General features: G+C 50.2%; 5 protein-coding genes across 9 annotated transcripts in view; 2 read left to right on the top strand and 3 right to left on the bottom strand.

Moving 5' to 3' along the window:
* Positions 1–2,288: 2,288 nt before the first annotated feature.
* On the bottom strand, positions 2,289–27,916 carry Atpsyno (ATP synthase subunit O, mitochondrial). The gene is made up of 8 exons (XM_077683575.1): positions 27,779–27,916; positions 27,426–27,476; positions 26,243–26,353; positions 21,382–21,454; positions 20,604–20,663; positions 10,029–10,141; positions 4,064–4,150; positions 2,289–2,518 (listed from the first exon to the last, which is right to left on the bottom strand). The coding sequence occupies exons 1-8, from the start codon at positions 27,824–27,826 to the stop codon at positions 2,405–2,407; spliced, it is 657 nt and encodes a 218-aa protein (XP_077539701.1). The 5' UTR covers positions 27,827–27,916; the 3' UTR covers positions 2,289–2,404.
* Positions 27,917–34,881: 6,965 nt separating this feature from the next.
* On the top strand, positions 34,882–38,186 carry Mrps6 (mitochondrial ribosomal protein S6). Its single transcript, XM_077682621.1, has 3 exons — positions 34,882–35,080; positions 35,530–35,669; positions 37,903–38,186. The coding sequence occupies exons 1-3, from the start codon at positions 35,036–35,038 to the stop codon at positions 38,144–38,146; spliced, it is 429 nt and encodes a 142-aa protein (XP_077538747.1). The 5' UTR covers positions 34,882–35,035; the 3' UTR covers positions 38,147–38,186.
* A 1,788-nt stretch (positions 38,187–39,974) lies between these two features.
* On the bottom strand, positions 39,975–40,697 carry LOC144151530 (endothelial differentiation-related factor 1 homolog). Its single transcript, XM_077682620.1, has one exon. It carries the CDS (start codon positions 40,548–40,550, stop codon positions 40,107–40,109), a length of 444 nt encoding a protein of 147 aa, XP_077538746.1. The 5' UTR covers positions 40,551–40,697; the 3' UTR covers positions 39,975–40,106.
* A 200-nt stretch (positions 40,698–40,897) lies between these two features.
* LOC144151528 (uncharacterized) lies at positions 40,898–58,614 on the top strand. Of its 5 annotated transcripts, none has more exons than XM_077682613.1 (10): positions 40,901–41,215; positions 41,692–41,789; positions 43,595–43,661; positions 44,107–44,210; positions 44,293–44,458; positions 44,776–44,886; positions 45,041–45,147; positions 48,807–48,867; positions 55,527–55,709; positions 58,463–58,614. In XM_077682613.1, the coding sequence occupies exons 1-10, from the start codon at positions 40,936–40,938 to the stop codon at positions 58,531–58,533; spliced, it is 1,248 nt and encodes a 415-aa protein (XP_077538739.1). In that variant the 5' UTR covers positions 40,901–40,935; the 3' UTR covers positions 58,534–58,614. The 5 variants fall into 5 exon arrangements, with proteins under 5 accessions (XP_077538743.1, XP_077538742.1, XP_077538739.1 ...); XM_077682614.1 differs by having other exon boundaries at positions 40,903–41,215; positions 55,530–55,709; XM_077682615.1 differs by having other exon boundaries at positions 40,903–41,215; positions 44,392–44,458.
* Positions 58,615–64,392: 5,778 nt separating this feature from the next.
* The window catches only part of Chd64 (transgelin calponin-3), a 59,236-nt gene continuing 54,092 nt past the window's right edge, over positions 64,393–69,536 (bottom strand). Inside the window, exons 3-4 of the mRNA XM_077682618.1 lie at positions 67,565–67,775; positions 64,393–64,996 (exon numbers count right to left, since the gene is read on the bottom strand). Of these exons, the coding sequence (XP_077538744.1) occupies positions 64,826–64,996; positions 67,565–67,775 (382 nt within the window). The 3' untranslated portion in view covers positions 64,393–64,825. The remainder of the gene's footprint in view (positions 64,997–67,564; positions 67,776–69,536) is intronic.

Below are 69,536 nucleotides of genomic sequence, written 5' to 3' on the forward strand. Positions count from 1 at the left end.
AAAAAAAAAAAAAATAACACAATAAAGGCCTTTCGGGGAGGGGGGTATATAGAATGTTTAACTTGTGTTGAAAAAAAAGACGCCATGTTTTTGACATGCAGTGCCACTTATTGTAGCATTTTTTTAGAGAGGAACCAACATAACCTTTGTACTGAAAGTGATTGAGAGCTTGGTTTATGTGCTTCACTGGAAGGCATCCGCGATGGCCGACTGTGGCTGCAGCCTTTCATTCCCGTAGGTCCCCCTCCGTCTCGGGCTGCGTGCTCGCCCTCCTATTTTCTCTGCACACCTTGTAGACACATATTTATAGTCTCAGTTGTTGACGCTTATGAAACACCAAAACTGACACAATCACGGCACGAGGGCCCAAAAACCGGCCAATGGCTGCCGGGGCCGGCAACTGGCCCGCCGGTTAAAAAACCGGTCGGGCGGCTCCAAAACCGGGCGGGTGGTAACCCCAGCCACACAGCCATGTGCAGCCTGCAGCTCCAGTCAAGCAAAGTCAGTGAAGCGTTGCACGTACACTTGCGTGAAGCTACTTTGACTTCATAGGCTCCACTAAGCTTTATACAGTCCACAAACAAACTAAATCCACATTTTTCAGGCACAGCAAATGAATTGCGACGATGCGCCGGCGGCCAGCCGACTGACTGTCGGGGGGTCAGTGAGCCGTGCAGTCAAGCCACGCAAAACGCCATAGGAAATCGGCGAGGAGGATGCAGAGGAAGATAGCACTTTACTCTTTGGCCTGGACCCATCGTCCATGGACCGGTCTACCATCTATGCTCATCATACACCTTCCAACCTCACTTCAAATAGCATTAAAGTTTGGTTAGGTGCTGGGTACGCCACGTCGGACCTCCAGGATGTCCGCCGTAGCCGACACGTAGCCGGTCTCCTACGGTGCCTCAAGGTGGAAACCTCTTCAAGCCCCCTGCCTGGCTGGCCCCCCCAGCGAGAGCCCCGAACCGACGCTGGGAACGCCGGTAAAGGCGTGGCCGGCTCATCCTCAACGGGCACAACCGCTGCACAACCCTCGACCCACGCCGCGTTTTCCCCAGCTGGGACTGCCCTGACCTGGTTGGAGAACAATGAAAGCAAGCTCACAAGCTGGCACCGTTTCGCCCAAGATTTCGCCACGCTTTGGCGATTCCACCGGACAGAAGCAGCAGGCTGAACAGACACTGCTCCCTCGCACCCAAGTCTCAGGCGAGCGAGACGTGCCCCACCTACACCGAAGCAGTGTTAAAGCTCGGCAGACTCGTTGACCCGTGAATGTCCAAGGATAAGGTTGGTCACTTACGATAAATGGCAGGGCCAAACACGTCTGCAACTTTTTAACAGGATGTGAACAGTTGGAATCGGTGTCAGACATCCAGCATTGTCGCACCTTCGAGGCATTGAAGATGCAGCGTATTACACCAAGGTTTGGTCGCTTGGCTAATGTGACAATTATGGTAAACGTTGATTTGAATCCGCCGCTGGACTTCGCTGAAACTATCCGGCGCATCGTCCACATGGCATGGCTGTGACACCAAGAGCCTCGGCACTATGTTGACGCCCTTATACTGAATGGTTACTGCTGAAACTTCCTGGGGGATATCTCCATACACAAAGGAAGCTTTTCACATATTGTATTTTTGAGATTCTAAGCACCCCACTTATAAGCACCTTCTCCTACTTTTGGGAAAAAATTTTAAAAAATTTTGCTTGCCAATCTAAGCAGCCCCTTTCCTAAACAACCACCGCACGATGCATTTTGGAGACGCATGGAAGAGAGCACAAGCTGACGTTGTGGCCAAGTCATTTATGAAGTTTTCAATTACAAACCCCTTTTAATGGCACAGAAAATGACGTGCTGTGGCATACTGGCAGCGGTGGTCCAAGCCGTGCAACAGTCTCGAATGGCAGCGAAAGCATCAGCCAGTTCACTGTCTGCACCTAGTTTTCTCTAGAACGTTTGCCAAATAAAACATTGTTCCTTGCGGCAGTCTCGTCGAGATACGGCCATAAAAAAATGGCTGGGGGCCGGTAATACGAGTTTTTCATATCTAAGCACCCCCGTCACTTTGGGCATTTTGGTCGTGAAAAAAAAGGGGGATGCTTAGAATCGAGTAAATACGATAGTTATCTCACCTTTGAGATTTTGTGTCAGTATTTGCTTAAGGGCAGCAGTGATGGCAAGAAATTCTGCTGCGTGCACAGTGTGGACGGGAGAAATGGCAGCCGAAAGAGGTGACAGCGTTCTCCGCTGTAGGTAGCTCATGGATCAGCAAAGCTGCGACTAATACAGTTACCAGGCAGTTTATCTCTTCAGGCATAAACCCACAACACAAACAACCGAGGCGGGCTTGCTTCAGACAGACGTGTGCTCACTCTACCACTCGAGGCAGCCATTCTACGTTCAGACGGCCTGCCTGAGAAGGTTGGTGTAGGTCTTGACCTTGGTGGCGATAGACATGTCCACAAACTTGTCCCCTATGCTGACCAGCATGCCCCCCATGATGCTGGGGTCCACCTGCGAGGGGGGGAGCAGGAGTCACCACTGGGAAAAGCTGCACATCTGCACCTGCTGTGCTGCTGACATGCACAATCAGTGCTCCTCCAGGAACCACAAGGACACATCCCTCCCCTCATGGGCAGCACAAGATTCTGTTCTGACGAAAGCATGGGGAGCGCAGAGGCCACAGTGGTTTCCCCCAAATCATTTCGCCTCTCTACCCCACTTCGCACTCTCAAAGTTGATGGCATCACTTTGAATTAGGGTTTGAACTGCGAGTCCCCAATACTGTTTAAACTCGTGACAAATTTGCATCGGCCAATTCAATCAACAAATATTAGAACATCACGAGTGCAATCAGTACCCTTTCCCGCGTTTCCAGTGATGTATACAGCAGGCAATTGAAGTTTCCGTCAAAATGTTACCAATACAGCGACATTCTACGTGGTTTCCGAAGACCCTGCGAGGTGCAGCGCTTGGGAAAAGAGCCCTGACAGCGAGCGGCCAGGAATCATCGCACAGACGGGCGGCCTGTCTGCGGGGCGAAATGGGCACTGGCGACCCCCGAGCCAGCAGCCTTGGAAACTGCAGAGCGTTTGGCCCGAGCTGCAGGCACAACACTAGGAGCGAGTGGAGCCGCTTTTTGCCGTGTGCCTGGCAGATAACTGCCGTTTCCCTGAAAGCGCAGCCCTAGAAGCTGCTGCTGCCCCCTTAGCCTCAGCATTCATGCACCAATTCATAAGCACCAACCTCGGCCAGCCCAACCAAGTAAGCAACTAGGGTTTTCAAAACACCCCCGCCACTTGCTGCTTCTTATAGCAGGCCAAAATTAAGCTCTGTGCCCCTTAAGCAGATGCATGCAAACTTAATTGCAGGACCTCAAATAGGGGAGTCAGCCAGTGTAACCAACAGCACGCCGCTAGCTTTACACGTACCACATGTTCGCATGTATAACCTGCACCGACAATTCATAAATCTTCAGAGGGCAGTGAACGGATTTTCCACCACAGTGCACAGCTCACAGAGGATGCATGCACCACCACTTCCTCTCTGCTGCCCAATCCCGGCAGTTCCACTGCGCAGTGCCCTCTCTTCGTTTCTGGCCGTTGAGGGCCAGTGCGGAACCCAGTGCCCAACAGGGTTAGACCACCCCAAGCAGAGCCGAGAGGGAAGCTTCTTACAAGTCCACTCAGCAGATGTGCCTCTCCTCATTACGGCAGTATGGTTGCTGCAGTACCCGGCTGAAAAACAGGCTTGATGCCGTCTTCTCATGTGCGCCAAAAAACTGATGACATACACTCCTTACCCGAGTGAATGCAACACAATTCTACGCAAATCCTTTTTTTTTTTTTTTGAAGACTGAAAGGTTGCATGCATAGGGGGTCAATTGTGCAGGGCGCATCCGCAAGCACTCTTTACCTTCTCTCTGAGGGCACAACAAGCGTGATGGAGGGGCAGGTTATACGTATAAAAATGTGGTACGCTCCGTGCATTTGATTAAAAGGAAACTAAAAAAAGGGCAAAGTGTACTTGCTCCTGGGCGTCACTGCACGTGCCACTGACCTTCTTTGTGAGCACAAGCACCTCCCCCTTCTTGAGGAACGACTGCAGCGCAGACTCAAGCTCCTTCTCCATGGCCGGATCCAAGGGCTGAAAACAAGTGCGCGCCCCTTAGGCTTCGGGACCAACCAACAACCAAGAATAGGCGGCCACTAAAGGCTGAACAAGTTCTGTGTCAACCAAAAACCAGGCACGTTTTGTGGTTCCAAGGGTGGAACAGGGCACATTGGTTTGGGAGTAGTCCTGGGTGGGGGCCAAATTGCCTTTCGGAGCAGGCTTGGCACAGGCTGGTGTGCCAGCCACCTGCCAATTCTACTGTATTAGGAGGCATTCTACGGTGCACTAGAACCTACTCCAAACGAGGAACACACTTCTTGCACTACTTGTGAAAATTTACAATATGCGGAGTTTTCTACCTTCAGCGCCAGCGAGTGCGCAGCGTTATCACAATTCAAAGAGTCACGCACACAGTCGAAGGGGATCAGATAACGGGCCTTGCTTCGGGTCCGGCAGACGGCAGTGTTAGGCAAACTCACGGCGGCATCCCATAAAAGAAGGCGTTTGTTTGCATTTTTTCTATCGAACAGCGGTTTCAGTGTGTACAAAGCGGAATGTATCTGTCTTCGCCCGTTACGGGGTTGCGAGACTCAATGAACGCATGCCGTTTATTACGTAACAAGAGCTTGTTTGAATGTATTCTAATTAATGCTGGCCCATCCTCTACATAAGCAAAGCTCACAGGCTAAAATGAGCACTTATTACACAACAAAGGCAAACCGAACTAGACAGCGAGGGCAAAGCTTCCAACATCCCTTTTCTTCAATGCATGCAGCTGTGTTCATCAAAAATTTTAAGCGGAACACAAGCTCACTTACAATACACTGCAACCTTTTGCGCAAATGTCCGCGATGAGACACAAAAACATTTCACGCACTTTCGGTCATTTTCCATAGCTTGTGATGCAGCGGCCGGCACGCGCAAACGAAACCAGGAAAATGCGACAAATAAATCTATGCGGTCTTGCAGCTAAGCAAAATCCAACTTCCATGGCCACTCATTGCTCTGATGAAACCAAAACCATAACCACACTGAAACAGGAAACGCAATGTTCTAGCCAAATTTTCGGGCACAGGGCATCATGGCAGTCGTATCTCGCTGCTCAATTTGGGCTCTGCAGCGCAGGATGGCGCTGATAAACGTGTTTGGCTCAACAGGGGCGCTTCGGCGCAGGAGGGCCCCGGTAAACAAGTTTGGCGCTCAATGGCACAAATGGCGCTGCTGTTCCACCCCTGTGTTCTCTTTGGCACCCAACGACGATGATTTGTCTGGGGAAATAACTAACTGAAGCCGACATTTCTCTCTCCGGTTTGCAGAAATATAACTAAAGCCAACCATTCCTTCTCCAGCTTTGCTTGCAGAAATATAACTAAAGCTGACATTTCTCCCTCCGGCTTTGCCTTGTTTGCAGAAACATAAGCAACCAAAGCTGTCATCTTCCTCCCGTTCCCCTTCAATTGTTTTCATGGCGCTGAAGAGCAGACCACAGAGTGCCCCGGGCAAGACGGGTCTTTTTCCCGACTTTGCTTGGCGTTCCCTTTCATCACCACCAGCAATGAAAGCCAGTTGGGAAGGGTTTCTTCGCACCATACTGGTAAGGCGCAGCCAGGCAAAGTTAAGAACAGGGCCCCCCTGTGCCATCCCTGTCATCGGGTGCTGCCACCCGGGAGAAGGTGTGTTAGAAAACTGACGACCGCCTCAGACCTGCGCCATTTATACGTGTGCCCTGGTGGGAAGTAGGCAGGGCAGGCTCTCCTCACACTCGCCTCTGGGACTGCGCTTGCCAAACCACAAGGCGAGACATGCCAACCAAATCAAGGCAAAGCCCACGGCCTGCAGCGCGGCACCCAATTGTGCAAAGCTCGCCAACCGACGCCTGCGTCCTTTGAGAAGTTCCCGCTTACACGTGTTGTGCGTGTCCACACTGCTGCAGTGCTTGTTTCAGAAAAACGCATGGGGCCAGCTCCAGCAATCCCGCCCCATCGTAAGTGATTTGTGATGTCCCAATTGTGGTGTGGGAAAGTTTAGGGCAGTGACGCCTGCTGTCACACCTTTTTCAACTTCTGCGAAAACTGCTAAACTGCTGCTCCTGCTGCTGAAAGTGGTCTATATAATAAGCAAGTACAGCACTCTAGCCTACTGGTGTAGGCCAACTCGCTGCTATGCTTGGGTGCTCCTTTAATACTCTTCCTTTAATCCAGAAGCTGGGAGGATGGAGAGGGAGCATTTTAATCTGGAAACTGCAGCCAAAACATTTCTTCTGGGCAACTCCCGAGGAGGATAGCCCCAGACGAGAGACAGAGAAGGCTCTTCCCCACTGAGAGAACCCCGCGAGGCCTACGTATTTCTCAGCTGAGGCTTGGGGGACTAGAAGTTTTAAAAGGGGTAGGAGAGAGAGAGAGGAGACATGGACCAACGTTGAGAAGCACAGAGTAAAATATGCTTTGAGATGAGGTTGAGAGCAATGGATCAACGAAGGTGGGCAGCCAAGGTTTTTAGGTACCTATACTTGAAAAGCATGGACACGCAGTGGTTAAGGAAGACTAGAAGGCTAACGATGAAGTACGGAAAGAACAGTGGAGAATCCAAAACAGCCAAGGTAACCAAAAAAAAGGCAAGGCAGATTGAAACGAATAAATGGAGGGCAAAAATGGAAGCTAAAACGTCGTTAGAGATTTACAGGGCTGAGAAATTGAACATCAGAAAGGAAAATTTCTACGATAATTCCCAGGGCAGTGCTTTGCTTTTCAAGGCTAGAGCAGGTTGTCAGCGAACTAAGAGCTTTGTGGGGAAGTATTCACAAAATAATGCGGTATGTGTGGTCTGTGGAAAAGAAACAAACTATGCAGCACATAGTGTTAGAATGTGAGGGTATCCATCTAAATCTACATGAGGGAAATATTCGGCTTCCAGAAGCCCTAGGATTTAAGAGTAGCACAGAGGAAGTTAACTTCAAGGCTGTCAAGGGGACGAAAAGAAGATTAGATTGCTGGTGGATGAAAAGCAGAGAGGGGAATATTGCCTAGGACAGTTACCACCTGTAACAGAAAAAAAAAAAAAGTATTTTGTGCCTAATAAGCATTTTGTGCCTGCCCTAAGCAGTGCTAGTATTAAATCAAGAGTGTAAAACATGGGCACATTAGTCCGTTTTGCTTAGATGACATGCTACAAAGGGGAAGCCAATAGCAATCATCATCAGCGATGTTTTTTAGCATGGGTAGCAGAATTTGCAACACCAAAATTAGTGACAGAAGCAACGTTTAATAAGGAGGCTTGGCGCTGCTTGCAGGGTCCCAGAATCGAGGCACGCTTCCTTGAAGCGGGATTCACACGATGCAAAAATCCCGCCTTCCTCCCGTGACCAGTTTTACACTCCGCCCCTCGGCGGAGATCGCCCGCGGATGCCTTCCGCGACCACGGCGGACCTCCATGGGGAATGGAACCCATTTTTTAGCACTGCAGTCAAGCCGCTTTAGGTTGTACCAGGTGCGAGGGTGGCGTTCTCAAAGTGGTGTGTTCAACACGTGTGGAAGTGACAAATGCGGGCGCTGTTTGGGGTGGGCCTCTCAAGAGCTGCCTCCCTTCCCCCCCGCTGTCGTCTGCTGTTCGCTCCGCCAAGCCAGACCGTCCGGTGACACGTTGACATCACACATCCGCCCGCCTCCTCGTCCGTCGTGTGAATCCCACTTTAGCAACACACTGCCAGGACAACGGGTGCAAACCACTGGTTATGCTATCCACGCCGATTTTCCTACAATCCACGCCGATTTTCCTACACCAGAAAAAATGGCACTAGCGTTGTCCATGCCTGGGTGGTGAACATTCACGCCACGTTTTTTCTTTGCTTGTTTGCTCTGTCAAGTCACTGGCAAATCACGGTCTTTCACACCCTTGCTTTCCCCATCCAGTGCAGCACAAGAGCCCTAGCATTCACCAAAACAAGGGTAGGGGAACACTCCTCAGTGGCGCTCCGGGGTGAGACAGCGGAAACACATTTGGGGCAAGTTTCAGGAGCTTGAAAAATCAAACGTGCTGGTGTGCTGACGCTGTGTGCATGGGCAACGTCAAGTGCCCACAAACATATCAAGTTCAGAAGCGCTGCAATCGTGCAGCGCTTCTTTTTTTTTTAATCTAAAGGCTGAGAACATTTTTCGGATCCCAGACTGCAAACACGGTGATGGATCCAGCCGACAACCCCACGGCACATGTTCACTCTTACCGCAAATTTCAGCCACGTTGCTATGTTTAGCCGCCTCCCCTTTGGCATTAAATTTCAATTCGCATACATTTTACTGTAAATACTAGTGTTCAACGCTAACCAGTCCGTCACTGCCCGAAAACGCCAAAACTTTTGCCTTGTCAATCGATCCATGCCCGAGGGTCGCAAGCTTGTGGTCAAACCAACAATTACTTAGCGTTTTATACCACTGCAAGGAGCTCAAATTCTCCCTCCCCAAACCCCGATTTCAAACGCCCGCACCACGCTGCTTTGCGCCGTGCAGCCTCCCATAACCTGGCCCATGGTCTCGAGCATTACTGCCGTGACAACGTCCCTGTGCAGTGCCTCAGCAGACAAGCCGACCAAACGGTAACCCAGCCGACCGCAAAACTTCCCCAGAGAAAGGATGGGCAGAGCGCACCGAGCAGCTAAGCAACGTGGCAGCCATGTTCTTTTGTTGCCGTACTATGACGCTGAATCGAGAAAGCCGTTTCACCAAAATCCCACTTGAGAAGCTATCGCTTGCTTTGCCGCCTTTCTTTTCCTGCCACCTGTGCACCTGCGAGCAAGGCAGGATAAAGAGGCGACTGGAGAGCGGAACACCCGGGCTCAGCCAATGTAAAGATACCGAGATAGTGGAGACACAGCACTGCAAACATTGCTCAGATATTGTGTCACCCCATCTGACAATTCTAGACCAGACCTGTTGCAGATGTCCGGGGCACAGACTCCAAGGACTGGGCTGGATGAGGGTCTGTGCCCCTTCGTCCACAGTCACACAAACAAGGCTGCTTAGCAGCACATGGAGCACAGAGCTGATAGACTATTATACATGACAGCATGGTTTACGTGGCAGAGAATACAAAGTAGCCACAGCAAACGTAGCTGGAAAAATGTTTACAATGCGTGGTGTACGTGCGACAAAGATAAACCAAATAATTGAGCAATACAGTGGCAATCAGAAGATAATGAACAATGTGCAGTGAAACCTCGCTAAACCGACCCTGACGGGGATGCAGAGAAAGTGCGCACTGACAGGCACCTACGGTTTATCCAAACGCATCCATCAGGTCAACGGGCAACCGAGTGGGGGATTCGGCTTCACTGCGTACACAAAGACGCTACGGCTCATGCGGGTACGGTTTGACGAGATTCCACTGAACGTGGCGTCAAGTGAAAATACCAAAACAAAACAAAAAACCCGGAATGGGATGGGGAATTTCCCCATTTTCAGTATTTGAAAAGGATGCTCTGTTATTTAATTTGTGGATTATAATGCAACTGTGTTTAGAAGAGTCATTTTTTTAAGACAAGTTGTGAATACTTTTAATGGGAACACATTGCAAACACACAGAATATAAAATATGCAATCCAAAAATATGTTGGAAAAAAAAAAATCGGTCCTGCCATTGTTTAGCTCATGTTTTAGCTAATCTGATCCCAGCTTCCCCATAGGACAGCACTCCCGAGAAGCAGCTTGGAAAATCACGTCACCTTGGCCTTTCGCCCCGCTTAGATCGACGCGAGCGCAAATCTGTCAGGCTGTTTCGGAGCAGTGGTGAGCAACTGCTGTGCTCTGGGGGCGGCTGGGCCCAGGAAAAGAGAATCGCGTCAGAAGTGTGCAACATGCCAGGAGGCAGCCATGCAACGGCGGCAGCAGTGCCGCTCCAGCCCCCCCCAGAGGGCACGCACCTTGGCCGTGACCACCTCGCAGGGCACCTCCCCCCGCACGGCGCCCATGATGCGCGTGAAGGCAGCCATCACGGGCCTCATGTAGGCGGCCCGCCCGTTCTCGGCCAGGGCCCCTGCACACACGCACACACACACGGGGCACACTGGGACACTCTGCGAGCAGGTTGGCAGTCGCCACCGACGCACTGCAAAAAACTGCTCCCTGTTTTCGCAAAACCACAGTTTATCCAGTGGTGTTGCACGTGCCCTTTCCATCATTTCTTTTTAAAACGACCAACTGCTGAAGTGTGAGAAAAAAAGCTCAGCATTCACGGAGCGTGCAATAATATAAAGACGTATCCAATTGGTGTTAGGAAAGTAACCAGAAAACTTGCGTACCGTATCAAGTGAGAAACTCAGTTAAGTTTGACGTCCTTGGGTCACATTGGACTCTGACATTTTAATTTGGTTGCACTCTCTTACCACTCCAGACCACTTTAGCCTCATTCAAATAAGTTAGTGTTTAGTAATTTGCACCCCTCCAAATACGAATATAAATATATTACAACTAAACACCACTCACTGTATGTAGAAGGAAACTGATAACAAATAAAATCCGCATGCTGAAATTCATGCACAGTGAAATTTTGATTCAAATCTACTCGCACATTGCGTGCACGATTAACACGCGACAAGCAAGAAACCTCACTGCAGAAAACTAAACCCCGTTCCACCCAGCGCAAAATCTGCCGAAAAGCCAGCGGAGCTTCGAACGGCAGCGCCATCTCCGCGCAGGCTTCCACCCCCTGTGGGCAGGGAGAGGGACCTGCAAGACCGCCCAGCCGCCTGCCAGGGGTCCTCAGGACCGGTTTCTGCTAGTTCTGAGAACAGGCCTGATGCACAACCTTCAGCAGACAGACGAAAAGGATCGACCTACGACAGCTCCGCTATTAATGAATCGCATACAGCAATACCTCATCAACTCATAAAATCCGCTAGAAATTGGACGCAAACAGAGTTTTGGGTTACGCAAAATGCCAAAAATTTGTGGCCAAATCAGCGGCGGTAACAGACAAGCCAGTGCCGGCAACAAAAGCTACGCTGCACAAGGGGAGCTGTCATGGAGTGATTATTAATCCCTAATCAAGGCAACTTTCTTCTCCATCACCACAGATTTGCACTGCTTTGGGCAAGACATCTCGGAGACAAGTCACGGGCACGTTACCAGTAAAAATAAGCGTTATAGTTACAGACATGCAAGCCAAAAAAAGTAACCTGTTACAGTTCCTGCAAAAAGGCAACATTGTTACTTTTTGTTGCTGTATAAAATTAGTACAGTTGAATCCTGCTATAATGAAATTGACGGGACAGGCCAAGAATTTCCTTGAAGCGGACATTCGTTGAGGCGAAATCTGCCCCAGCACACAACGGAAGGGCAACAAAAACAGCCCTGTACATTACCCGCATCAATGACCGCGCAATGCGATGTTTGCAAATAGGAGTGATATGCATTTTTTTTACATGTGGTACTGGGGGTGGGGAAGGAAGAAATGCAGTCGCAAAACACATTGCCTCACAACAGGGCACATCTCCACAGCTGCTTGCTGCAGACAGTTGCAGACACAATAGTTAGGCATCCACCTCCCCCCCTCAACGTGTATTGTGAAACAGCAGTGCATTTCGCAATGCACTAGTTGGTCTGGTCAGAACGAACTGGCTTAGGTTTGGACCCCTCAGCATTTCGAAGCTGCATTGGGTTTTTTCATTCCCGTACGAGCTATTCTGTTCCTCCTGGATTTCCTAACCTGTCATTTTTCCGTGGTTTCATCAACTTTTCTTGGTTCTTGCTATAAGATGTGAGTGGGCACATATTTAATGACGCATAGCCTTGGAATACACCTGACATTTTTACGAGGGTTATACTCCAAAAAAAGTCACAAGTTATTGCCTGGTACTGGGTAATCACGTCCCCAAACCATATTTTTCCACGGAATATATAATCGAAACAAGGCCAAATTCCTTGTACGCGCTCGAAAACGAAACCAACCTCTCGCTGTGCCAGTATCCCATCTAAACGAGGCGACAATAGAATTCACTTGTGCCTGACGTGATCGGAGGTTGCAGTGGCAATATGCTGCTGCCGTCACCCGTAAGAGCGGCCAGAAAGCATGCGAAACCGCGTCCCCAGGTAGCTCTTGGCGATCGAGCACTCTACCAAGACACAGCCATTTTTGCAAGTGCCCCAAACCTACTCTTTGCTTACAGACGTGGCCGTAAGTTTTTTAGGGCACAGAAAGAAGCGAAAAAGAACCAAAACACTGCACTAAACCCAATCAGCAACGCAGCGCGCGTCCCGTATATGCTGCGGAGAGTTCGTATACGTGCACACAAAAATGGCTTTCTGATTAAAGGGGCAAAGAGGCAGACCACGCTGCGATCACATGGATGCCAGTGAGGGGCCGCAGGGCCGGATTAAGGTGGGGGCTACGGGGGCTGCAGCCCCGGGCCCCCAGCTGTCAGGGGCCCCGCTCGGTCATATGAAAAAAATATTTTGAGTGTGCTCGCTGCCCGCATATAAAGTTGAATGTAGGACCTTCGACCTCACCTTCACACCGAAGCTGACTAACTCGTGACAGGTAGGGAGGTGTGGGGGGCCTCTCACATTATGGTTGAAGACCTTCGAGTCCATTTCAATTTAATTTAGTTATTCCTACTCCTCTTCCTTGTTTTCCCCAGATTTATGAGAAGACGTCTTGGACCAAAAGTCGTGGGTGCACAGCTTGACAGGGCCTAAGAAGCCACATAAAAAGTCCCCGAGCTCGGCTCCAGTCTTTTTCGGCACAGGTCGTTTCGGTAGTCTTTTCGGTAACCCGCCGCGGTGGCTCAGTGGCTAAGGAGTTGCGCTGCTGAGCACGAGGTTGCGGGTTCGATTCCCGGCCGCGGCGGCCGCTTTTCTGATGGAGGCGAAAAGCAAAAACGCCCGTGTGTACGAGATTTCGGCGCACGATAAAGATCCCCAGGTGGTCAAAATTAATCCGGAGCCCTCCACTACGGCGCGCCTCATCGCCTGCGTTGCGTCGGCGCGTTAAACCCCACAATCAATCAATCAATCATCAATCAAATCAGTCTTTTCGGTACATGAACATCTGAGTACGCAGACGTTTCGGCGCGCGCCTGTTTCGGTATAAGAAAAGGTCAGGCATGAGAATAATGAAATACTGTCTGAAAAACATTGTAAATTGTTTAAGCCTGAGGGACGTTATGTGTAATTATTGACAAGTTAAGCACTGCCCCACGGGCTGATACATAGCTTCTGCCAGAAATTTCAATGTAAAGCGCTTGACAAGGAAGTTCATTGCGATGACGACTCGTTCAATAAAGCTAGTGGATTAGTTGAATCGCATAAGCGTGATTGGTATCGACTCGATATTTCTCGCTGAATGGTCAGCGTATATATGGTTATTTAAATATTCAATGGTTCTGTAGGCCACTCGCGGGGTCGTTCGGCTTCAGCCCACGGCTCTGGGCTGTAGCCTCTGCAGGCTTTCTGAGCAAGAAACGTTGCGGAGGCTACATGTCCGCAGGACTTCATTCGTAGCGTAATTTTCTAGGCGCCACTCCGTGTGGACGCAGAAGCCGCCCGGCCAGCGCGAACCCAACGGCTCCGTTCGAGATGGGGAATCAGCAGGCCTAAGCGGTGTGAAGAGCTCAGGCGTGGACGCCAAAGTAACAACAACGTCTGTTTCCTTTCGGGATGACGAAAGCTGTGTCCACTTATAAACGCATCCTGCGTGCGGCCCCTTCGATGCCGTCTTGAAAACAGACCTCCGCCGCTACTCGGGAACGGTAAGCTGTTTGTCCCTGTGGGCGCTTTTCGCTTTGGAATGAGTCGGCAGACGGCGCGGACCAAACGGTGGCCCGCAGATCTGGTCCCGCTTGGGCGCGGCGGCAGGAGGAGAGGAACCCCCCAAGAAGCGCGGGAAAAGCAGTGGACGCGGCATATGTGTTATGGATTCGAAAACGAGAGGTCCATCCATACTCGCCTCTGTCGTTGACCCCGAATCTAGACGAGAAGCTTCAGCGTGTTTCCACTGCCAGTTACGACCAAACAACGACCCGGCCGATCGACAACGAACTACTGACTGCTGCAACTGTTATGCGGCACCGACGGGAGCAGCAGCGCGGGGGTGAGCAGACATTCTATTCCCATTGTCGTTGACCCCGAATCTAGACGAGAAGCTTCAGCGTGTTTCCACTGCCAGTTACGACCAAACAACGACCCGGCCGATCGACAACGAACTACTGACTGCTGCAACTGTTATGCGGCACCGACGGGAGCAGCAGCGCGGGGGTGAGCAGACATTCTATTCCCATTGTCGTTGACCCCGAATCTAGACGAGAAGCTTCAGCGTGTTTCCACTGCCAGTTACGACCAAACAACGACCCGGCCGATCGACAACGAACTACTGACTGCTGCAACTGTTATGCGGCACCGACGGGAGCAGCAGCGCGGGGGTGAGCAGACATTCTATTCCCATTGTCGTTGACCCCGAATCTAGACGAGAAGCTTCAGCGTGTTTCCACTGCCAGTTACGACCAAACAACGACCCGGCCGATCGACAACGAACTACTGACTGCTGCAACTGTTATGCGGCACCGACGGGAGCAGCAGCGCGGGGGTGAGCAGACATTCTATTCCCATTGTCGTTGACCCCGAATCTAGACGAGAAGCTTCAGCGTGTTTCCACTGCCAGTTACGACCAAACAACGACCCGGCCGATCGACAACGAACTACTGACTGCTGCAACTGTTATGCGGCACCGACGGGAGCAGCAGCGCGGGGGTGAGCAGACATTCTATTCCCATTAAACTGTGGTCTGAGGCCATCTCTCGTGCTCCCCTGTCGCTCTCCAACCCAAAGGGGACCCAATAATGTGTACTGGCTTGCCGAATAGCAAGACCATCGCAGCTGCACAACAAGAGTTCATCGCCGCTGAAAGTTCGACGGCCATGCGCGAACCCCCCCGCCCAAAAAGCCACATTTTCTGCTTATCGTCTTTGTGCTAATCGTGCTCCCTTAGGAAGGTTGCGTTGCGCGACACATCTAAGCCCCCCCCCCCTTCCCCCCCGACCTCCTTCAAAGGCGGCGCGTGTTCTAACCGCCGCGTGCTTTCTCGCCTGTGAGGGTAACCTACAGGATTTCGACCCGTAAGGCGTGGCAGCCAACTGTTTGGCTGTCTGTGAGTGACAGCTGCCTGCGCGGACTTCGAGCCCTCCCATAATGCAGGTGGAGAACTTTGCAATAAAAGTAAAACCTTAGAGGCCTAATAAAATATGCTTGTAAGAAAATACTATTCTGCACCATGGCGTGTGCAGGCCGACACGGCGCTTCGATTAATTGTGAATCTGTGATGAACCGGCAATCAACCCATACTAACTTTTAGGCCTTATAAAATCCGTTAGTTTCCGGAAAGCGTACAATAATGTATAATTTATCACTGATCAGAGAGCATAACATGGGCTTCCAAAATTTTCGCACATTAAAGCGGAATCCTTATCATCATCGTCATCATCATCATCATTAGGGCCCCAAGGATGTTGCAGTAGTAGCCCCGGGCCCCAAAGTTTCCTAATCCGGCACTGGTGAGGGGGCAATGAAAATGAAAGAAAGAAAAAGGGCGAGCACTGCAGATTAGTCACGGGAACGTGCGCCTGCTACCGTGACATTCATGTGAAAGGTACGGGCAACGGGTCAGTGCAGGAGGGACTGCAGGAACAGGACATTTTGTGCACGAGTTCTCTGAAAGCCAAGCTCTCTTGGGGCGTGCCTTACTGCCATTTTTCGTTCCCAATGGCGGCCACTGGGGGACCGATGCTGGAAAAAGGGCCATTGTAAGATTTTGTGAGGTGCAAGAGGACGAAACTGCCGAAAAACCCAAACTCATCTTTACTGTTTGCTGGCCTGGAATACCAACCTGTTCCAGCTGCAACTGAACATTAAGAAATGACCAGCATATCTTTACTGTTTGTTTTAAACAGTGGAACAGTCTTAGTCTTGTTATAACAGACTTTATCCATGGTTCCATAAAAGTCTGTAGTAACAGAATTTGAACGGTTCATACTTCTTTTATAGCAGACTGAAATCATCATTATTATGGTCATTTATAGACACATATAGACATTTAGGCACAAACGCCAAAACAGGCATCTATGGGCGCTATAAAAACACCTTCAAAGCTCTTAGCTTCTAAATCGTGCTCATATACCAAAGTTGGAGATAGGCGCACAAGGAACAAAATAGATTGCGTCTTCCGCTCGGCTTGTTCGACAGGAAACCGCCGCGGTGGTGGGAACTTCACACTTGCCACTCTCGACTGCGTTCAGTGCGCAGTGGGAGCTAAGCCTTTGCACGGAGACCTCATCAGCTGCCTGTGGGGGACTTTGCCTTGTGTCCGCTCTGTCAACATCTCGAGATATCCGTGGGTCCACGAAAAAACGTTCACAAGATATACGGGGACAGCCCCCATGGGCGGTAAATGCATGGCGAGAGAAATCTTCAATTTAACCGATATTTAACCAATTTAAGCGGTGAGTAGTTAACGAGGGTTTACCGTGTTTCTATCATTCAAGAACTTGGCACCTTTGTGGTAATAATTTCACCCGGATGCTCTTCTCAATCCTTCCGAGCTGCCCAGTGTGTGCCACCGGCCACTAATGACTGCACCTGTGCGTCCTGTCTCAGGGCACCTCCGGAGAGGGGATGCACCAAAACCCCCCCGAGAGAAGGGGAGAAAGAACAGAGAAACGTCCATTCGAACGGCGCGCCAGCAGCGCACCAATGGGCGATTGCCAGCGCCGAAACACCGAGGCATCATGGTCCAATATGGCGGCGCACTGGTCATTCAATCAGGGAACGCCGCACAGGAGACCAGTGGCATGACGGCCATATGTGGGCATGGGAAAGGCAACGAGCCAATGAGAGTGCGCCACAGGAAAGCCCAGAGGGGACAAAAGAGGAGGCCGACAACCAGGAGGCGGCAGGAGCTGCACAGAACGAGCCAGGCTGGGCGGGAGCGGGCCGACTTCGCATCGGCTGCGGTTTCCTAGGCGCCCCACGAACCTGTGCCTTCGTGGCCCCAGCGGTCAACGTCCACGCTCCATCGGCCTTCGTCTCGACGGCCCCGAAAGGCTACGTTCGTGCCGAGCCTACCTGGGACCTCCAGCGGCAACGGCTACCAGGGGGTAGCCACCAAGGAAGCATGCCGCCCAAGGGATGACCACGCGCGTCGAACACCGGCATCAAGGAACTCCAACGGGAGTGGCTACCAGGGGGTAGCCACAGAGGAAAGAAGTCGGGACGTGCAAAGCCCGCGCCGTCCAAGGAGTGACCGCGCGCATCGAACGCCGGCACCGAAGAGAGACAAGGACGGCTACCACCGAGTCGCAGCCACGCAACGGGTGCGACACGTCAGCGCCGACGACAGCGGGGTAGGTCAGTCCATTGGGGACGCAGTTATAGGACACAACTAGGGAGTTGTGGTAGCAGAGACCACAGGACGTGACGAAATGAGCTGAATTGAACTAGTTGTGTAGAACTTTATTGTAGAGACTTTCGGGCTTAGATTTTAATTGTATGGGGATTGTTCTGATGGAGGTTTGAGTGTTTGTCGGTTGTGTGTAGTTTATTGATTGAGTGCTTTGCTTTGGGGTTTTTTTTGAGTGTGCATTAAATGGGTGTTTTGTAAAACAGCTTTCCTGCGTCCATCTCTCTGAGCTGGTAAGGAGGACAACCCTACCATCCGTTCACGCGACACTCTGTTTACGGGACTCGAGGGCCAAAGGGTGCCGGAAAACATGTATTGTTCTGATGAGAATGAACTTAGTACATGGGTGTAAATGGCCCTAATGTAAAACAGAATAATGGCACATGAAGGTGACCTCGATGGATGCGCAACTTTCAGCACCTTACACTTTAGACGGCATTTGCTGAAAAGTTTATCTGTCAATTTCTTCGCTTGGAAACACTAAAAACGGCCATGTCAGTGGTCAGTGCTGCTTCGGCACAAACATGGTGCGGCTTGTACCTCTACGCCCGCACATCGCAGAGAAAAAAAACAACACTGGTGTGCATTGTCTGCCCCGTTTCAGCCCGAATCTCAACGGTGGTGTCAACAGATATTTTATTAATTGCACTCACATTGGAGCCGAGGAATGCTTTGCGTTCAGCGGGGTACAGTTTGGAACATCAAACACACGCCGTGTACTTTGCATGGACAAGTACCGCCATCTCGCGTAGCCCGACGCAACCAGTGATGGCGCACTCACACGGTTCCCCACATGCGAGCCACGCCAGTGAATAGCACCCGTGCTGAGGCAGCCCGAGGCTGGGCCACCAACAACCAAAGAATCCCCACACCACAATGCCAACATGCTCGAGCAAAGGGCAACAGCACAAATGGAGGCCACAGAAATGTACGCGGGCTGAAATGGCCACCAAGCACTGAGATGATGCATGGGCAACCTTGGATGTCCCGCAACCGGCACAAGGCCTCTCATTTGGCACACACTGTCTGAACTCAGCCCCACCAAGCGGCTGAGTTGGTTTCGGTGTGCTGCAGCTGGCCTCCTTTTCCTAGCCCTGCAAGTGAGCGGCCCCTGACAGTGGCCCCCGCTGGCACAGTGCGCTAGAAGATCAGGCGTGTCGTGCGGGGGACGAAGCAAAGGAGTCCCTTTTGCGATGGAAAAATTGTACGGAGCGCCAGTGTTCTCTGGAGAACTGCTGTCACAGCCAGCACCACCCAAAAGTTTTTTAACCAAACTCAACAGTTATTTAACACTTTCGTGACTGCGCCTATTTCCATCAATAGTATATTATCGATCAATACAAATTCAAATTTTGGCGCTCTATGAGCGCTTCTGGACAACTAACACTATCCAAAGGGTGAAGGAAGAAGCATGTCATCAGTTCAGCTTTCGAGTTGCTTTTCTCCGCCGCGGTGGGGATTTTTACAGTCCTTCGCTGGCCGGACAATGAGCTCACGTGGTTTCGGTTATAGCGCCAACGCCGCTCACCGATGCTTCAATGGCGAATTTCAACGGATTACGACGCTAGCAGCACCGACACGGAAGACGACTTCAATTCGTCAGACTTTAGTACGGACGGAGAAAGTGCGTCAGACCGCCCCAGATTATCAACAGGTACCTGCCGGTAAGTTTCTCTTCCTCCTCTGTCCATTTTACTGCGGGCGCGCGTTGGCCTGTTCTGAAGGCCACAGCTCTTATCTGCAGGGTGTCGACTTCGCTTGAGCGAGACCACCTGGTGCTGGCTGAACAAAGAGTCGAGTTCTCCCCGCGAAAACAGCCCGGGTTTGTCCTTGGCATAGCGCTTGGGAGTAGCGCGCGGCGGTTCGTGAGAGCCATCGATTTCGTCGGCCGCATCCAAAAGTTTCGGAGCTGTCACGGAGTTTGCACTTGGATCAGCCCGCTTTCAGACTCGGACTCATTGCACAGCTGCTGGGCTGTGAAGAGCAACATCTCACCGGCCCCACCGTCCCTCCCCCCCCACCCAGAAGTGCACCTCTGGGTCCCCAGCACCAACCACAAAAAATTGAGCCATACCGGAACTGCAAACTGTGCTACGAAGCAAGGAAGGTTGAGGAAAAAACAAATTTCTGCAAAACACGAGCAGCCAACCTGTTTCACCGCGTCAAGAAACTGCTTCGCGCGGTAGCATAATAGGCACTAGTGTTTATATTTTTGTATGTATGTAAATAACTTTTGTACTTGCCCAGCTCATATTTGCAGTGTTGTTCTATAAGGGCATCGTATTCAAAGTACCGTATACATTTCAAATTTTTTTTATGTTCCCCCTGTGCAAAGTTGCATTGAAATTTTCATCAATTTTTTTGTTACTTTTTTGGCTTTGATAATTTTTTTTATAAAATTCTAAATAAATATGCTGTTAGAAATTATTACAGTATAGCCCACTTATAGCGAACCCGGTTTTAACGATATAGCGGTTATAACGAACAAATCTCCATTTCCCGTTACCATTGGTATACATAGATCTTCTGTCCAGATATAGCGAAGAGCGGATATAACGAAGTGATTTCGGTTTCCCGTTGTGTTCGTTATAAGCGGGCTCGCCTGTACTGTTGTAAAGCCCTATGTTCCCTCTATTCGTTCATACCTTACACTTTAGCATCAGTCATTTTCTGAGGCAAGAAAAAAATATTTCCTCTAACCAAAGACAACCGATTTTTCCGCGGTCACGAAAGTGTTAACGTGTTTTATAAAGCTTTATGGAGAAAAGACTATTCAAGGCAATAAATAAGGATGAAGTAAACAAAACCATCTGGTTGTAAGCAGCGGCCGCCAGGAGCCCTGGCTTACAACAAGAGCTCCCCAGCAGAAGTTTTCATCGCAACTGCGACCACCCTCGAGCAACAGTACTCCGTGTACAATCGGAACACTTTTTATAGTACTCCGTGCTGCTGGTACAGTCCCGGCAAGCACACTCGACCAGGCCTTGCTCTTAGGGTCGACCGGCCCCTTTCCAGGCAGTGCAGGAGGCGGGAGCACAAGAAAGGCGCTCACCAATGAGGTTGACAGTCAGGCTGCTGAACTGCTGCTTCTTCAGTGCGTCCTGCAGGGCATCTGAAAGCAGGCGGAGAAAGTGTGCTTACTTATCAAATACAGAGCGCTTGGGCCACTCTTGAAACTTTCTCACTGAACCGCACAAGTACAACGGGGTCCTCATGTAAAACAGCAGTGCTATCTGGACCTTCCAAAGACACTACACATGCAGACAGAGGCAGAAATCCTGGCTTCCACCCCCTGAAATGTCTTTTCTGGGTCAAGGGCCAAGGTTCCGATATTAAATCGGCAGAAAAATTTCAGACCGCTTCATTAACCAACAGTAGCGTCTGAGAAGCAATCAAATTTTCCACACCTTCTCTTTAGAGCTTCAGCATCCGAAAAGAAGACGTTAGCAGGTGGTTTCCACGTTTTTCGTTACGTGCAAGGATGCAGCAGAAAATGCAGATATGAATACGCCAATGTTCCAGAGGGAGGTCAATGCCTCTCGCTACTACAATATTTCTTTTTGCAATAAAGCCACCTTTGATGTCTTCCTCGTTTCTTGGTGTGCACAGCACAAACAAGTGGGCCCCAGCTCTGCCACGCCATGGCGAAAATGAAAGGGCCGCGTCTCCACTCCGCCCACCGTTCACCCCATGCGAGCAAGACCAATCCATCGCACAACTGCACTTGGCACGCGCAACTGTGCCTCCTGAAGAGGTTCGCCAGAAGTGCGCATGACAACACACACGCAGGTGCAGCAACGGCCTGCTCCAGCGCCCCTTGGCGCACCCACCTCTCTTGACAAGCTTGTTGACCAGGGGGTTCTCGATGAACTGCGCAAGCCTCTTGTCCTGCTCCATCAGCCCCTACAGGGGAAAGGGAGGAAACAGCACCACACGTTACACGCACGCACCTCGCACGCCCTCGGCAGTGTTGGAACACGGGAGGACTGCCTCCTGGCGGTCACTTCGCTGTCGGCGAAGCAGGAGAGCATGCGGGCCTGCGTTGGCTCACTGCAGTGGCAGGGGCAGAACTGTGCCACTTGCAGCAGCACAAGTTGAAAACCTTGAGAAGCAAATGTCTTTTTTTTTGCGCTACAATCTGTTGTAAACCAGCTGTGAATGGCAAAGAAGCATTGGAAGATCTCATTTAACCCATGCTCTCCAAAGAAAACAAGGAACTGTAGCACAAATGAACCTAGCAACTCGAGCTGCACACATCATTGCAGGCAAGACACGAACAAGTCAGCCGCGTGACCACACAAAGCACGATCTGTTTCAACTTTGGGCACACACATGCGCGTGTTTATGGCGCACGGGCACCCAACGCCACAGGGTGACCAGAGGCATGCTGGCCGATTGTGGTGGGGCTACAGCCCGAGTGCAGTCGACCATCGGGGCCCCCCGCTGCAAATACGGGCCGTGCCGAGGGCCCCCCCTCCGACATCACCCCGGGTTGGGAGCGAGGTGCAAAATGTGCGCGGGTGGCTGAAATGGCCACCAGGCAGTGTGGTGCACTGGCAACCTTGGATATCCCGCTGCAAGTGTGGCTGCCTCTCGTGTAGCACACACTTTCTGAACTCAGCCACACAAACGCAGTGGGCTCAATTGGTTTCGGTGTGCAGCCAACATCGGGCTCTTTCCGCTGGCTTTCCAATGTGCTCCACACGATTCCAAGACACCACACTAAAATCTAGCCTTCTTTGAGCTACGAAAAAAAGGAAGTGTGTCCTCAGGTCCGACCAACACGGCAGTGCCTGCAAGGCCACAAAACTGTGAGCCCACTCGTGAGCGGACTTTTACCAGCCATGTCACCAGTGCCACAGAGCTGGGAGAGACGAGGGAGCTCGGGCCGCACACAAGAGTGCCCTGCTCCCTGCTACGCTGCAAATCCCAATTGCGCACAAATTGGCCCCAAGACCACTGGGGAATGTAAGAATCCGCACTCCTAAGATCCCCAACTGCCCCTTACGGCTCACGCAGGGGCCGCCAGACATCAGGGCTGGGACCATCAGGGTGGCCCAGCTATGCCCCTCAGAGATGCAAGTTTTCAAGGAATTTTGAGGGGCGTGGGAAAAACAGCTTCTTGTAACGTTTTTTTTTTTTTTCAGAAAAATATGAAAACTTTATTCGGTGCAGATCTATAAAAATTTGGCATACTTCTGAAAGGTGAAGTGCTTAGATGTCTCATTAAACACAAAAAGTGACCATACTTGCTGGTGACTACTTAAAGGGAACCAAATTACGGCAGCTGTAAAAAAAAAAAATAAGCAAAGAAATCTACTCAGAAATTTATTTGGATTCAACAGGTATCTGAACCCGGGTCATGAAGAGCCGAAGCCAAGCGTAACTACAGCCCTAACCCCGTCCCATGCCAGGATGGAAGAAGAACTATCCGGATGCGTGCCACACGACAGGTGAACGTGATGGCATCGCAAACACGATGCAGCAGCGAAGAAGTATTCGGTAATCACTCGCTTTTGCCTTCAAGTCACCTAAAAGCCAACTGCCCTCAAATTTCACCTCGACCAAATTCATTTTCAATGCACACTAAGCGCCCCCAAATCAGCTGGGACACGATTGGTAGCCCCGTGAGAAACCTCGTTATCAGTCTTTAAACGAGCTGCGCCGCCCCGTGCGCGTGTAGAGCGCGCAGAGCTGGTCCGCCCGCTCGCTGCATGGCTGCAATGTCACTGCAATGGCCGCGCTCTCCTTGGTTTAGGTTTCAAAATTGCCGATTTTTGCTGGCCGCTTGCGCCGTCCACACACGTATTTCAGCAGATGTATTTTGCATGTTGCTTTCTTTTAAATGCAGAGCATTTCTTAGCCTCGCCTGTTCCTGCGTCGGACGGTGTCAACAGTTTCGCGTCCGCAGCAGGTGCGCCTCTCCTTCCCTCCTCTCTCTCAACAGCAGCTGGCGCGCGCATGCATCGTAGTCAGCCCGTTCGCTCCGTCGCGGTCTCGATATCTTGCTCCATGGTCTCGGCGTAACAGGTGCGTGATAGCAGCGCGGTGGGGCGTGGAAGGGCGCGCGCTGCTTGCGCATGCGCGCTCTCCCCCCCGTACTGCTCTCCCTCTACTGCGCGCGCTGCAAATATAGCGGCTAGCGATAGCTCGTGTTTCAGTCACTGCGTTGCTCCTTCCTTCCTTGGTTGACGCTCGTGCCCACGTTTACTCGTGTCTGCTACTCCAGCATCACGGAAGAAGCGATGGAAGCAACACTGCCTTCAATCAGTAATGAGGCCCCAATGCTCTGCATTTACTCGTGTTCCCCTCGCGGGAAGGCGCGGGAATTTTTTTTAAGCAGGCTATACGAAAATATCGTTTTCAAGAGGGCGAAATTTTGACAGCAGTTGGCCTCTAACCCTTTTGGCCCTGGTGCCCGATAACTAAAACATTAACCAAAGTCTTCTGGCAGTTTGGGAGCAAAACCGGCGCAGGCAGTTTTCTGGGAAATAGTTCTTCAAGGATGCCTCTTTCAATAGGTATCACCACTGTTTGTTTTCTGCTCAAGCTGAACGCTAGAGAGAGCAAGGCATTGCAGTGAAGACCATTCCGATGCAGGCCCAAGGACCAAAGTCCTAGTTTGATGACGAAGCTCGAAATCGAAAAATACGTGCAATACCACCTTCTTCACATTCGTTATGTGGGATCACTGCTTTCCAAAATTGAGGAAAACAAGCTAAAAAAATTTGCTGCTCGAATTTTAGCTTTTGATTACTTAATGACCTAATTAGACGTCATGCCTGTAAATCGGTAATTACTTGCACCACAAGCTCAATTTTTCGTTTGTAAGCTTACAGGGTTCCAATAATAAGGAAAACGCAGAAAAAAGCTTTCTGCTAGAAATAAAAAAATTTTCCGTTAACACTGAAAAGAATATAATCCTGATGTGCTGCATCCCCAAAGTCCGACCAAGCTTCCACTCCCAAAATCTGCACACGATTTTACGTCAAGGCATTCATTTGAGAAAGTGTGTACCTCACCGCACATTAGTCGCACCACAACAAATTTCCCCGCAGAAGCTGCGCGTTTTTTCCAATATTATTAAACCTGTTTGTTTCCCGATGCTTTCTTTTGTTTTCTTCCATCTCCAACACTGCGTGCACCCACTAACACCGTGCGTGGTGTCCTTATTCCCAAGAAGTGTGGCCACAGCCAAGTCGGCTGCTCCTTCCTGCGCGTCGCCCCTCGTGTGGGCAAGAGCAGCTGTGCAGTGCCCAGGACCTGCACCCCCCGGGCGCTTGCCAAGTGGAGCAGGGCAGGCTGAACGGCCAACGAGCGTGGCCCTCCAGGGGTGCCCCCCCGCTGTTCCCCCCGTGCCCAGCCACAGGGCCCTCGAGGGCATGCACGCGAGCGACTTTCTCGGTGGCCTCATCAGGGCCCCAACAGATTCGGGAGCAGAAGAACCGTGATTTGGAGCAGACCACAATGTTTACTGCATTTACTGCAAGACGTTTACTGCCAACACCGTTGTACGCTGGCGCCAAAACGGGGGCCCGCAGCTCCGTCAAGCTATCCCTGAGATGGCTTTTTCTGCCGGCCTCCGGCATTGTGTACTATGTACAGTGCTCAGCGATTGAAACGCGATACTCGGAGCGCGTGGCTGCCGGTGCTTGTTGCGCCACAGGTGAGCACTTGTGAAAGCGAGCTGACGCATTGTGGTATACGGTGAGGGTGAGAGCGTTCGTGACGCATGCTGACTGCATCCGGGGGACAGCCCTTCAGTGTGCGGTTCTTGGCGGCGCCATAGGGGTGCTACATGCCATGGCTTCAAAACGCTGCGCCTGCGTGCCGCGCCGCTCCGCGCAAAGCTGGGCGAGCTGGCATCGCGCGCGTTATAAAGAATTTGAATGCGTGTTTATCGCGATGTGTTATCGTGGTTATCGCACAGCACGCAGGCGCAGCGTTTTGAAACCATGACATGTAGCACCCCTATGGTGCCGCCAAGAACCACACACTGCAGGGCTGTCTCCCGGATGCACTAAGCATGCGTCACGAACGCTCTCACCCTCACCGTATACCACAATGCGTCAGCTCGCTTTCACAAGCGCTCACCTGTGGCGCAACAAGCACCGGCAGCCACGCACTCCGAGTATCGTGTTTCAATCGCTGAGCACTGTACATGTACATGATGTCAATAAAGTTCACTGTTCAAATACGCTACTGGGAGCAACCTTGCCCCACATGTTGCTTCATGCATGAACGAGCTTTCGTGCGGGCCCTTGCTTGAGCTGAGTCATGTTCTCAAGAGCTACGGTGACCACAGAACACGCCAGGTCTATGAAGCTTTTTCAATGTACAAGTGAGCGGGCTCATGTAACAACAAACCATCAGTCGACTTGTTACACAAGGAGACAGTATATCTACAATCTTAACTTTCTCTTCTTTTTTGTGTTTTCTGCATTTTCTTAATTGCCTGCACGTAATAAAATTTATTCAGTTGTTAGTCACCGGCCTATGTTTGCCTCTTTAGTTCCTGTGCGCTATTCTTTTTCTTTTTTGCTACGATACATACAAGCCTGATTTTTTTTCTGTAACTTTAACCAACCAGCACCAGCAAAACCTGCAGTCACTATGCAGGCCCAAGACAGGGCGCCCCTCTTTAGTACACAGCGTCAAGCCAGGCAGAGGCACGGCAGCAGCATCACTCACCCTGAACTTGATGAGCTCTTTCTCAACGGCATCGAGTTTCTTCTCCTTAGAGGCCGCCGAGTAGAGTGCATTGGCATACCTGCCTTCAATGCCAAAAACTGCCAGGGGTGGCTGCAAGAAGAGGAATGGTTTCAGCATCGAAATCTATGGAAGCCCCGTTGTAAGAAAACGACTTGGGAGGTGGCCAAACACCCCATTAGGGTGTTTCATGATTGAGCTGCGCCAACATGCCAAACATGTACCATCATGATCAACTGGAACACGAACGGAGCGCGTGGCTTTCCATACATGCCGCGCATCCTGGTGACGAGAGGCGTATGTGCAGTGCGAATACGTTACGAGAGTTTGTATCCAACGTTGATATGGAAACACAGTCGTTCAGCGTGTGAGCGTTTTGGTTTGTCTTCCCACCGCGTTCCGCGCCCGCTCACGCAAGCGTTATCTAACTTTGTTGCTGTGATGAGTGAAAACGGCGCACACAGCTATGTACCCCTATTTTTTATTTCGTGCTGAGCGCCCAACCCACGATGGAAATACGATGGTCTTTGCATATCAAGGTTGGTCACGAACACTCGTAGCTTGTTCGCACTGCGCATACGCGGCCCGTCGCCAGGATGCGCGGTATGCACTAAAAGCCACGTGCTCCGCTGTTCGTGTTTCAATTTACCACGACAGTACGTGCATGGCTAAACGATTCGGAGCACTCCACAAATAGATACTTCCTGAGGTCACTGGTGTTTACCGCTCGTACGCCACATCTTTCGGTGGCAAGTAGGAAAAGAGGTGAGGCAGTGCACTTTCTACAGTGCACTTCCTGCACACGCGCAGGGGTTCTCGGCGGGGCTTCAAAATTACTCGAAACTTATTCGAATGTTGACGAGAGAAAAAAAAAAAGACCAGCACCGCACGTCTCGCACTGTTTGAGAATATTTTAATCGCGTCGCATACTGTTGCGCGGCCACTGATATCACCGAACGCTCGCTGTGACCACACTGCTCCGCCTTATCCTCCTCCTAAGAAGCCAGTTTCTTTTTGTGACAGGACAGGATTTTTCTTTTTCACGATCATAAATGTAAAAAAACCTTTGTTAGTAGCAAAAATGCCTCAACCGCCTCATATTATTGCCTGAAACTCTATGAATAGCCTCAACGGCACAGTGGTAACTACAGCCAGTGCCACTCACCTTGACGAGACCGCCGGCGTTGACCGCTCCGGTCGTGGAGAAGCTGCGAGTCTGAAGTGGCGTTCCAGCACAATTAGAGCATGTAGATCACTAACCTCTGCGCTGCGCTCACGCACTCTGAACTAACAGCACAAAAGAAAAATTGCACCCAAGCTTCGCGTACGATACACGAGCAGGCAGATCGCAAGCACAGGCTTAACGCTACCCAGGAGGCAGTATTTTCGACACAGCACATTGCAGAAACATTTTATGCTTTACGAAAGTTAATTGGACTTAAATATAAGCATTTTCATCGTGGTTTCATTACACTCGCAAGGTTACTGATGTGGTAAAACGGCAAGAACAGGGCTCACCAAAATCAGAACACGACCGCAACCAGCCATACCGAAGGTCAAAACCATGGAGGAAGAAGTCAAAACGGCCAGCGACTGCTAACTTGCGGCTCGCGGTGGCTAGAAGAAGATGCCACAGAACAGGAAGATGCTACTGATGCCAACGTTTATTGGCGGTGAGATCTTTGAGTGGCGCCCCCTGGCTCTGACGTCGGCTTAGGGATTCGCGCCGCTGTCGTCTGCTACACTCCGCTTGTGAGGGGCAACAGTGCCTGGGCTAGAAATCGCCCGCTTCGTTGCTGTAGTGTGTTAAAAAGCGTATTTCTAGCGACTCAGTTATTTTGCCAGCTTCTGACGCATCTGAATAATTTGAAGCTGTATCCCCCACAAGCTTGCAACACACGAAGAGATAGAGAACAACTTTCTTTAGAGTATCGGTCAGAAGATCGTGTGTAACTCGTCCTTTCTTGCTTATTCGCGAGGATCAGCCATCAGAGCTTCTCGATAAGTATTCAAAATGCGTAGGCTTCCCTTCAGTATTTTTGAGATGCTCCTATGAAGACTCAACAGTCTAATACTACGTACCAAGCAGCGGCCTCTGCACGCTCATCGCACAGCAGGAAATAAAGCGGCTTTCTTCTGTTTCTTTCGTTGTTGTCTTGTATCGAATTAATGTTTCTTGCTTTTTTTTTCTGCCCAACGCATTAATTTTTTTGCGCCGTCACCAACTTCTTATTAGGAGGTTTCGGGATGTTTGGGAGCCTCACAAAGGTCGTGTGGATATTTCCTTCATTTTGTATGGCATACATTCCCTTCTTCACAAATTGGCTTTCATTACGGCTGCGTGCAAGATGGTGCATATCCGCAGCGCCGTGCTTTGTTTATTCACATGCAAATACAATGAGAAGGTTTGTGCTACGCCACCGCGATCGCCCTAAACAACGTGGTCCACAGTACTCGAAGGCGGCTTTCGTGCTCCGAATTTCTATCGTAATTATATCGTTATCATAACGAACTGACTCTCAACTCGAACAATGATGACATGATTACGGTGTTGAAGGCATGATATACTCGCTAACTAACGTAATAAATGTTATTACACGACTCGAAACCGAAGAATTCAAAGTAGCTCTTTATTGCTTTTCAACCCTTCCAGGCGCGAAAAACAAATCCTATTCTACTCGGGATGGCGTTCTATGATTTGAAGAAAATTACTTTTACTCTCTTGTCCTGGACTGAGGACCCGGCCCACTAACCAGATCAATTTAATTGTTAAACAAAGTTTTCCCCTCCTCCCCTTACTCCTCCTCCTCCTCTTGAGTGCAGTTTTCCTATAACGCATATCCGAATATCGGGAAGATATGGCTGTGCAAAATGCTCCGAAATATCCCTCCAGGTCTTAACAAACATATATGTGTTACTATAAATTTAACGAAGACGTGACTAATTTTGCTCAATAAACCTCCATACTGGTTAGATGCCTGGTATAGAATCAGCACGCGCGTATATACACAATGGGTTATTTGGAACTCAACCTACAATTTTTGCAGTCTATAGTGCATGTCGGCAAACTTTCATGTCTTGACAACGTAAAGTGATGTGACAAAACGTGTTCGAGCGTTCGGCAAGGTTGCAAAAACTGTTTTACCTTACATATGATTACCGGGAATCGTGATGCCTTCTGCCAAAGCCGACAGCCCTGAAGGCCTAGAATTTGTTTTGGTCTTCCATTTTCGCTGTTGTCGGTTATTAGCAGCTGACTGTTCCCTTTGTTCGAAACAGTGCGCAACTGAGAAGCTGACGCCCAGCTCCGACTCTTCGCGCTCCGCACAGGACCGGCTTCGGAAGGAATGGGGTGGCGCCGGCAATGTTTCTCCCGTAGCGGTATCCAAAACTATACTTTAATTGACACCGTGAGCTAGTGTATGCGATTTTAAGCCTATTATTATGATAAAAAGTTACCCACACGCCAATTCTGGTGCGGACAAGCATCAGACGTTGACCGAGCGCAAAGAAACAGCAGGGAGAGCGATCCTGAGTGAAGCAGACGACAAATGCGAGAATCCCTAAGCTGACGTCACGGAGGCGCGCTTAGCAGCGCCGCCTGTGTTCGCGCTCACCGCCAATAGATACTTTTTCAGTTTCGGAACTGCGCCTTCCGAAGCGGGCGCGAGTTTACCCTAGGCGCTGAGAGGGCGCTCCGGTCGCGAGTTGCGCTGTGTCGGCGGCTGCGGCGGCGGCTCCGGCGGCAGCGCCGAAGGCGTGCGCGGCCGGTCCGCTGGGCTCAAAGTTGCGGTCGCCGTGTAGTTGCGTGTCTGCTCTACGAGTTTCTTATTTTCGCTTGCGTTCGTCTTCGCCCTTGCGGGTGAAGACATGTGCTGGGTTTGGTGCAATGCCGACTTGCTTAATTCGCAGTCGTCTGTACGAGATTTTACAGCCCACTTTAGCAGTGATGCTTGTGAGAAGGCTGGGCACATGCCTCGTGCACGGGGCACGTGCCCTTTACTAAATGTACAACTGTGAGGAAGAGGACGGAATGTATATAGATCCGCATGCTAAAGAACTATTACAGAAATAAAACAGACTAGTGAACAAAAACAAAAATTCTTAATGCTAATAATTTAACCGGAAAACATGCAATTCAAATATCAATACAAAACTTCCTCTTTATCCAGGATTTTGGGTTAGCTTTAACCAGCGAAACAATTTGATTTCTTCGGAACAACAAAGGACACACGGATGTCTTTCATAAAGAAAGCATGCAGTTGCTGCGCATGGCTATCAGGAAATATCATTCGTGCTGCAACGAATTTGCGCGATTGGCATGGCAAGCGAAATGGTGTGCCCGCTTGACAGCTGTATACTGCTACGTAAAAATTAATTTAAAATGCTGTCGTTCTTATCGGTATTTTATCCCCCTCCAAAAACCACTGGGCGTACGTACACCTCATTGCATAATAGGCCCGTTTCAAATAAATCACGAACTGGAATAGCGCGGCAACAACGTTGAGCTATACTTCCGAGAACAGTTATTTCTTTTCGAGTACCCAGCCAGAGCTAGCTGGTCACAACCCAAGATGCCGGGGCGGAACGTACGTTACGGGACGGCCGGTACTTTTTGCATCAGGGCGAAGGAGTCCAACAGCGAAAAAAATCACCTGACTACCAGCCCTATACGTAACGTGTTACACCACGTAGATTTTTTTTTTTTTTGCTTTTTTCCTGAGGGTTCTTGTATTTCTCTGCCATTATTTTCTCTCGCGCGCGCGGGCGCTGCGTTTGCACAGCGTTGACGCGCGCTCCGGCAAGTCGACGTTCTCATGTGGTACGTGCTGATTATTCTTCTCCTTGCCTGTTCTAGGTTCATGCGCACCGATCTTTTCTTGCGCGCTGACACCCCGGCGCTCACATGCGGTTTCAGTTATGTTTTCCTTCCGAGCGAAGCAGCACGGCGAAAACCACTTTTCCTAGTGCAGCGCTCCACATATGTTTGTTGTGCGTGCGTGGACGTGGGCGCACACATGGAAATTGTGTACATTCTTGGAAGCCAACTGCTACAATAAACAAAGGCAATAATTTTTTTTGCTCCTTGTAGTGGTTCCTTCCGAGTCCACTCCTCCATAAGAGCATGTACGCGTGCTCCAGTCGGCTGAGCTCAAAGTTTCGGCGTAGTTGCGCGTCTCTACAAGTTTCTTCCTTTCGTTTGCGTTTGTTTTTTACCCCTGTGCGCGAAACTTGCCCTTTCAGTGCGTGCAGTTTGCGACGCTATTGAACAGTGCCGATTTCATCGAGGATTTCGTTGGCTCCGTCAATACATTGTGTGTTTTTTTATAAGCCTGGCTTACCGCAATGCCAACGTGCTCCGCACCTGGCTGTACGAGCAGATGCAGAAGCAACACTCAGAAGCGTCACTTTTTAGCGCCGCGATCAGATCCATATTTCCCCGCGCGGTCAAAGAGCTAAGGAAAACGCGCAAGGCATGCGGACTTCATTTTCTCGAAAAGGACGTTGCGAAGAAGTATAGGTATCATTAGCGTAAAGTCGCCGAGATCGACCGGGCTTACACTGAAGGAAGGTGCAGTCTCCGTAAACTCTCCCAACTTTCCTAGCAACTTAATTTGTTGCGAAAGAAGATTCGGCGGCGATCTCCAGAAAAGGCAACGGCAGCGTGTGCGCAAAAGCTAGGTGATTACAAAAGGAGAGCACTTGCCCATGGAGCGACAAGAGGAGTTGTCCAACTATATGAGGCGCCTGTTCCACTGCAGTGCACCGATTTTGCTCAGATAGTCGAGAATAGTGCGATAATACGGCTCCCAGCCAACTTTATAACGGCCGCACTCGAAAAAGAACTGAGCCAGCTTCAGGCAGATTGTTTTTTACGCGGCCGGAATGAAAGCGGGGGCGTTGTTATGAGGCACGATACCACCTATGTTGTCGACAAAACGGAAAGCTCCTCGAACAGTCGTGTGAGGAAATATCATTCATGATGCAATAAATTTGCGCAATTGGCATGGCAAGATAATTTGTGTGCACGCTTGACAGCCACTGCTACGCGAACGTTCATTCAAAACACTGTCGTTCTTGATATTTAAGCCACCGCTTCAAATCCCCGGGCGTACGTACACGACTCCTTGCATAATACCACCCGTTTCAAATTGATCTCGAACTGCAACGGCCGCAACAAAATGATGAAACGTCTGCGAACAGTTATTTCTGTTGCAGTACGCAGCCACAAGTGAGGACCGGTGATGCCGAGCGGAACGCTCCCCGCTAGCAGACGACGCTCGCTTTCGTAGCGCAACTCGCAACCGCAGCGCCGCGGTGGCGAGAGTCGCGGCCGGCCGCCTTCTCTCCATGGCCGCGGCGGGGAGATACGGAACTGAAAAAGTAACTATGAACGTTGACTGATGCTACACCCTACCATCGCCTACCATCGCCTCCTTTACTTCAATGCCTGCGGCGTCGAGCCGGTTCTCATTGCTGCCAGATCGCTGACCTATTTCAATCACCCACCGCGTGGTAGCGCAAGTGACCAATCCTCGGTGCCGGGTGCGGGGTTGCGGCGTCAGCTGATGCCGTGTTTTTGTGAGCGATTTTGTTTTCGTTTGAAGTGCATTCTAAGATAAAATTTGTTTGCCTGTGTTTTTGTTGACATTTTAGGTAACTTTGCTCCTTTCCAGAGCGCTTTATTGTGCAATCATTAAAGGAACAGATTTTCTTTCGCTCGTACAGTCTACCGGCCCGCTTTAATTGCATATCGGTGTTGTCGTTTTCTGGCGCATTTATGGGCTACTTCTAATAGGCAGCTGCAACTCATATATCTGTAATCCCTTTTCCGTACCGTTTGCTGCCCTCAGATGTTCTGAAAAGTCGCGTTATTCCACGCATGAAACAGCAGCCGTGAAGCTGCCAGTCTACGGTATGAGAAGACGGACAGCAGATACGTTTTAAGTGCGAATGCACTTCTTAAGCGAGCCTGAAGCGTCCGCCGCCGTCCGCATAGCAACAGCTGCGGGTGCGTGCGCTCCTCGTCTCCCTTGGCAACGGGGGGAGATGGGCGCGCGCTGCCTGGCCGCTGACATGGCACATACCCACGTGGGGGATTGGCCAGGAATCTCCTCGTCTTCCTTGGCAACGGGGGGAGATGGGCGCGCGCTGCCTGGCCGCTGACATGGCACATACCCACGTGGGGGATTGGCCAAGAATCTGGCGTGAGAAGGGCTAATGCACCCGCTTAAAGGAGTACTGACACGAAATTTCAAATCTGAGATCCGCTCTAGCAATCAAGTACAACGACAACACAAATAGGTGTCTGTGAATAAATGCATCTTTCTTTCTTTGTAGTTGTGTGTGTGTGTGTGATCTCTCTTTCGCGAACATTACCGAACCGCGCAAATTCAACTCGTGCATTCGCACTTTCACTGCTTTCACATTCTTCCCCTCGGGGAAATGCGGGGAATTTTTTTATGTGAGTGGAAGAATGATTTTCAAAGCTTCAGAACTTTCTGTGAGAGGGGCTTTGTGTAATATATATCCTTCTCACTGCATTCTTTTCGGTCTTATCAAAATGTGTGGCTGGTCAGCAGCAGCCTAATAAACCTAGCTTCTATATATAGTTCCACCATATATCTTCGTCGGGATTTTCACACACCAAGACTGGCATTGATGTGATGAGCTCAATGCTGTGTTTCAAGCATGCTTTTAAGGGGCTTCGTAAGCGTCCGACGATCTGAAAGCATCGCATCAGAAAACTTCAAGGCAAGCAGCAGTCGCACTAGCTGCTGCGTTGGATATCTTGCCGATCTTGCCGGTGCAAATTTCCGCTTTTTTTTTTTTTTTTGAAGCTAGCTGACATCGCTCCTTGCTTCTCTTTTCGGTGCCGGCCTCATGTGCGAATGGTAGTGCGGAAAAACACTAGGCACAGCATCTTACTTCCTTTCCTCTTACTCCGAAAGTCTTCCGACCGAAAGTGCAGACCGCTGACCATCGAGTAACTGGACGTTGAGCAATTGGGTTCCCTGTTCTTTCTAAAAATGTTCTTTACCCGTTGTGCTCTCGGGGCTTCGTTCACTGAAAACTCCTGGTAGGAGACATCCGGATCCTTCTTCCGCACGCTGAAGAATGGGCGGCAACAATAACGTACGTATTTTTCGGTTTTAAATTTCACAAGCAAAACATCGTCGCTTGTTTAATAGGCAGGTATTACTTACACGAATTCAGCGGCAGGTATGCTCACAGATATTGTGAAAAATACGTAACATGAAGAGCCGTTCACTGGCAAAAAGCGGGAATGCTCTGTGCACGGTTTGCCCGTGGATCGTCTGCTACCATGCGACCTAGCGGGAGAGGATCGGTAGCGGTACAGTGCCTGTAAGCGGGAGGATTGGTCGGTTGCGCCACCACACAGAATTCAGATGCAGTGAGAGAGGGCAAGGCAGGCCCGCTTTGGGGTGACGCCGCAGGCATAATAGTAGTAAAGAAGGCGATGATGCTACTTTTCACATGAAACTTTTTACATACTGTCAAAACGTAATAATAACAGGGTTAATGGAAATGTTTGTTTTTGACATTACGTAAAAATTTTTATTTACGTCTGATTTTTGTATTAACATTACGCCATTACGCTCATCATCATGACCCTGAGCATGCTAAGCGCATGGTCAGAACGCGACTGAAACAGGAGGCCGTGACCTTACGTTCAATTTTCTGGTCGTGTAAAGTGTTCTAGTATGTTTATGTTGCAATTACAGGCAAGGTAAATCACACACACACCCAACAATGCCAGCCTACGAAATGACTATGATCTTCCGCCAAATGTCAAAAGTAAGTTCGCAGATTACCCGCACTTTGCTGTAACGAACTAGTAAGTGATATTTCTCGCGTGCGGACGAAGCTCATCGTAGCGAATCCTTTATTGTGAACAAAGCTGTTAGATGTGTAGGCACAGAGCTTAGGACATAAAATCTTTTGTGGGGACCGTGCCTGATGCGCACGAACGTGCACGCTGTCGAAGCGAAACTCGAAGCCGACTTCCTACAACGTGAAAGGTGTCGAGCGAGCCCACAAATGTGCGGGGAACTTGTTTGGCACGAGTAATCATAAATCGCGCCCAATCCGATGCATTCAGCAACTTGTGCTAATGCACCAGTCTTTTTTAAACATACAGGCGCTCGGGATTTTTTTTTGTCCCAAGACCAGCATCGCGTATGTGCTAGATCAGAGCCTTCCGTGCGCATTCAAACACTGACCACTGAATCTTTTTTTGTTTCCAGCCTGAGCTCGTCAGTGCGCTAAGACGTACAGGACAGTACATACTGAACAACGGGGCGATTCTACGCTACATTCAGAACTTGGGAACCAAGGAGCTTCCCATCAAGATGAGCCGCCACGGCCAAACGAACTGGCACGGAAGGTTCGTACAAAACAATTCCACGGCCTCTGTAGCACCATCAGTCTTGGTTCCTATTGCTTGAGGACGCCTGGCACTGAACGCACAGTAGCCACCTTTCGCAAATTCCACGAGTAGCTGCCAAATTTAGCGCTGACACCTCCACACGGACTGAACTAAACATGGCCAGTTCCTGACGGTACAGCGAAGTGAACCACTGGTCGCACAGGACAAGGGGAAAATTGAGCTCTTCAGCCTCGCACTTGCCATAGACTGTCAGAGACGCAATCTTGATTTTCCTCTTCAGTTCTATGTCAAGGAAAGGCCTTCTCGCAAAGTGGAAATCACCGGGCCGAAGTGCACGCGTTCATCCCCCTTCATGCTGCGTCCCTGCAGACCTGTGCACCACCCTGTCCGCTTGTGCTGCTCTTTACAAAACAGCCTCAACACACGGCCCAGAACCATGTGGAATAAAATGTACGTTTTGCAAGTTTATTTAGTCTTCAGATGGCCTGGGGGGTCAGTTATGTTATCTGTACTCACAACTTTCTGATGGAGGCGAGAACCAAAAACGCCCGGGTGCACGAGATTTTCGTGCACGTTAAAGATCCCCAGGTGGTCAAAACTAATCCGGAGCCCTCCACTACGGCTCGCCTCATCGGCTGCGTTGCATCGACGCGTTAAACCCTACAATCAACGTACTCACCATTTTTACATTGTTGGCATCTGGGGTGAATGGAAGAGCACTGACCTTGCACATGGATGGCTGTCAATAGTTTATTACAGGGGGCAGTGGTACTCTTAATCACCATGTGTCTCACAAACATCATGGGACATATGCTGTGGAGTGCAGGTCTGCGGAATAACGCCTCGCCACTGTGCAAGCTAGGGCAGTCGGAGGCAGACAGAAAATTTATCAGATGCCTACACAACAGGAACATCAGAAATGCGTGCCACTGTGGCTCCAGACATCCACCACATGTGGGATTATGCTTTGCTGCATAAACAGCTACTTGGAGGGCCTGCACTCGCAGGTGGACACGTCTTAAAGGAGCCATGAAGAGAAAATGCAAGTTGGTTTTATTCGAAAGATTTCGTGTTTTATAGTGCCCCCAGCGCTTGTCCGGATACAAACGGTGCTTTATTCACTGAGAAATTAAACAATTTAGGTTAAAATTTTGATTTTCCCGCTCAATCGTGCGTTTTCGTGGTCCCAAGTGACATCACTGAAACCGACCGCTCTGCAGCCTAGAATACCTTCATTCACGCATCCGCCGTACAGGGTAGACACACGTATACGCTGGCGCCGCCATTTTCGGTTGCTCGCTCGCCGCCGAAGCCAGTCATTGTGTCAAAACCGCGCTAAAATTATCGCCACAACGCGGTTTACTGAAGAAGTTTGAATCATATTGTCTGTTTCGCGTTGCTAGGTCTCATGGGAAACGAAAAGAATAACGCGTTGAGCCCGTTGGCCCAATTGCGGCGGCACGGGATCGTTCAAAGGTTGTCTCCACCCTATACAGCGGTGTTGGTTTGTTCCCGCGTTTCTTTACGTTCCGTAACCCAGATGGCGCCACCATACCGTGGCAAGCGTTTGGTTTGTTTTTGCCCGCATTTAAACCTGGCTTGTTTTTGTTCTGGGAGAAAATATTCGTTCCCTGAAACAGTGCTCGCTCGACAAATGGGGTCACGTAAGACACCGCTGCTTGCGTCAATCGGCCAGTGTCGTCTGAGACAACCCCAAGCCCCGTAGTGCTGTGCAGCGAAACCAAGCATGCTGTGCGCAGTACGAACAGCAGAACGCATCAGTACTTCTATGTTTACATGTGCTTTCGTAACTTCCACTGTTTGTCCCATCATTCTTATTGCTTTGTAAAGAATGTGCCCTAAATTTAAGCGCAAATCACTCGTTCGTCTAGTTTGTAAGTTCTACCTAATTTGCGTCTGCTTCTGCCAGCCTCCGCCAATCGCAGAGCTTAGCTCATGTGACGACATAGGTTCTGTTGCGGGAAATTAGCTGGTGGGTCGCATGACCATTCCCGTTTTTCCTAATTATGTAGCATATTTGAGCGAAGTGTACGTTAAAAGTGGTGTCAGTATGATTCTAACGAGACAATCTTTTGAATGAACCAAACTTGTGTTTTCTCTTCATGGCTCCTTTAAAGCCTTAGGCTAAACTACTGCACAAAACGTGCCCCTGGGAGGACCATGTGGAAAGCTGCCGCATCACTTGGGTGCGACCACCTCTCCCTTGCAGCTACTTCCTGTTCCGGTTCGACGCACCGCCGGCCCTCCCTCTGGCGATGCGAGCGGAGATCAGGCGCGACGTGGACGTGATACGGGCGACGTACCTGGCACTCTCTCCGCCCACCAGGACCGCCTGCACGCTGGAGGAGGAGATGCGGCCGCCCGCCTACCGACCCAGCGTGCAGCACATGATGCTCAGCAGCCAGCGGCCCCAGAAGAAGACCTTCGAGAAGCACACCGACGGCCCCGTCTGAGGAGCTGGAATGTGGTCAGGCTCCTCGTTGATTCCCCCCCCCCCCCCCCCCCCCCCCATCGTAGACCGGAATAAAGCGAAACTAAACAGACTCGCTGCCTTGCAACAGTGAGGCGGGGTGCACCAAGACATCAGCATTCCGGTTTAACTCGCACCCAAGCTCGGGCAGAAACGTTCCCCCACTGCCACGTCACAGAAGTCGGCTAGATGGCAAGGAAATGCGCTTCAATGCCCATCATTAGTGGCCTATCATTACCATGTCCTACGAGTTTAATAGCTTGCAGACCTGCTGTGTGTATGGATTCCTGGCTTCGTAAATGGAATAAAGTCGTTACTTCACAAACACCAAGAGAGCAAAGTGCAGCACGTTCATGCTCAGAAAGACTGGGATACTGCACAATTTTAACAATTCACGAGTGGGCTAGTTGGTACTGCTTGTTGAACATCCTATTATGGAGACAGACAACCAATTTTTGCCCCATTTTCTTTATCCCAAAAGAAAGCGCTTCACTGAAAACACCATAACACGAAACGGTTTTGCTGATAGCGCCGAAGAACATTTAAATCAGAATTTTTCACCTGCCAGCCAGACGTGTCCCGCCAAAAGGAATGCTGGCAACTAGTGATAGTGCGCCATACGACAGCATGCCTGCAATGTCATGCGAGATTAAAAGAAGGATCTAAAAACTTGTCCCCGGTAAAACAACGATATCGTGCAACCTTTCCCATTCTTTCGTGTGGTTTTTGAAGCGCGTTGAAATCGACGGAGTTGCTTGGACACGTAAAAAGGTGTCGCGCTTAGACACTACATGTCAGACTAAAAATTCTGGTGCAAAATTAAAATTATTTCCGCCTGCTTATTTGAAACTTCCTTGAGGTTATCCCAGTATATAAAACGCTGGCTTTTACGAGTTAAACGACATGCACTTTACAAAAATCGGTTGTCTGTCCCTTTATAGGTGGCATGTGCCCCTTGCCACCAATGCAAATACCGAGCTGCACAGTGTGCTTGCTGCAGCATCACATGGTCATGGGGGTTCACTTCTGAACAGACACGTGGCAGCTGGTGGCAATGGTGCGCTTTTACACTGCTGACATGTTTGTGCACCGCCATGTGTGGCGCATAGTGCCCCTACCGTAGCCTCCCCCAAGGAGACGTGGTATGCGCTGCTGCTCCTTGAAGCAGTGGATGCTTTTGGGCTAAGACCCAGAAGGCTCTCCTCACGAGATATCAAGCAAGCTCTTGCAGCAAGAACTTGGTTGTCTCGCACCTGGGGACCCATTTTGCGTCCACTGCCCCCCCCCCCTTCCCCTGCGAATTAAATGTACGGGAACTCCACGGTTCCATGCCCCCAGGCGAGCTCTGTCCTGCTGGCCGTGACCTCGTACAGAAATACAGCACAACTGCCGGTTGACTGGTAATGTGTTCCTTGCCATTTTACCTCACTGCCAGGTCTGTGAAATGCTGTTGCTGTCAAGACTATTAATCTCCTGGCAATAAAATTAGCAGCACTGGCTGATAATTTGTAGACACACGCACACACACAACGAGAAAGCACGCAAAAAGCCTTTACCAAGCGTAAAACTGAAGGGCTTCAATCCTCTGAGACTCCAGACACAAATACGCAATGAATTCTCGTCTGTTCGTCTTCATAGAGTAATCTCTCAGAATCTGCAGAGGCGATGTACTTTCAGAAACAGACGAGACGCACGACGGGCACAGAGATATAAATGCAGGTTTTTTCACTAACAATATTCATGCCCGGTGTTGCGTCATGCACGGGCTCGATTCGACTATGCAGAACGAGACAAAATAAGAACCACCTTCGAACCGAACAAATGAAGGGCCTCTATTTTTCCTCCCGAACGGCTCCACACGCCCACAAGTACCGAAAAGACCCAATTGTCCTCGCAAGCGGAGAGAGGGGGAAAATGGGGGGCCGCACTGAAAGCGGCAGCAGCTACTTCTTCTTGTCGCCGCCCAGGGGCATTCCTTTCTCCTTGCCGCGAAGCTTCATGCCGATCACCTTCTCGATTTTGGCCAGGACCTGCTGGTTGGGCACGGCGCGGCCGGCTTCGTAGTCGTTGATCACTTGCGGCTTCTCGTTGATGCGGGTGGCGAGGTCCTTCTGCGTCATGCCCTTGCCCTGGCGGCCCTGCTGGATCAGCCTGCCCACGTCAAGGCCGATGCGGTCGTGGTGCAGCTCCTCGGTCTCTCGGTCCAACTTGGCCGTGTTTAGGCTCGTCACGGTCTTCTTGTTCGTGGCGGCGTTGAACTTCTTCGTGGTCTCAATCGGCACTCCCTGCCTCTGGGCTGCGTTGATCACCTGTTGAGAGCGCAGCTGACTGGCCTTCATGGGCTTCTTGCGCAGGTAGGTGACGGTGTCCCAATCAGTCTCAGACATGATGGACGCTTCGCACAAATCGTGCAAGAACGCAGAAATTGAACAACGTCTGGCGGAACTGTGCTTGGAACCCCGGGGAGATTGATTAGCCTAACCGAAAAAACGAGCGCACCAAACAGAAGGCGCTGGCGAAAACAAAGTGATGGCGATGATAGCAAAATTTTCTTGAGTCGACCAGTTCCTTTCTGCATACAAGCTCTACATGCAACCTCCCGAACAAAATTTGTCGACTTTTTTTTCCCACTTGTTAAATTATTCTAACTTTTATTTGTTTGTATTGCATGAATTCTATTTTTTTGTCAGCACTGTTATTGAAGGGGCGGGCCGGGCGGGCATCGTCTTTGAAAGCATGGATGTTTGATTTGAAAGAGTGGCGGCAAGGTAAATGGTGGCGGTAGATTGGGGCGCTAAATCGGCCACGGGTGCGCCGGTGCGCAGGCTAGGGGCTAGGGTCGCTAGGGTGGCAAGCGAGCTCGCGCAACTGGACGGTGGTCTGAGAGGCGCTCACCCGACAGGCGCCGTGGAAATACGCCCTGTCCGTGGTGCGAGCGACGCAGTGCTGTGCTGCGTTTGCGCCATGAGTTCGCCGGTGCGAACGGCGAGCCTCAGTAGCCTCCGCAGTGTGGGGCGCCCCAAGACGCGTTCGGACAGCTCTTCCACCACCGGTGAGTTTCCGCGCTATTTGTGCCATTCTGCCTCCCCGTTTTTTCACGGCAACGTCTCGCCGGCGTCTGCAAGAGCCGTCCGGTGTGGCGTACGTGCACTGCCGGGCGACTGGCCTCTGCCACCTAGATTATTCCGGTGTGTCCGACCTGTAGTTCGACTCGCCCTTAGGATTTTTGTGTTATTTCACTCCTGCGCGAGTTCAGTAGAGGCGTAAGGAGTTTCATAGTTTCCAAGTAAGGTGAAATGCTTGCGGACAGAAGGCTCGGCAACGCGAAAATTCTTCTGCGGACTTTGTTCATGCACCGAACACTCTTTTCAGTCCAGGCAGATATACCGTGGTGTAAATTGGGATGACATGAGCGTTTTCCCCTCCACAAGACTTGCCTCAACTTTAAACCTGGTTCTTGCGCGCTGCGAGCAGCTAGCGTGCCCGTGAGTAGTATGCCGGGTGCGGCACACTTTGTTCTCTGCGCAGGGCTGGAAATGCCGCAACCAGTTCCCAAGTCGGTGCTCAGTCACGTCGGACGCCTAGCCTTGTCGGACGTCAACAGCACCCCGCACTGTTGCACCAGGGTAGGCACCGTGGGGGTCGGGGCCAGTGCGGCCCGCTCTCGCACTGGAATGCCGTGTGCAATCGAAAAATGTTGCCGCAGGTGTAACCTACAGAGCCACATTTCGCGTCTGTACGTGTCATCGCCAAGGGCACGGAAAGATGAGTGTTAACAGATCTGCACTTGAAGAGAAGCGCAGGAGCACGTGTCACTAAAATACTGCCAGTGGACTGCAATTCATGGTGTGCCTGCGTGCTGTCCGCAGTGTTAAGCTAGAGTTGCTTGGGTGCAAAGGCATCAGCTGTGTCCACTGCAGATGGCAGGAGGCCACAAGTTGCCATTCACTGTAGCCATCTGGCCCGTGTTTTCACAATGCCAGTGGGAGCGAAACATTTTAGGATATGGATGTCGTGGTCTTCAAAGGCGCTCTTGGTGCAGCACGCCTTGTTGTAGCCAGCAGGGTTGGAAGGCTGTCTTGTTCAGGCGCCACAAAGAGGCTGTCCACTTAAAGGGGCCATGCAGACAAAACACAAGTTTGGTTCATTCGAAAGATTGCCTCGATACAATCATGCTGACACTACTCTTGGCGCACACTTCACTAAAATATGCTATATAATTAGGAAAAAAGGGGAATGGCCATGCGACCCACTAGCTCATTTCCCGCAACAGAGCCTATGATGGCATTCATACCCAGCTGCGCAATTGGCTGAGGCCTGCAAAAGCAAACGCAAATTAGGCAGGGCTTATAAGCTTGCCAAAGGAGCTGTTTCTGAACTAGTGTAGTGCATATTCAGCTTACAGCAGTAAGAATCGTTGGGAAAACAATCGAAGTTATAAAAATACACGTAAACATAGAAGTACCGATGCGCAATGCTGTTGGTACTGGGTGCACTATGCTTTTTTTTTTTTTTTAAGCTGCACAGCAGTCTACCGCTTTGGAGTTCTCTTACACGACACTGGCTGATTGACGTAAGTGACGTTGTCTTACATGACCCTGTTGTCGAGCATACCCCATGTTTCACGAAACGATTACTTTCTACCTGAACAAAAACAAGCCAGGAGCAAATACGGTCAAAAACAAAGCAACAGTGGACGACGGCCCGTGGCTCCGTACGGTAGGACAATCTGGGAAGACTGACAGTAAGCAAGGTTGCAGACCCGAATGACGCACTGGAAGTACGTTTGAATACCTGCCCCCATGACTTCATGGCAGGCGTTGTGAAAACACGATTTGCGGGAGAAGGAAAATTTCAACTTAAATTCATTAATTTCTCAGCGAATAGCGCATCCATTGCTGCCGGACAATCACTGGGGACCCCATAAAACACGGAATGTTTCGAATAAAACAAACTTTTCTGCATGGCCCCTTTAATGTGCTACCTGCAGAGGAGCCTTCCCTATTCTTGTGGCCTCCCTTTGTGCCTTGTGGCCGTACAAGGCTACGTGCTGCCTGTTGGTTATGGGCAGACACTTTGTTCACAACGCTGAATACAAAGCCAGGTTGCTTTTCACGGGGAAGAGTGCAAAGTGCGCTGAACGGCCTCTTCATCCGGGTACGCTGTGACAGCCTGAGGAAACGAGCTGGAGCAGTGGATGGTGTGCAGTATTGCACGAGCCTATCCGGTTGTCTTGACGTCACAGAAAAAAGACTGCCTGCGTGCAAATGTTTGTTTGTGCTGTATGCCACCTCTCCACCAAGCGTAAAGCTGGTGTGAGATGTTTCTCAATTAAGGGATGGCTTTTTTGCAGTTTTTCAGTCTGTCTTCGTAGCTGGCACCTTTGTGTGTGCATACATGAAAAGGGCCCTTTGTGAACCCCCGTCTGCAGGCCCCCGGTGGGAAGCTTCAGTCGGCCGAACTGCGTGTGTCCTCTGTGCGCCGGGCCGTGTCCAGTGGTGAGTTGCATGCTGGGAAGGTGGCCATGGTGCAGTAGGAGCGCAGCCCCACAGCCACGTTGTTGGTTCTTAGGCCCAGCACAGTTTGCATGCAGGCTTTCCTCGACGCGTGGGGCGTGTGACAGCCGTGCATCTCTTTGCGAAATTCCCTCGGTGTGTGCTTGCCTTTAACGGGGCTCCGTTTCTTCTCAGCGGGCCTGGTGCCATTAACGTCCTCAACGGCCATGGTGGCTGCCGACCCGCTTTAGCGGTGGCTAAGGGGCTGAGGCATTCTGCTGCTGAGCATGAGGACAAGGAGAGTTTGACCCCTCTGCCGCGGCGGCCACTTTTCTGATGGAGGCGAAAAGCAAGAATGCCCATGTGTGTGTTAGATTTCGGCGCAAGCCCTCCACTACGGCGTGCCTGCGGCGTGCCTGAGTGGTGGACGTGCTTGCTGCCTGCCCAGACGGGGTGGAGCCGCGAGGAGCCGTGGCCGTGCACAGTGCTGCGGCCAGCACCTGCCTCAACCAGCCGGAGGGCGCACTGCCTGTGCTCAGCAGCGTGGCCGAGGTGGGTGTGCGCCTCCTCCTGCTCTTCCCTGCAGAGGCGCTTTGCGACCGAGCCAGTGCCACCGCTCACCCCCCCTGCACAGGGTCCCAGCCCCGTGGGCCTGCTCTGCTCCCTGGCCGAGCCCTGCACGTTCACGAGGTGCCCAGCATCCTGTGCAGCCAGTGGTCCATCTCTGTTGCAGAGTCCCGACAAGAAGGCCCTGCCGCACATGTCTGTCGAGGCCATGCAGCTGCCACTGGACTGCTCGGGTGAGCTGGGGGGCCGTCAAAGGTAATGGGGACAGGAGCTGGAAACTGCCTCCTGGCTGCATTGGCGTGCGCTCAGAGGAGTCCTCCCTGACGGAAAGAGCTCCCTACGAGCAACCCGCAACAGCTGTCGTAGAGCCAATAGGACAAATGTTTTGTGGCATTCACACACCCTCGTTTCAATTACTTCTGGTGGCATCTACAGCTTGCAGCCAGCGCTCAGCCATCCTGTCCCCCCTGCCTAACTGGGCTGGGTTTCAGCTGAGCCCCTGGTGGGCGCTTCCCGAGCACTGCTGCTTCTCTGCTTCCCTCCCGAACAGGGGACTCGTACGTGTTTCCGGAGGAAGACAGCCTGGGTGTCATGGTTGACGGTGGCTCCGACAGCAGCTCATCGCTGCCGCCTGCACCCGGGGCGGAGGATTTCAGCCAGGGCAAGCCGCCTCCTTGTCACTACGGTGCAAACTGTGCGGGCTAGCAGCCGCCCAACACTGTCGGTGCTCTGTACTGACCACCGTAAAGCGAGGAGTTCGGCAAACGTGTGCCTGGTGCCCAGGTGGGGAGACCTCCTTCTGTGCCTCTTTGCAGGCTTGCCAGGTTTGTCGGGAGGCCCGCACCCGGCCGAGCCGCTGTGCAGCACGCCGGACTGGCGCGAACTACCCCCCGAGGTGGCGGTCTCGGACTTGGAGCTGGCTGTGAGTGCACTTGGTGTCGGCACAGTCATTGGGGAAGCTAACGCTGTGCCAGCAAGAGAATCTGCTTGACGACATTGCTCTGAATGGCCAGTTTGGCAACTTTCCATCGGAGTAAGCAGTTGGCAAGGTTCAGTTAGGTACCTGGCTCTGGGTCATCTACGCAACTCTGGTTCTATTCCTTTTGCCAATTGGCATCGAGTAGGGGTGGGCGATTGGTCGATGAACCTTCTGATTAATCGATTAATGCATTAGTCACGATTAATTTTTTTAATCGCTTAATTGGTTGAAGTGTAGAGAGAGAAAGACTTTATTTATGGCCAGCAGGGAGTGGGAGGTCGGGATGCGCAGAGCCTCCACATCCCACCCACGTTCACGACGTCTTCGGGACTAGGCCCCGCCGGCGTCGGCGTGAGCGGTGCGCGAAAGGTACTCGGGAGTTCGTCCCTTTCCCCCCCGTCTGCGACTCGCTCCGCTTCTGCCTGGCGAGAGCAGCCTCGAGCTGCTGGACGGCTAGAGTTTGTGCGGCCAGGTCCGTCGAATATACGGCACTCGTTATGGTGTCCGGCAGCCGGCCGTAGAGGTCGGCAGCTTCAACGGGGTGCACTGCACAGTCCCACAGGATGTGGGCCAGAGTTGCGCGATGTTGCCCGCACACACTACACACGTCACTGGCGTACACGTCCGGGCACACGTGACGCGCAAGCGCCGGCGTGATCACTGACTGTGTTTGTAGTTGGCGTAGTAGCACTGCCTGCTGTCGTGTTAGTTCCGGGTGGGGTGCCGGAGCGGTGCACCGGCCAAGCCGGTACCACTCCAGCACCTCCCCGTACGTGAGGAGGGGCTCCGGGTCCCACTCCACGTCGTCGTTGTCGTCTTCGTCGTCGTCTTGTGTGCCACGGGAGAAAAGCCTGCTGTCCTCAACTCTGCGTGACTCGGAGTTTTTTTGTGTGTTTTTGACATTCCACATAGCAGCCTTCTCCTTTCCATTAGCAGCCGTCACCCTCAACTGCCGCGTTGCGCGTGTGTCCAGATCGTCACTGTCAGTTCCGCAGGCGAAGGGGTTGACGCCGCCGTCCTGTTGACGCCGCGCAGCCCTGAGCAGAAAATGCTCTTTGGGGGCTCGTTCAACCGAAACATGTTTCCGCCCGGGGGAACTCTCCCAGCGGAAGGGATCGGCGGCGGCTATTTGAAGAATGTGCGCTCTCGAAGAGTAGATTGGCCAGCATCATTGCACACTGGTCAACGAACCCTGCGTCCCAAGATGTTTTCCCAACCAAACAGACTCCGTCTCCCAGCGAGAAAGCTGCGAGATGGGCTTGCGGGCAACAGCACTCGCTGGTGGGGACTCGCATGTGTCGAGACGTCGCGACGCGCTGTAGATTGGCGCCTGTGAACTTTTTCGTGTCGCGCGTTTTTGCGCCTCGTCAATGATCCATGGACCTCCCGGGAACGGAGCTGCCTTCCGCGCATGCGCTTTCCTGGTTGTGGCGTTCTCCTTTCAGTTTTCGGCCCGTGCTGACAGGGACAGCTATACCAGCATCAACGGCAAACTCGCAGGGAAATTTGGATTTGAAGTAAATTGTAGGGGCCAAGTTTGCCATCCGAAGCAAGTTCATTGTCCACAATGCAAAAAGGCTTTTACCTACTGTGGAAGCGTCAGCTCGCCTCAATACCACCTGCGAGTGAAGCACCCAGGGCAGCCACTGCAGCAGGAATCCTCGCAGAAAATGCAGACCACAGTCGAGGCCTACACCGCAAGGCCCCTTTCAACGACGAAGGAAGAAAGCATGGCACAAGCCCTTACTACCTGGACTGTGTCTTCTAGCCGTCCTTTAAGATTTGTTGACGGATTAGCGAACGTTCTAAAAATTGCCTCAGGTTCACCATGCTACCAGCCTCCGTCCCATCGTGCAGTGGGTGCTAGGGTGGACGCCTTATACAACAGGAAGAAATCTGACGTCCAAGCGGAACTTCCTACTGCCAGTTTCATCAGCTTAGCGGCTGACTTCTGGACTTCTGTGGCCAACAATGCCTATGCCTCGGTGTGACGGCTCGTTGGATAGACGGTGACTGTGTGCTCCGATCGGCAACACTCCAGGTGAGACACATTCCGGAGCGGCACACGGCAGATCAATGTGCCAGTGAAATATTGGAGGCTGTCACAGAGTGGGGCATAGATGCTAAACTGGTAGCTGTGTGCTCGGATAATGCCCGAAACATCTGTCTTGGGGTTGAGAAAGCGAACTTTCCGAATTTGAAGTGCGCAGCTCATACTTTGCAGCTCTGTGTACAGAAGGCGTTTGGCGTAACTGGCGTGGAACGGCTTCTTGCGGTTTGTCGACGCGTTGTGTGTCATTTTAAGCACAGCTAAAGTCGCCAGGCAGTTCTTTCAAAGCATGCAAGTGACCTTGGTATGCCCAGAAAGGAGCTTCAGCAAGACATCGCTACGCGCTGGAACAGCCAATACGTGATGATAAACAGTCTGATTGAGCTCAAAAAACCTTTACACCACGCCATGGAAGACGCGACTGGCAGCAAGACACTCACTCCGCACATCACAGATGTCGAATGGGACATGTTTGAGCCGCTTCCGGATACGCTCAAACCGCTGCTTGATGTGACCGAACTCCTAGGAGGAGACAAGTACGTAACGGAGTAATGTGGTCCGTGCTCATCCCTGCCTTGAAGCTACTCAAGAATGCCATAACCACAAACGACTGTGACCCCGCTTTTATCTGCCGCTTCAAGGCCATGCTGGTGGATTCCGTCGGAGAAAGGTTCCTTGCGTGGCCGCATTACAGTGCTTACGAGGTGGCCACATCTCTTGATTCGCGCTTCAAGAGCCTCGCTTGCATCGACAGAGATCGCCGCGAACATGTGTGGGAAAGGCTTTCTCAGCTAGCCACCAAGCCATCCGCCACGCCCACTGACAATACCCCCCGCAAAAAGCGGAATTACCAATTTGTGGCCGAAAGTGAAGAGCGAAGCACACCTTGCGAGGTGTCGTTATACCGCTCTGTGGCAGAAGTAGCCGATGGCGATCTGGATCCTTTGGAGTGGTGGAGGGTGCAGAGCTCTCTCCTTCCGGAACTAGCACCTGTTGTAAAAAATGCTGCTGTGTGCCCCGGTAGCCTCAACGCCATGCGAGCGTGTGTTCAGCACATCTGGGATGACTGTCAACAAGCAAAGAAACTCTCTGCTGCCTGAAAATGTTAACGAGCTTCTTTGTCTCCGCAACTGGATGAATTAACATTGTCTAAAACGATTTGTACAAACTAGCATCGACAACGTGAAAATAAAAACAACCATCAAGGAAAACTGAACATTCTTTGTCTTTTAAGCCTTATTTATCTCGATGAGCACATCCGATTAATCGATTAATTAACGGATTAAAGGCAGCCGATTAATCGGATTAAAATTTTTGATCGACGCCCAGCCCTAGTATTGAATGTGTTGGCTGTCTAGTGCATACACAACCAACGCCGCTGCCTTCAGAGGCTAAAAACATGCACATCTCTATGCACACCCAGCTCACTGTGTGTAAAAAATGCCATTGCAGCCTCGAATTCTCTGCTGGCAATGGCCACTTCTCTCTGTGCTTGCAATGACACAGACAGTCACATTGACTGCCAAGTGATGCCAAGTGACTGTTGTCGCAGGACGAGGAAGATGCTGCAAACGTTTCGGACATGGAGGGGATGCACCTAAATGATGACGACGGTGAGTGCATTGTTTGTGGCAGGCATATTCTGCTGAAGCCAACAAGTCAACCCTTCTTATGTTACTGTGCACCTAATGTTGATGTTCTAAACATTGTCCAAGCAATCCTCCCAGCTTTACCACTGCACGGTCAAAATTGATAAAAATTTTGCTGCCTCACCCTCGTAAAAGCAACTGCAATGCACCAGCATTTCAGTGCTTCCCCTTTTGTGGCGAGCCTGCGGTTAAAACATTTTCACTCGGATTCCATTACATCCATCCTTCCTTTTCGCTCCCCACACAGGGGTGAGACAGCTGCGCATATTGCGCAGATGTGATACAAATTTGTTTTCCTGCGCCAGGCTGCTCCTAAAGCTTGAACATTGCGCCAAACTGCTCCAAAACAGTCTGAGAGCCAATGATGTTAACGCTCCCGTCAGTTTCAGTGGGGAAAAATGCTTACTGACGGCATTATTTTCCAGCATCCCCAAGGTGATGCTGTTTTCAAAGGTTTAATTGATTGATCATGCAATAAAAAACCTGCATAAAAGTGTCCCCGAGATAGTTTTTTCAAAAGTCACAATGTCGGGTTGCACATGTTATATTTTGTGCGTTTTTAAAGGGGCACTGACACAAAATTTTGAAGGCGAGATAACGTCGGAGATAGATTGGTGGGAACACAAATACATCATCTGCAAAATATCAGCGGCGAATACAGCCTAGAACATATTTAAAATCAATTTTGAAGTGTGCGAAACGCAACCGAGCAGCCAGCAGAGGACCACGCGCAATTGTAAATAAACAACATCCAAACACGTCACGAGTTTGTGTTTGCCGCTTCCGCACTACCGGCGTTTTACGCGGGCTCGCCCGGCTCGCCGCTCCAATCGGAGGGCCGGAGGGCGGAGCTTCTGCTCTCGAGAACGAACGACCCGATCGTTGGCGGCGGAGGCGCCGTGATTTCGTCAGCTAATCGGGCAGCTGGCCGCGACCAAAGTTCTACAGCGATTCCAGGCACTCTGTTTCTATTACTGTTTATTACCATTGGATGCGAAAACGTGCCGGAGGCACGAAAAGCCCACTGAGCTAGCCGCACGGTCGCTGTGCAGGCGGCGACCACGGCCGCGAAGTGGCCCAGGCCGGCGCAGGTAGCTCGAGTGATAGCTTGTTACCGCTGCACGAAATTGTCCCCAAGTCCCGACCATAGTGGCTTAAATGAGAAAGGAGTTAATGATGCGATGGCGGGTTGCATTAAAAATTGTCATCTGCACCGCTTACGAGAGCGGCACTCGAATATCCGCCGCAGTGCTGAGCCGAACACATCTGTAGTCGGACCTGTAGGCAGACCGGCCGGCTGCTCCCAGCGCGCGTCTTGCCACCCACCGCCTCGAGCGTCGCGCGTCCTTCTTTAGCCGCGGTAGCATTTGCACTCGCAGCGCCTGCGTCACTTCCACGGTCGCTTTTTAATTAAGCGCCTCACGAGATCAGTACGTGGGGGCATTCGCAGAAACTGCCGTCGATGCGGATTCGACAGTGCTATGGTGGCTCTGCTCTGTGATATCCCTCCGACGGTCACGTGGTCAGCTTTGTTCACACAAAATCCATCGTTTCGCGGCACTCGCTGAAACCGAAACTGCGACTGGCCGCATTTAAAATCCCTCTAATTAAACAACCGTCGCACGCTGAAGCAAATGAGGTTTCTACAGGTTATAAGTAGGTCACTAGCTACTTATCGCAACGAAAAAAACAAGATGCTAAACTTTTGTGTCAGTGCCCCTTTAAAGTTTTCCCATCGAAAACTATTGCAAAGTCCTGTAGAAAAAATACTTATGTGTACTGAGGCGTCAAACTGCTTGCTTGTGCAAGTTGATGAAAAAACGGCAAGCTTTGGAGCACCGTATCTCAGGAACGACATTACTGGGCGCCGCCATCTTGGTGTGGTGAAGACATGAAAACATAGCCACCGGGCGAAGCAGTTGCTTGTGGATCAGGCAGAGTGCTCTTCGCCGATTTCTACCTTGGTTTTAGTTATGGGGGTGGCTGCGTTTACATTTAGTCGTTTGATCTGTTGCGGGAGGTTGCGGAACTCCAAGGACAGGAGCAACGTTTATAGATACTTTTTCTAAAAGTATAGATACTTTTATAGGTACTTTTTCTAAAAGTATCTGTAAACGTTGGACAGCAGTTCATCAAAAACATGGCGCCCGCGAATTCGCAGTGTGTCGGCCTTGAAAGTGAGGTTGGTGCGCGCTTGAAGTGAAATTTGGGACTCATTGCGGTGTTATCAAACGCTCAGTTATTGCTCCCTTTGACAGTGAGCTTGCGAGCGGTGGGAATGGGACGATCGACGCTGCAGAAGTAGCGGCGCAGGCTACATCGCCGCAAAATGTTCAAGCAGGGTCCAATAGCGGGATGGGCTTTTATTTCACGCTAGTAATAATGGTTCATTTATCTGAAGTGAAATTTAATGCCAAGAGGGAGACGGCTGAACATACCAACGTTACTCGAATTACGATCATAGTGAGTGTGCGCTTTGAGGATTGAAATGGGAGGGCTGGTGGGGTGCGACGACTGTCACCTCGCTTTGCGCAAGTTTTGCCGTGGCTCTACACTTGTGCGTAAGGCTGTGTCTGGGATTACAAAAATAACAACTTCGGCATTCACATGATAATGAAAATGCCTTAGGATTGCTCAGTTTTTCAATTAGATATTTTCAACGGCCCTCCATGCTATCTATGCATAGAGCCTAAAAATTTCAAAATGGTTTGTAAAAAGGTAGTGCAGTTCATACCTTGTGATACTCTGGTAGAAAAAACTTTATTGAAAGGCAGTTTCAGTGTTATGTACGTTGAAAACTGATTAAAAAGTGCACTTTTCTCCCATGCATTGCCAAAAATTTGATTTTTTGTTTGGCTCCTAAGGTGACTAATAAATGTTCTGCTCCAAATCAAGGTTCTTCTGCTCCCAAATCGAGATTTTGTAGCTCCAAAAACTGCTCCGAAATCTGATTCAGCTGTCTCACCCCTGCCCACACGAAGCACCTTGTGTATTCACGGTGATGGTGTTGGCGACACCACACACCCCAAGCCCCCGTACATAAGCTGTAACCAACTGTGGCAACATGTTGAGAAGTGGAGGGTAGAGGCCTCAAATGGTGGCCATCAGAGCCCTGGCCAAGCTACGGCAGGGGGATTTCACTGGCCGTCAGTGCACAAAGTACCCCAGTCACGTGCTTTATACTATGGCACATGGCATTTTCTAAACCCCAGCTGCATCAAAGTGCTTACACCCCTTTCTGCCACCCTTTTTCCCGATCCAGACAACCACTCTCGCTTCCTTGTGGTCAAGTCGGTTGACGCAGCAAGGTCTGTTGCCTCACTGTCCGTATTATTCCTGCTAAGCATCACAGACGAAAAGTGTCAGGCTCAAAGGCTCAGGGCAGGAGAAATCCCTGTCAGTCGACACCAAACAAGTTATCAGCCTCCTTGCCCTAACCCACATCCTGAACTGGACGTCAGAGTCAACGCCCCAGCAGAGCCTGAACAGCTCGCAGGGTGGGAAACAGATGCTGGCCTGCCTAAAAGTTTCGAGGAGGAGGGCGTGGCGGCCAAAGAGGTGACTCAAAACGCATAATCCTGAACTACCAGAATGCTTAAATGCAGGCTGTATTCACTGTTCTGTCCACGAGTACATTCCAAACCCACGGCGCTGTATGATGTGCCAGCGACACTGACTCCTGTTGCGCAAGAATAACCTGCGCTAAATGCGTGCTACATGACCATCCTTCTGCGAGGCTCAACAGTTTACACGCAGCAATTGCCAGGGACCTGCATTACCCCCAAACGTGTGCAAAATTCAAAATGGAAACGCCGAGAACACCTCCTTCCCAGAGGCGCAGAAGAAATGTGCGTCTCCCCCCCACGGGGAGGTGCGTCCTGCCTGGTTTCGGTGGCGACCCGCCCAGGTCGGCGAGGCTGACCTGTTCTCCGCCCCACTGGGTTGCCTCCAGCAGCCCAACGTGTGGCCGCGCCGCCTGCCACAACTGCAGCAGTTTCAGTGGCAACCAGCACTGTCGGGAGCAGTGCTGCTTGCAACCCTCGCTGCACCGCCTGTGCCACCCGTGGCGCTCCTGATGCCCTTGGCGGTGCCGAGTCCAAGGAGCACAGCACATCGGTGACTCTTGAACACCCGACGACTGTTCTTGCGTGCGTTGTAGCGCGCCGAAAGGGGTGCGACGTCCTACTCAACAAAGCCACCACATAAACACGCACTCTAGTAGCTCTTGACACGAATTATAATGGGAAGAGAGAACATTGTTCAATGGAACTGTAGAGGCCTCCTTAAGAATCTTGACCTGCTGCATGAGATACTGCATTCTAATTAGCCAGGCGTCATGTGTTTGCGAAAAACTCGTCTTAATAGTAAACAGACTTCCTTAATAGTTGGTATGTGGCATTTAGAGAGGACGGGGATGGCTGCTCGCACTCTTCGGGCGGTGTGGCCATTGTTGCACGAAAATGTGTAGCATGTCGTAGCATCATTTTAACACTGTCCTTGAGGCTGTAGCAATTCATACAGTGTTGACTGGGCTGTTAATGGTATGTTCTCTTTACATCCCTTGCTGAGCCTAAAGGTGCCGGTTCGATTCCCGGCTGCGGCGGCCACTTTTCCGGTGGAGGCAAAAAGCGAAAACACCCGTGTTGGAGATTTCGGGGGACGTTAAAGGGGCCATGCAGACAAAATACAAGTTTGTTTTAGTCAAAAGATGTAGTGTTTTCTAGTGCCCCCAGTGGTTTCCCGGCAGCGAACGATGCTTTGTTCACTGAGAAACTAAGCATTTTGTAAGCCAAAATTACAATTCTCCCGCCAAATCGTGTGTTTTTTGTGATGTCGACAATGACTCGTCCAGTGCAGGGCCTTAAAACTAGAGCCCACTGACCGGAGCTGCTGCAGTCTCGCAGGTGGCCGTTTGGTTAGCTGGTTTATTGCTCACTTTCATAGATGGCACTGCAAAACCACTCGAGTGCCAGTGCTCGCACTTTTCTTTTGGCCGAACTTCTGTGCCTGCCGTTTTTTTTTAATGGGGTTCATACTAATCGTTTCCTAGAACGTGAGCTATGACTCAAACATGGTCATGCAAGTGACCGTGCCGCTTGTCAGTTGGTTAGTGTTGTCAGACAAGTCCAATGTGTCCGACGGCTGTGTTACACAGTGTCAGCCAGCAAAGTATTGCACCAACTGCTTCGGTGTTTGTGATCGTTTGTAACTTTAATTGCTCACCCTGCAATTCTTGCCGCTATAAAAAGAATGCGCCCTAAATGTAAGCGCAGATAGCTCGTTCGGCAAGCTTATAAGCCCTGCCTAACCTGCATTTCCTATTGCCAGCCTCAGCCAATCGCACAGCTGGGCATAATACATCATAGGTTCTGTTGCGGGAAATGAGCTAGTGGGTCGCATGGCCGTTCCTTTTTTTCCTAGTTATATAGCGTATTTGAGCGAAGTTTACGTCAACGTGGTGTCAGTGTGATTCTAGTGAGGCAATCTTTCGAATGAGCCAGCGTTTTGCCTGCATGGCCCCTTTAAAGATTCTCGGGTGGTCATGATTAATCTGGAGCCCTCTATCGCGACGCCCCTCATTGCCTGTGAAGCATCGGCGCGTTAACCCCACAATCAATCAATTGTTGAACATCATATTCCTAAGTCCATTATTTGGACAGATTCACTGAGCGTTGTGCATGCATTATGATCCCAAAGGCCTTCCCAAAATCGTGTGGCCAGTTGTTCTTAGGACCTCTATGCCAGCACGTGCCCCGAATGTGAACGGGTTCCGAGTGGCTCTGGGTTCGCCAGAAATGAGGCGGAGGGCTGCACTGAGAGACAAGAGACACGGTGGACATGACAACGGTGCCCTGCGCTAACTTCAACAACTTCGTAAAACATGGCAGTGGGGAGAGCAGGCAGACAACAAACTGCATACAGTAAAACCACACACTTCGCACAGTACGCAGCTGATCCGCACAATGGAGTGGCGGAAGTTGCCTTAGCAAGGTTACGGACAGGCCACACACTCGCACCTGCTCACAGGATCTCCAAGACCCCTGTGTGTAGCAGGTGTGGAGAGGGACTGTCCGTAATCCACATCCCGATCCAGCGCAAGGCACACACAACACAACGCAAACACTTCGGGGAACTATTCAGGCAATGTATTCCATTGCACCAATCACACTTTTTGGGAGATGATCCCATGTTTCCTGTTAAATGCATCTAAGTTCTGACAGATTCCCTTTTTACCCTTGATTTCACATCATGCATGAACACAAACGGGCCCTATACACCAGCCATTTTCATTGCCTTTGATTCCTTGTGTTTCTACTCTTGCTGACAAACTTTAATATCCACTAGCTCCAAGCCCCTCTCGTTAACGTTTCCTGGTGCCCCTTGCCCTCGGTGGCCTTGGCCCTTAAGCCTAATCGTTGTCGTCATTCCTTTTTGCTGATGGTCCTACAGTTCCTTTTGAACGCGTTTCCAAGCTTTTCGCAGAGATGAACATTTCACAGCTATTTTTTTGCGGCCTGGCCCTCCCTGGACACCAGCCACCTTATGTGTGTATTTCCTTCAGTTCTGTTGGCCCTCAGTTGGCCGTGCGCCATTGCAGCTTCTCTCCATAATGCCCCGTCCAGCAGAGCACCTCTTCGACATCCCCGACGAGTTCAGACTGGACGACAAGCACCTGGCCATCCTGGGGGACGTGTGTGGCGTCGCCTGGCACCAGAAGCACGAGGCAGCTCCCGCCGGCCCCCCCTCCGCGGCTCCGGAATTTGCACTGCCCCGCCTGCCCATTGCGGACGACCACCTGCTGATGGGTGAGCTCGCACTGGGAGGACCCGGGCTTGCATTGCTCGGGAAGCTCTGTGGCTGCTCTCCACATGGGGGAGCGTGGAATAAAGCGAGGCCAGGCAATATTCAGTGTCTGCGGTGCATCGTCTGTGCACGCTGGGTTGCAGGATCCACCTGCAGTGAAAGGTGGCTGCAGTAGCCAAAACATTATCAAAAAGTGTTTTCCACTCAGTCATACACAACTCTTTTTCTACAAAAGAGTGCCTTTTATTCTCTTTCTTTTTTTTTTTTTTTTTTTGTTTTGCTAGCCTTGTTTGCTGGAAACAACAAATGGTTGAGTTTTGCTCATTTGTGTTCCAACGGAGTTTCGTGGTAAAGCGTGCGTTTTATTGAAGGAAGTTTGGTTAGCTCTGTAAACGAAAATGCTCAGTACGGATGACCGAAGCACCGCAAGTGGGGACGACCTTTCAGAGGGGACGAGCAAGCTTTCATTTGCACACGCTGTTGTCCAGTGTCCGAGACAAGCGAGTTGCACAGCCAGCCACCCAGGCCCGAATGGCTGGAGCACTCGACGAGCAGGACCGGTTATATCAGTGCGCCTCCTTACGGTTGTCCACGGGGTTTGCGACGTGTAGGGGTGGTTCTTCCTGGGCGCTCGTGGTGCACCTCTCTCAAGGCAAATGTGTCCCTAGCGGTAGACTCAAACCAGGCCTCGGAGCCTGTGTCTTGCACGTGTGCAGTATGAATGCAAGCAAGCGGGATGCGCAGCGCCAGGTACCGAAGCCCTGTTCCCCAGAAGCGCGACGACCCGTCGTTCGCCTCTGTCCAAGGCCCTCCTTTGCAGCAGCCAGCACACTGCTTGTTCTACCTTGGGTTGTCGTGCTCGCAAGGGCAATGGCCTGGTGCTGTGACACGCATGTCCGGAGGTGCAGAAACTGGCCTGTCGGCGTGAGCGCCCACAGCGCTGGCACGGCTGCCACTGGGAGGAGAGAGCAGGCACTGCAAAGTGAAATGGTTCCCCTGGCGCTGGAACACGGGTCGCCAGAGCAGCTGCTCTGTCGCACGACAGGTGCACGCAGAGGAGGAGGAGGAGGAGGCTGTGGGAACAAAAGCTGCCACAGGAACTGTGGCCGGTGGGAGTAATGCGCATCGGAAGGCGAAACGAAACGGCCAGGCTGTCGAGCATGTGAACAGACGTTTCTGAGATTTTTTTGCCTGACGCCGTTCATTGCTTTATATTCTCATTACAGAACCAGTAGTCCGCATACCACTTCCACTATGCAAGACCATGCGTCTTTGCAGTGTAGTCCTTGTTCCACAGTATGAAATTCGGTTTCTCTTTCTTTATTTGGTTACTGGTGTGGTCTCTCGCTGTAGAGGTCTTCTTCCGCTAAAGGCTAAGCTACAAATATATTAAGTGCGAATGCACTTCTTAAGCGACCCTGAATCACACGTCCACCGCCGTCCGTCGATCCGCACCACATACCCACTTAGGGCGATTGGCCAAGAAGAGTTCCTAATTTCTTTAGCACATACCCACTTGGGGCGATTGGCCAAGAAGAATTCTTTCGCATCACCCGTGCATTCCCACTTACTTGGCACATACCCACGTGGGGGATTGGCCAGGAATCGGGCGTGAGAAGGGCTAATGCACCCGCTTAAAGGAGTACTGACACGAAATTTCAAAGCTGAGATCCGCTCTAGCAATCAAGTACAAGGACAACACAAATAGGTGTCTGTGAATAAATGCATCTTTCTTTCTTTGTAGTTGTGTGTGTGTGTGTGTGATCTCTCTTTCGCGAACATTACCGACCCGCGCAAATTCAACTCGTGCATGCGCACTTACACACTCTCCCCCTCGGGGAAGTGCGAGGGAATTTTTTATGCCCTTTTCTTTTCACAGGTAAGTTATTGCAGCTTAGTTTATTTGACCACGACGCACAGTAGCATAAACAGGCTTTTTGTTCTTCAAAAGAAGATGATGCGTTATGTCGGAAATATTGAACGTACCCACAGCACACAGCATCTTTCCGCAATATACAATATTATCAGAATTGACCTTCTTTATAGTTTCTGTCTACTACATAAAATTCTTTTTTCATTAACATCCTCGATTTCCTTCTTAACATCACTAGCAGGACTGACATATCATAACACCATAATAAACACGCATAATCCGGCTTTATGGCATATGCCTCATTTCCAAACAAATTATAAGTGGCAGTCGTTATCTCATAATCTCCCATTATTACTCAATAAATATCGGCATACAAAGATAGCTAACAAAAAAGAACTACGGAGGTTTTTCACTCGGATGGACTGACATTTCAATACTTTTTTTTTTCGTTCTATTGTTTTTTTTTTTTTTTTTGCTATCCTGTACTTGCAATTGCGACATCATAATTTAGGTATGTCTTGTGTGTTTGGTCATAACGTTTATGTTCAGATTTCATTTTTTTCTTTGTGATTGCTATAAAGCGTTACTAGTATTTGTTACTCCTCATACTGTACCTGTAGGAAGAATGTAGATGCACTGTTATCTTTGACATTTTGTTAACGTACGTAGCTTACGCCTCATTGTCTGTAATACTTTCTTAAAGTTTGTATTTTATGCTTCTTGTGTTACTCTACGTGATTAAGTAATCAGAATTTCTTTGCTTGCAGCTACTGTCTTGCATGTGGTTTCCGGGGCTTTGTCAAGCTGCTAAGGCAGCTTTTACCCGGGAAGCCGCACCAGTTTCTGGGAAATAAATTCAATTCAATTGTACTCTTTTTCTAGAGGAGTACATGGACTTGGAGAGCTTGGACAAGAAAATTGGGGAACCGCTGCAACTTGTGCCGCTCGAGTGAACAGCCTTCCATGCGAGCTTCATTTGTGACAAAGAAAAATAATAAAAGTTTGGGCCCACTGGTGGCGCAACACCTGACTGACCAAGGCCCAATGAAATGTGTCCACCGCACAGGCAGAAGACGCAGAGCACAGGGATCCTGCAGCCCAAGGTGTTCTTGTTGCAGCGTTTTCGCTACAGGCGGGTGGAGCCCAGCACAATTATCATCTCTCCTTGCAAGCTGTGTGAATGAAGCACACAAAAGTTGTGGCGTGCAATTTGGGTCATTCGTTTTCAAGTAAAATGCGAATTTACCCGATTTTTTGCACCCCGAACATATTTTGGGAGAATGGGATTAAACCAGATTTTCCCCCACATAGACCTTTTCAAAGTAGCTGTATCCACAATTGTGCGCCGACGGTTTGCTGTTCTTCACCAGTACTTGCTGGAGGCAAGCCCCGCAAACACAGCTTTTGAACTCGTCTCGTCTTGGCACGACTACCGCTCGCCACCCCGGGCTGGCAAGTGCTGCACTGGCATTGTTGTGCCCAGCTAATGGGAGCTGCGATGTCGAGAGAACTTCCTCCCAGCTGAGGTGCGTTCAGCGATTGGACGGCTCTCGAGTGAAGACAGACATGTTGCACTTGCAGATGATGATGTATGCAAAAAAATCTATGACCAGCTTTTCGGGAATAAAATGTTTCATTCACCAACAAACACCAAATTTTGGAGAGTAACGCTTGATGTCGGGCTAGTTGGTGTAACATGATTTTGAAGGTACGTTGCGCTTGCTGTGAACACAGACTTGCACGGGAAAGAAGCGTAGACTTTCACGAGAGAGGAGAAATTTGGAGAGTATTTGCTAGAAAACTCCAGTTACCAGCGTGAAAAACGTGTCAATTTTAATGAGTTCGAGTTAAGAAGCTCGTGATAACTTCCGATAAAATAAACTGGGTATTCCTAAGTATATCTGGCCATTTAACCAGAAAAAAAAAACCTGAATTGTGGAACGGTCTTGCAAAAAAAACCACATTTCTCCCCTGTTTTCAGTTTAGAAAATAGCACCGGATTTTAATAAATATGCATAACCTGGAAACGAACCACCCTACGTGTAATTAGTGGCATCTCGAACTTGTAGTTCATTATCCTCAAGATAACACCTGACGGTGCTTGCTCTTGCAGCAAAGCTAATAGGCCATCTTGTGCTAGAGCCCCCTTTCACCTGACCCGCTGGAGTGCTCGCAAAGACGGTTGTGATAGTACTGTGTAACCTGACCACCCTTCCTCCAAGCACCCAACGTAGGCCTTGCTTCGCTGTGTCAATGAAGACTGCCTTCAGTTCAGTCACTATTCCTGTGAATTGGTGTGCTGGTTTTCTAACAATCAGTGGAACGAGCATTCCACAAGTGAACTCTAACGGCGGAGCTGATGGTCTTCACTAGCTTTTAAAGGCGATAGTTTTTCTTGGTCTACTTGAACGGAAAATTTTGGTCTGTCTGTCTGCCTGTCACCGGATTCAGCCAGCAAGCCAAAGGAAAGCAGATGCTGCACAATAGTCTTATATGCCCACAGCCAAATCTAAACTCCTAAGTCCCGCGTTAATGTTCATACTTATCAATATTGTTGAAGAAAAACAAGACATTATGCAAATATTAGGCATAAAATCAATACATGACTGATATTTGCAGTGTTCCTTTATTAAATTTATGGGTGCTTGGCTTCTGCGATAGCAAATGAAATACTACATCAACTGCAGAAAGCCGTCGCCTGCTGTTGCCCACACTCCTGGCGGCATTTAAGAAATCAAACGGCAATAGTCACGAAAGGTTCCACCAGATGGGTTCCCCGTTCTGTTTGGAACGCTCGTGGAGTAGGGCAACGTGGATCTATAAACATGGTAGTAGTAGGGTGACTCGATTCACGCGAGTCTCTGCCGTATGGAAGCGCTGGCATCCAGGCAACCGACTTGTAGCAGTGGAGCGCAGTAAATTTAAATTTACTCGAGCAAACCTCGAGCGTGTTATCCTGGGAAGAACGAGACGGGAGAGGAACAGCACGAGAGGTGAGCAGGAAATAGAAGGGAGGCAGTCAACTGTAGTCTTTTGTTGACACCTGCAATGAAAGGAGAAGATGCGCGGCCATTTTGTTTTTAGGTCTGCCCGTCTTGTCGGTACATCGTACACCGATGCAGCTGAGCACCAGCTGTCTCTCTCAACTAGAACACCTGCACGTCGGAGCTTGCATCATCGCGAGGCGTAGCCAATCCCCGACGAGTGCCTTCTCAACCAAACATCTGCACTGTGATGCACACTCCCGACACTGGCCCATCGGCCCTCCCAATAATCGCCAGTACAGGGAGGGACAAGGCAGCTGGACGGGTGGCGCCACCACTCTGCGCTCCCCTCGTTAGTGGAATGAGCAGAGCATCGGACTACGCAGCCTCCCGTTGTTCGTGTTTGCTTCGGTTCTTTGAATGTTTGGCGACATTGTGAATGGATATGTGCGGTGAAATGAAGTCTACACAGGTGTGTCAGGTTCTTAGATGCAATAACGGCTACGTAAACTTGTAGGACGCTTCTAAAGTTGGGTATGGGCTACAATGACATGAGCGCTTTTTGCAGTTATCTGCACTAGGCTCCACCCATTCTGAGTACGAATAAAACTACTACTACGTATTAGTATTTATTTCTACTTACTAAATGCACAAATGACCACGTAAACTTATTTGACGCTTCTAAGCTTGGGAATGGGCTGCATTGACACGAGCACTTTTTGCAGCGCTCTGCGCCTGGCTCCGCACGATCTGAGTAGGAATAAAACTATTAGCAATATTAGAATTCATTTTTACCACTTAAAATTATCTTCACTGGTTTCAATGACTACGGTTTCCACGCCAGCCTTAGCGCTGGGATACCTCGATACGTGTGCTTTAAATAGCAAGGCACCTGCATACGAGATGGATTACTGTGTGGTCGTGGAGACATCGCAGCAGTTTACACTTTCTTTCTGTAACCATGAGCTTTGTGTGCCTTCAGCATCGGAGTCTCAGAGCCAAAGCGGAACTGCCGCACTCACTTTATCGAGAGCCACAGTATTCAACCACTCAACAGCCCCAACTGCTAGCCTTCTGCTACCCTTCCCTACCCATTTCACCACCTGCGTGGAAAGCCTGGCACTGATAGTTAAAAAAATGTGGCAATGTTAACGTCAGCAGTGTCAGTGACTATATAAAGCATCGTTTTGTGCCGGACAAGTGCTCTGTGAAACAGCAAATCTTGGTAATAAAACGGACCTGCATCTTGCCCTCGTGGCCCCCATAATTAAGATACAGCCCTGAAGCAGCCCTGACCAGGCAGCACCTGCTATGGGTGTGCACTGACAGCAAAGGTGGAGTGCATCGCTTCTCTGGAGGAGGACTGCTCTAGAGCAGGCAGCGCCTGCTCTGCCAGCTGCACTGTACATGCGCAAGCTATTCCCCGTGTGAGGGCAGTGCCACCCGGGAACTGCTCCGCAGCGCCAAAGGCACACGCTTCTTGCTCTTGTGCAGGACTGCCACCGTTGTGTTACGCATATATAGGCTGCTGGGACTTATTTTGGACCCCAAAGTGCTTCTTGCTTAAACAAAGCAACTCGGTCTCGCAAAATTCCCTCACCAGAGATTAGTCCATTGCTACCCCTGCTGCGTGGAGCACCTGGGGCGGTGTAAGGGAATGAGACAGGCTGCTCCAAAAGCAAGGAATGGAGGTGGAATACTAGACTCTTTGCCGCCACATTCGACCTCGCCCTACTTCTGGTCCCACCTCTTGGCATCCACTCTGGCGGTTTTCCGGTTGTCAGCTCTTTCTAAACTTGCAGCTAGGATGTCACCCACCCTAATCCCAGAGGCTGGCTTTCTATGCCAAAGCGCTACCCCTGCACCCTTCCTTCTTTCCGTGGCTCTAGGCGTTCTTTCGCAGTCCTTACAAAGTCCCCAAGGGCCCGAGCTGGAAGTCATCAATAAGAATAGGCACAATCTGAGCTAGTTGGATCACAATTGATTAAATGTTGGTCAGCCTAAATTTACCTCGGGACAGCATACTGTTAACGTGCCAGGTCACAGCAGCAGTTAGCAACAGACCAACCACCTTTACACTCCAGCTCCTCGAGCGAGTGTTAAAAAATGTAAAACGGTTCATAGTCCTCCGAATGTTTATCATTAATTAAAAGCAGTTTCTAATCATAACGCCAAAGCTGTGCTTTAAAGGCCAACTGCACTCAAAGTTGAGTGTATGCAAAACACTGTGCTTCAAACATGAATGCACGCAACGCAAACAGCTCCTGGGAACCAAAACTGGAAGGAAAGGCGGCCATTACCGGCAGCCACTCACAGCAGCCTCCAAATGCACGTGGTAGCGTCACGTTTCGCGTTATTTCCAAAGAACTTCCCCGAAAGTTTGACAAGGCTAATGGAGTTTGGCGAAATTCCGACTTTCCGTTGCTATCAATAGAGATGAATTAGACCGTCCGACAGCTATTTTTGCATCAGAATACCTAACTGTTGTTGTAGCAATCCCTGACATTGCGAGTAAAAAAGCGGGTCCAGATTTACAAAGCTACCTGCTCGTTGATCAGCCATCATCTCACATTTTTTTTTAAGGGGGACAAACCTCACAAGGGAAAAGACCAATCACAAACCGTTTTTACAATGTCATCAAATGTAAACAGCTTTGTGAATATCGGCCCAGTATTTTTCACCTTGCTTCACATTTAGTATTGCATTGTAAATTGATCTAAAACCGTATGTCAGCTTCCACAACTAGACGCACTAAAACACAAAAAAGTTACCTATCTAACGCTGTTTTCAACTTCCACCAGTGACAGATGCAGTTGATAACATTTTATTTTCAAGTAAACTAGATCTAACACTCTACGAAAGTAAATACTTTATTGCACGGTTGAAAAAAAATGTAGTTTATTGCTCAGGAGAGGAACAGCTTTGTTTCCTTTTGCACTTCGCGAAGATGACGGCCAATCTTTCCGCGGATGTGTTTGTTACCATGAGCAAGGCAGATTTTGTTGCGCAAATGTTTACACCTGCGCGTAGAACCTCTAGTTAGGCTGCCAAACTTTTAGAGAGGTCTTCGGGGTGGAGGTGGTGTTGGGCCAGCCCAAATATGGCAAATATTGGACGCAGAAGTTGAAGTGGTCAAAAATTTATAAGATCTTTTTTTTGCGATAGCACTAGGAATGACAAACATATAGGCAAGTTCACATTTTGTACGATGTTCTGGTGTAAAGATACGAGTTCCAAGTAAAAAAAGTTTTGCTAACTCCAGTACCATCGCAAGTGCGCGTAGTTTGTTGGCTTCTAATCATTGAAAAAATAGTGGATCTTGCTACCGATGCAGTTAGTTTTAACCATGTGATGCCGACTGTGGTACAGCGTGGTGGTGCAGCATAGAAACAGCTGGCGAACGCATCCCTGTGCCTGGCAGAGCGCAGTGCAAGTCACCGGAGAAGCGCACATTCCACGGGACAGGTGCCACTTCTCCGTCACAGGCCACTCGGAACTTGTTTCGGCAACTCTCCGCCAGGTGCAAACGTCGTCTGCTCAGAACTACTTTGAACGACAGTACCTGCTGTGCTGTGTGCTTACTGGGCTTAGGATTTCGCCATGGTAATTGCAAGAGCATAAACTACTTACGTGGATCAAATTTGGGCAAAGAAATATTTCAGTGCAGTTGGCCTTTAAGGGAGATCTTCTGTGTCGGCAACACCAGACAACCTGCGTAAAAAATGCAGACGTTCCCCACGAAATACTGCGATTTAATTGTGACAGCCAGGAAACAAAACGTGCTTGTCACGCTAGTGCTTTTGCAGCACAATGAAAAGTCCAGTGGCCTTGCAAGCGTAAAACCCTTGTGCTTTATTCGATACGAAAATAACAGTCTAAAATGGAAACGGTCTTTCACAGGTAACAAACATTGCCAGTTTATGGCCACGAAAAATCCATACACCATCCTGGCTGCAAAATTTAATAGTTTATATTGCAACTAGCCTTTCAGCTCAGACACGTACTTTCGATGAATAACAATGTGCCACTGCTCGCGTGCACGGAAGAGAGGAAAGAGCATTGCCGCACATGCGGAACACCCACAACAGTGGTCCGGCGGCTGAACTTTGTTCAGCTCTCCTCTCCCGCACATTCGAGCAGAGCTGGCACATATGAGCAACCAATTCCAATCGGAATGTACAAAAGCAGAATGGGGCAAAGCAGCTGGGCCCTTGTTGCAGGCCTGTGCTGCGGATGGTCCCAGCCCCCCTGGCCGTGGGCCCTACATGTGGCGCGTGTTGCCAAAGTTGATGCCACTCTGGTTGGCCCCCTTGTTGGAGCCGTACTGCAGGCTGATGACGTTCTGGCCGGCCTTGAGCTGCTCCTCGCTGAAGCTGCGCACGTTGGCCTCCGCCTCCTTGGGGCCCATGCCCTTCACGCCAAACTTGGGGGCCTGCCGAGGGGGGAGAACAATTGGGCAAGCGGTGGCTGCACTTCAAGTAAGCTGGGCCCACCTTCCGCTGACAGGTGCAAGCAACACTAGCACCTCACGCTTGTGGCTTTGTACTCGCAACGAGCACTGGGAAGCACGTGGGGAAAAGGAGTGCCGTCCTGTTTCGCTTGCCACCTCGGTCACTACGGCCTCAGCGGCATCGGTGCAGCCCGCACTTGCACTGCACTTCATGTGACTCAGGCTTCTGGCCTCTGAACACTGATGGCATTAGCCATGGCCCAGGCATAGCTAGATAACTTGGCCTTACGTTGCCTCGCATTAAGTCACCACCGGGGCATAGACTAGTGCACTGAGTGGAAGGACTGGAGGCCCCCTTCATGTGGTCCAGCCGCAAAAACAGTGCGTGGCCCCACTCGAGGGCATGCGAAAATAACCGATGGTAAAAAAAAATGCCCAACACCTACACACAGAAATTCTCTTTCTTCTCGTGCTGCATGATGTTGACATAACCAAATCTTTTTTTTGCGAAAGATTCAGTGACGCAACTCGAAGCTGCATGGGCGGAATGTCAGGCTCGTTACGGAAAGACTGAACGAGTGTTGTTAACATATATAAGGGTCTGCTCTCTGAAATCCCAGGTCCCATAGTCGTAAGACCTGCAACAATGCATTTTAAGCTCCTGAAAGCTATTTTAATTTTATTTGTACAACTGTGAAACCTGGGTTGCTTCTTTTTGATTGTTGTTGTTACGCTTCAGAAAGTCCAATGTATTTTTAATGTGTAGTAGTTGACATATGGTTTATATACTACAGGGATGAAACAATTATTATATAATTTATTATCTGGAGTTTGAATCCAAAATGGACACATAAGCACACCAAACACTGTTAGTAAATAGATTCTTTTCCCTATTTTTGTAGTTCCTGTCATAGAGTTTCTTACAATATAACTAGAGGGGAAACTGGTGCTGCGATCGTACGCCTCAATGGGCATGATGGGTAGTTCTGGATTCGGATTGGCGCTCGATGGCTTGTGGAACTTGCTATAAATTGCAAGCAGTTTCGTTTTCGTTTTCGTTTTGGATGTACATGAACGCATTTGCCGAAGCGGGGTGTTGGGAGGAGCGATCAAAAATACATTTCTCCTTGAACTGCATGCCTCGCGTGCACTGATGCCGCCCTGAGTGGAATGTTTTAGAACCAGAGTTGCGAATTGGGTGGGTTATCAATTCATTGCCGCACAGCGAGCACGAAAACACAAATGACGGCTCTTTGTGCGGCGAAGTTGTCTGCGAATTAGGAATTGCGGCGCTGCTCATTCCGCAGAGCAATGTATTTTAAAAGCTGACGACGGTTGCGAATCGCTTGGAACAGCCACACCTTTCGTGTGAACTGATTAGAACACAGCTTGATGAATGTCACTATATAACTTCTCCAAAGGTAATCGGTTTCTTTTTTCTTATGAGCACAAAACTTATCTTACTATTACAAACCACCAGCGCTGAAACTTTTACAAGTAGTTTTTAAAGAAGTCCGCGTCTTGCTGTAGTTGGCAGAAAATGGCAAACCTGCTCCGCAAACCTCCTCGACTCCGCGTCTGCTTTTTATTTAAACGTGCCGTTTTATTTCGTACAAAACCGGTTTTTGTCACTAACCTTCTTGGTCGCCATGTAATTTGTAAACGAAGAACTAGGCAATGAGAGCTTTTTTGTCAAAAAACACAATTTGCGCAGCCAGAGGCCTGTTTTGATCCTACGCAATCCGGTTCCAGTACTACTCATCATTCCCACTGAAGCGTAAGCGCCGCTGCCATGTTCGCGTTGACACTAGCGCCAGTTTCCCCTCTAGTTATTTGTATGAAACTCTATGGTTCCTGTGGGTTGCTGTAGTACCATGCCCTGATACCATGGCAAAGCCCGCTGCACCACTCCAGCCTGCGCTGACAACCCCGTCTGTGGTCCTATGTGACCGAGGCTAATCGCATCGTTGTTACTGATCAAAATTACTCGTCAGTGGCAAAATGACTTTATCAAACACAGTCAGTCGATTGTTATTGTTTATGCGACGAACTGTTCTAGCAAGCGTCCGCCCATCCCCTAGTTGCATAAGCAGGTGTCGTAGTGAGTGGGGTCACGCATCAACTCGACGCGTGCAATGTTGCGCACTACGAATGCGACAGTCCAAAACCTTACAGGCAACTAGACGAGAGTTACATTTGCACTGAGGTGGTCACATACAAGGCTTTTGATAGCTGAGGTGGACAGAAAAGGGACACCCCGACGATCTCCTCAACTTTCCCAGTACACCTCGGCAGAAACATTCGCTTCCCCATTGATGCAGCAATGCCGGGGCTCCCAGCGCTCTCCTCTGTGCTCGTCAAGTGTGTGGCAGGCAGCCCGACCGCATGTTCTCATTGGGCCAAATGTGCCGAGCTTATGAACACGCAGCCTTTTCTGTGGCACCAATTGGCACACACTACCGACTCGGATTCGCGTCCCCGCAGCTGCTGCTTTTCCCACGGCCCGACGTTTGGTGGAAAACCCGGCCAGCGAGCGGCATGCGCCCCCACCTTCCGGGCGAGGGACTGCAGGCAGATGGCGACGGAGAGCAGGTTCTGCTTCTCCCAGAGGTCGACCGTCTGGAAGGTCTCCTGGGCGGGCACGCCCATCTGGCGGGCGTGCTCCAGGAACAGGTTGATGTTCTCCATGCACTTGAAGGCCATCTTGCTCTGGTTGATCTTCTTGTCGGGGATGCTGCCCGCCTTCATCGAGTTCACCAGGCTGCGTGGCAAGGGCACTCGATGCAAAAGCTCCGCAGAGCCTTCCGAGATCGCCACAAGCGGCAGCTTCCCAATCCGTTTCTCAAAGCAAAAGCACAGAAATTGTGAAACAAAGCGCAACCACCACCGCACTTTATTTTGAACAAAAAAAGCCTGTGAGCTCCGGTTGCTTTTATATTCTGCATCATGAAGTCTACTAAACTGGGCCATAACGACAAAATACAAGCTTGTTTTATTCAAAAGATTTCGTGTTCCATAGTGCCCCCAGCACTTGTCCAGATGCAAACGATGCTTTATTCACTGCGAAACTAATAAATTTAAGCTAAAACTTTGATTCTCGCGCCAAAACATGTGTTTGAACAACCTTTGCAATGACATCATAAGCTAAGGTCTTTCAGCTAAACTTGGTGTGGAGTGGAGACTTGCTTACTGTTAGTCAACCTAGATGGCTTTCTGTCTTCTGTCTTACGTGACAAATATGGTCACGTAAGACACCGCTGCTTGCTTGAATTGGCCAGTGTCGTCTGAGACAACCCCAAAGCCCCGCAGTGCTGTGCATATCTAAACCAAGCATAGTGTGTGCAGTATGCATCAGTACTTCCATGTTTACAGGTGCTTTCGTAACTTGCACTGTTTGTCCCACCATTCTTAGGGCTTCAAAAAGAATGTGCCCAAATTTAAGCGCAAATAGCTCGTTCGGCAAGCCTATAAGCTCTGCCTAATTTGCGTTTGCTTTTGCCGGCCTCCGCCAATATCAGAGCTGGCTGGTATGACATCACAGGTTCTGTTGCGGGAAATGAGCTAGTGGGTTGCATGGCCATTTTGTTATTTCCTAATTATGTAGCTTATTTTAGCGACGTTTACGTTAAAAGTGGTGTCCCTATGATTCTAACGAGGCAATCTTTTCAATGAACCATTTCTCTTCGTGGCCCCTTAAAGGAGCCATTAAGACAAAATACAAGTCTGTTTTATTTGAAAGATTTCGTGTTTTATAGAGTCTCCAGCACTTGCGCGGCAGCAAATGATGCCGTATTCACTGAGAAATTGATCAATTTTGGTCAAAATTTTGATTCTCCCGCCAAATTGTGTGTTTTGGTGACGTCTACAATGAAGTCATAACGGCGCGTATACAAACAAACTTCCAGTGTGCCATTCGGCTCTCTAGCCTTGCTTGCCATCAAACCTCCTAGACAGCGCTAGCATACTCAGCACTCCGTCGTTGCTTTGTTTTTGACCGTATTTACACCTGGCTTGTTTTTGTTACGGTAGAAAGTAGTCGCTTTCGTGAAACGTGGGGTATGTTTGACAAACAGGGTTACGTAAGGCAGCGTTGCTTACGCCAATCGGCCAGCGTCGTATAAGACAACTCCAAAGCGTCGGACTGCTGTGCAGCTGAAACAAGCATAGTGCACCCAGTACCAACAGCAGTGCCCATCGGTACTTCTATGTTTACGTGTATTTTCATAACTTTTGTTGTTTACCGCACCATTCTTGCTGCTATAAAATGTATATGCATTGCATTTAGGCGCAAATAGCTCGTTCGGCAAGCTTATAAGCTCTGCCTAAAATGAGTTTGCTTTTGCCAGCTTCCGCTGATCCCACAGCTGGGCTCATATAACATCATGGATTCTGTTGCGGGAAATGAGCTAGTAGGTCGCATGGCTATTTCCTTTTTTCCTAATTATATAGCTTATTTGAGCGAAGAGTACGTTAAAAGTGGTGTCAGTATGGTTCTAACGAGGCAACCTTTCGAATGAACCAA

This window comes from Haemaphysalis longicornis, unplaced genomic scaffold, assembly GCF_048455015.1.
Source record: "Haemaphysalis longicornis isolate Haplotype H1 unplaced genomic scaffold, Haemaphysalis longicornis Haplotype H1 scaffold_9, whole genome shotgun sequence".
NCBI classification, from domain to species: domain Eukaryota; kingdom Metazoa; phylum Arthropoda; class Arachnida; order Ixodida; family Ixodidae; genus Haemaphysalis; species Haemaphysalis longicornis.

Coding starts and splice junctions, on each gene's coding strand:
- LOC144151528 (XM_077682613.1), top strand. CDS start 40,936: ATGGTGGCGGTAGATTGGGGCGCTAAATCGGCCACGGGTGCGCCGGTG. Junction 43,662..44,106: donor GCGCCGGGCCGTGTCCAGTG/GTGAGTTGCATG, acceptor CTGCCTGCCCAG/ACGGGGTGGAGCCGCGAGGA. Junction 55,710..58,462: donor GGACGACCACCTGCTGATGG/GTGAGCTCGCAC, acceptor CTCTTTTTCTAG/AGGAGTACATGGACTTGGAG.
- Mrps6 (XM_077682621.1), top strand. CDS start 35,036: ATGCCAGCCTACGAAATGACTATGATCTTCCGCCAAATGTCAAAA. Junction 35,081..35,529: donor TCTTCCGCCAAATGTCAAAA/GTAAGTTCGCAG, acceptor TTTTGTTTCCAG/CCTGAGCTCGTCAGTGCGCT. Junction 35,670..37,902: donor CAAACGAACTGGCACGGAAG/GTTCGTACAAAA, acceptor TCTCCCTTGCAG/CTACTTCCTGTTCCGGTTCG.
- LOC144151530 (XM_077682620.1), bottom strand. CDS start 40,550: ATGTCTGAGACTGATTGGGACACCGTCACCTACCTGCGCAAGAAGCCC.
- Atpsyno (XM_077683575.1), bottom strand. CDS start 27,826: ATGGTTTTGACCTTCGGTATGGCTGGTTGCGGTCGTGTTCTGATTTTG. Junction 10,142..20,603: donor CCTGACTGTCAACCTCATTG/GTGAGCGCCTTT, acceptor GCGTGTGTGCAG/GGGCCCTGGCCGAGAACGGG. Junction 4,151..10,028: donor GCGAGGTGGTCACGGCCAAG/GTGCGTGCCCTC, acceptor ACTTGTTTTCAG/CCCTTGGATCCGGCCATGGA.